The sequence below is a fragment of the Artemia sp. Qi Xiang Cuo genome, chromosome 17 (assembly GCF_049724085.1).
Source record: "Artemia sp. Qi Xiang Cuo chromosome 17, ASM4972408v1, whole genome shotgun sequence".
NCBI lineage: Eukaryota > Metazoa > Arthropoda > Branchiopoda > Anostraca > Artemiidae > Artemia > Artemia sp. Qi Xiang Cuo.
The window spans coordinates 55,071,983-55,144,071 of record NC_142810.1 but is presented as its reverse complement, the minus strand read 5'-3'; the positions used below and the strand labels follow the sequence as shown (position 1 = coordinate 55,144,071).

The 72,089-nt window shown below is 35.4% G+C and overlaps 1 protein-coding gene across 2 annotated transcripts; it reads left to right on the top strand.

Annotated features, from left to right (window-relative positions):
- The first annotated feature begins 28,622 nt into the window (after positions 1 to 28,622).
- Positions 28,623 to 52,509, top strand: LOC148942371 (uncharacterized). 2 transcript variants are annotated; one of them, XM_089103073.1, is made up of 4 exons: positions 28,623 to 28,667; positions 37,505 to 37,686; positions 45,966 to 46,130; positions 51,261 to 52,509. In XM_089103073.1, the coding sequence occupies exons 2-4, from the start codon at positions 37,614 to 37,616 to the stop codon at positions 52,457 to 52,459; spliced, it is 1,437 nt and encodes a 478-aa protein (XP_088959199.1). In that variant the 5' UTR covers positions 28,623 to 28,667; positions 37,505 to 37,613; the 3' UTR covers positions 52,460 to 52,509. The 2 variants fall into 2 exon arrangements, with proteins under 2 accessions (XP_088959199.1, XP_088959200.1); XM_089103074.1 differs by lacking the exon at positions 28,623 to 28,667 and adding an exon at positions 28,702 to 28,803.
- Positions 52,510 to 72,089: the final 19,580 nt, after the last annotated feature.

The window sequence follows — 72,089 nt, the reverse complement described above, 5'->3', positions numbered from 1 at the left end:
CTAAGGGAAAGATGGGTAATGAGCTTGATTGGAGGGAAGGTTTAAGGTTTGATAATGATAGTGAGGAGAAGTTGAAAAAGGTACTAGTTGAAGATAGAGGGCTGGATTCATTTATTCAGAAGAGTGAGGATATGGCAAGGGAAGGGGAGATAGCAGGTTCTGTTGATTTTTTGTCGGGGGTTTTGTATAAGATTGGAACTAAGGTGGCATGTAGGAGAAAAAATGGTAGAAGTACTGGTTTGATGAGTTTTTTTGATAAGGATTGTGAGGAAAAGAAGAAGGTTAGTAGCTTTTAGATTGCTTAAGGCTAGTAGTACAGTTGATCTGGAAAATAATTTGCAGGTTTTTAGGGACAAGCGAAGGGGATATAAAAGGCTACTTAAGTTGAAGAAGAGACGTTCTGAAGAGGAAGAGAGCCAAAACATACGGGAGAAATTTAGCGTGAATGATACAACGGAGTTCTGGAAGTTAATTAGGAAATCAACAGAAAATAGAAAGTTGACTGATTCAGTCCCTCACGCCGATACCTGGCCAGAATACTTAGAACAAAAATATAAAGAGATATACACCGAAGAGGACGAAGAGAGAGCTGATGAGGAGATGAATAGTTTAGAAGAAACAGCCGATTTTGAGTTGGATTCAGAGGATGCTAAACTACTGGAACCGGTTGGACAGAAGGAAATATGGCACGCCTTGAAAAGCATGAGAGGGAATTGAGCTCCGGGCATCGACGGAGTACCAACTAAGCTGCTGAAATGGTCAAGAGCGTGGATACTGCCAGCGCTTGCATTGATATTCTTGGCAATTCTAAGTACACCTCTATGGCCACAAAATTGGCAGATATCGATTATGATCCCATTATTTAAGAAAGGAGAAAGAAACTTACACAAGAACTATAGGGGGATAAGTTTAGGAAGTTCTATCAGTAACCTATTTTGTAGAGTCCTTTCTAATAGGATGGATAAATGGTTGCATTATAAAGGTATATTAATTGAATGTCAGGCAGGGTTTAGGGAAAATTATAGTACAATTGATCAAATATTTTGTGTACAGGTTTTAACTAGTAAATATACGAGGCATAGGAAAAATAGGCTATATACGGCGTTTTTGGACACTAGGGGAGCATTTGACGAAGTTTCAAGGAGTTTGTTAAAAGCGGTGTTGGTGAAATTAGGATTGCCAATTAGGTTAGTAGAAGTTATAATGAAAATGTATGAGATGGTTAAAGTAGTAGTGAAGGTAGGTATTTCTTATTCTAGGCCAGTTTTAAGCAATGTAGGCCTTAAACTGGGATGCACTCTATCACCGCGTTTATTTTCTCTTTTTATTAATGATATTGAGGTGTATTTTAGAAATAGAAATGTCCCTATGTTAAAATTAATGTCGCTGGAGCTCGTTTATTTATTATTTGCAGATGTCATAGTATTGTTTCCAAAATCGTCTCCTGATTTGCAAAAGATGTTAAAGATTTTGGATAGTTATCTGGGGAGTAAAAAATTAGTTTTAAATATGGATAAATCAGGTATATTAGTTTTTGGAAATGATGAAAGGGAAAAGAATAAGTTTTATTTTAAAGGGAATGAGATGAATGAAGTTAAGGATTATATTTATTTGGGATGTAAGTTCACAAGTTCAAGGAAATGGAGTGATCAGGTGCAAATAGCGAGTTGGAAGGGTCAGAAGACTTCATGGGCATTATTGAAGAGCCCCCTTAGGGATCTAGGACCGGCAGATATTAAGCTACAGAAGAGAATTTTTGAGACGAAGGTAGGCCCAGTATTCAGTTACGGTGGGGAAGTTTGGGGGTTTGAAAAAGGGGAAAAAATAGAGAGAATTTATTTAGAACATTTCAGGAAACTTTTAGGGATAAGCGGGAAATTTAATAATCTGGTGTTAAAGGGTGATCTAGGATTGTTTTCATTGAGGTTAAATAGATTGGTTAGAATGATAGGATACTGGGAAAAGGTGATTGGTTTACAGAATAATAGGTTAGTAAATGCAGCTTATCTGGAGGTGTTGCAGGATAGAAGGAAATGTTCATGGGCTTCCCAGGTGAAATCAATCTTAAATAGTTCTGGGTTATCAGGTGTTTGGAATGAAGGGAAGGGGATAGGGCTGGAAGTAGGAAATGTAGCAAAACTAGTAAAGGGAGTGCTTGAAAATCAGGAGATTCAGAAATGGCAGTGTGAGGTCGCAGCCTCAGTGTCCCTCGGCGTTTACCGGCAATGGAAGGAGGTCTGGAGATATTAAAGCGGGTTTAAATAGTAAAAAAATTAAGTGGTATATATCAGGGAGGGGTAATTTCCTGGCACTTGGAGAAAGGAGGACATATTTAGGGAGGATAAGGGTAATGGACGGTCCTTACTCATACCCTATGTGCGGAGAAAATGGCGAGGATCTGCTTCACTTCATGGCCCTTTGTCCCAAATTACAGGATCTAAGGAAAGATTTATTTTTTGTTAATGTGGGGACAAGTGAGTGGTTGGTTTCAGTAATGGGATCAAAAAATTATGGGACAATAAGAATGATAGCAAAGTATATAAAATTGGGTATGTCACATAGAGATAGATTTTTGTAAAAAGGGGTGGGGTGAGTCTGGAAAGTATTGTTGTATGTGTGTAAGTTGTTTTCTTGTTTGTTATTTTTGTAGTCATGTTTTTGTTTTTGTTTTTGTAGTCATGGCCCTTGATTGATGTAACATACATCTATCTATTTATGTTAGTTTAATTATATCGTGTGCTTTATTATGTTTTCGTAATGTTTTGTAATTTTTCGTTGTTATTGTTATGTAGGCTACCATACTTTGCTATGAGTGTTATAATCATGTTATTATTTTGTGTGATTTTCCTTTTTTGCCATGGCCCAAAGTGGCTTTTATTGCAATAAATATCTATCTATCTATCTATCTATCTATTGAATCTTAGCAAGATTTTGCATCAACGAATTAATTGCACTACAATTTGGTGGTGAAAGTAACCAAGTCAGCCTTTGCAACTCATTCATGCCCCTTCCCTTGTATGACCACCGTCAGTTTTCAACAAGTGCATCAGCGGCTCAATGACCAAATCTGACGACAAATCCGCCCAAAATTTTTCGGATCTGCGGATAACATATCTTCAGTTCTGAAAATTGTCAAACAAGTCGGAATTGGTAGTTTCGATCTATCAATAAAAATATAATTTTTATATTTATCACGACGATTATAGACATAATTTTTAGTTTTACGCTAAAACAAAAGTGATTTTCACAATCACCATGATCTAGTACCCAATTCTAGAAGTCAATTTTGTTGCTTTACGCCTTTATATGGAAAAACGACTGGGTGATAGTTTTCATTCTACATTTTAAAACCGGTGTCTTTCAGATTAAGCGTGGTTTAACACTAATGGAATATTCAAATGAAAGTTTTAATTTTATCGTTCAAATAAAGGAATCACCGTGGTCTAGTACCCTATTCTAGACATCAATTTTGTTGTTGTACGCGATTATACGTAAAAACGAATTCATCTCCTCAAAATCAACCTCAACCTCAAAAAACTTAATTTTTAGTTTTACGTTCATATAAAGGTGATTTTCATAATCACCGTGATCTAATATCCTATTCTGGACATAAATTTTGTTGTAGTACGCCTTTATATGGAAGCACGAATCTCAGATTCTTAAAATCAACCTCAACCACAAAAAAAACTAAGTTTTAATTTTACGTTCAAATAAAGGTGAATTTCATAATCACCGTGACCAATTACACTATTTTAGACATCAATTGTTTTGTTGTACGCCTTTAAATGAAACACGAAATTCATCCCCTCAAAATCAACCTAAAAAAAACATATTTGTCAAACAGATAGATGAACCAACTTTGTATATTTAAAATCAGCACATTTTTTTAAGTCGGGTAGCCAAAGAATCTTTTCTCTTGCAATTTGTTCCCGGTTAGGTCCTTTTTTCACACTTCCTTGACTATTTTGGGTGTTCTGTTATTTTAAGGCGTTCACCTAAAAGCTGTTCAAAGTGTTCATCTTTAAGCTGTAGCTTGAAGCAACCGTAAGCTTTGGTAATATATTTTTGTGTTTGTCAAACCATCAACGGGAAATTTACTTACCTCAGTAGACACAGCGAATATTCTTGCTGGGGTCCGGCTTATTCTCCACAAAAAATTGTCCCCCATATTTAACAGCCAGAGGGAAATTAAGGCGAAAAAAAACAAGAAAAATTTACAATTTCACATGAGATATTATGAAGCAGTGGAATATATATATATATATATATATATATATATATATATATATATATATATATATATATATATATATATATATATATATATATATATATATATATATATATATATATATATATATATATATATATATATATATATATATATATATATATATATATATATATATATATATATATATATTGACTTGACTTGCTTTATTTACTACTAATTACAAAATAAATTATATACAAGCAACCGCCCGGGGAAGGCTCAAAGAGCCTGATGAAAGACGGCTGCAATCCTCTAATTCTCAACCTTTTACAAATTTGATTTAAAAAAAAAAAAAAAAAAAAAAAAAAAAAAAAAAAAAAGATGACCTGAACACTCTCTCTCAATTAACCATTAATACCTAAATCTATGATGAAAAGAAAAAAAAACTAAGACATTAATAATAATAATGACAATAATAATAAATTACCTCCCCTCTCCCAATAAATATTTTTTTATTTTTACGTTAAACGACCCAATGTGTTCAGCTTCCCGAACGCCAACTGAGATATCATTCCAAATAGCCGGAGCCAAACACCGAATTTCGAAACCTGCACGTGTGGTGTCTCGATACTCAACCATAAAATTTTCCGTCTCTCTAGTCGCATACCTGTGGAGTGAACTATTTACGCGAAAAAAATTTGTAAAAACTGGAGGACATACATCATTCCAACATCTATAGGCAAAAATAGCAGCTTGGTAATCGCGAGTCTGACCAATATTAAGCACTCTTAATTTTTTAAAACATGACGCAGTATCATTCACATTTTCTATATAATTCCCAAGAAGACGTAGGCCTACTGTTTTATTTTGTAAAATCTGCACTCTTTTGAAATTTGCATAAAAATTGCTAGACCAAATGACCAAACCATAAGAAATATAAGGCGCAACAATACTATGATACAATAATAAAAGAACCGATAATGGTAAAAAATGCTTCAAATGACGCAAAATTCCTAGACCTCTAGCAACTTTAGCTGCCACAAGATCACTATGGTGCTTCCAAGACAAATTACAATCTAGCTGGAAGCCCAAATAACGCACCTCGTGCACCTGTGACAAAGGCTTACCATTAAAAAATATCTCTCCATCAACACTCGGAGGCTTACCAACTCTCCTAAAAATCATAAAATTAGTTTTTTAACATTCACTGACAAAAAGCTCAAACTTGTAAATGCATAAAATGACTTTAAAACCCTATTTACTTTCAATAATAGATCATCAATTATTCAATTAGACATAGTCAAAGTAGTATCATCCACGAAAGTCGTGATAAAACACTCCGGTAAGTAAAAACGCATTAAAACATACACAAGGTACAGAAGTGGTCCCAAGACAGATCCCTGAGGATGACCACACTTCACTTGATAGGGAGAAGAAAATGAATCATTTAAAACAACTTGAATAGATCTTCCACTTAAAAAACTATCAAACCATTTCAGATAATTACCACAAACTCTAAGGGACTGTAGACGTTTGAGTAAAATTTTCAAATCCACTGTATCAAACGCCTTTCTAAAATCAATAAAAACAGTCAGAGGGTTTTCACCACGTTCAAAGCATCTATTTACAATATCACAGAGAGAATGCACGGTGTGTGACGTCGAGTGACCTTTCCTAAAGCCGAACTGAGTTTCACTTAACATCCCTGTTTTCTTAAGGTAATCATATAGCCTTTTATGCACAATTTTTTCAAATATTTTTAAAAACAGGGGAAGGATTGATATAGGTCTATAATTTTCGATGTCTAGTTTAGACCCACCTTTATGGAGAGGTATGACTTTTGCCCCTTTAAGCGCATCGGGGAATACCCCAGTTTCCAAGGAAAGATTGATTATGTGGGCGAGACATGGTATTAAATAACACATCACTGATTTAAAAGCCTTCAAATTAATTTCATCTGTCCCTGCTGAATTAGATTTGATTGTTTTCACAACCTTCAGAATTTCATCTCCAGTACACGGTTGAAGTTCAATTTCATTTCCAATTCCTCTTTCATCCAAAAATTCGTCCTCCAAGGAATCATTATTAAAATTCACTAACCCTTCCGCCAGCACATTTTGACCAATACTTGAAAAGAACTCAGCAAATTTATTAGTAATAATCGTTTCATCACTCACTGCTTCTCCTTGAATCAGCAGCGAATTGGGTGGAGCTTCTTTCCTCTTTCCCAATAGGTCATTTATAACCTTTCAAGTTCCTCTCGCATTATCCTTATTTAAACTCAGTTGGTTAGCAAAATATTCTTTTTTAAATTTCCTTCTCATTGAGTTCACTTTATTGCGTATTATTTTAAACTCTTCCTATTTCTTGACACACTTACTATTTGAATAATCTGCATACACTTGATTTCTTAAATCTGACGCTTCAAGAATTTCTGTAGTTATCCAAGGCTTCCTGGGTTGATCCTTATGCGGTTTCACAAATTTAACTGGGCAAGTCTTGTCATAAATTGGCTGCATGATCCCCATCATGCAATCAAATGCCCCAGAAGCGTCATCTTTTATATCCAAAATCTCGCTAAGATCAGTGCTGCTTAACTCATAACCAAACCTCTGTAAGTTCTCCTTTTTTAACGATCGAGTCTTCACTTTTTTTCTTTCATTTCTTTTTATGCAGACACAAAGTACCGTTCCGAGAACTGGAAAATGGTCCGAACAAGGGTGCAGAACCACATCAGCATAACTACGGTCCAGATACTTAGAACCAACAAAAATAGTGTCAATGAGAGCAGCTGAATGACTCGTAACCTGTTTTGGAATATTAGCTAGGGGAAAAAGATCATTAGCAACCATCAAATTAAAAAAATCAAGATTCACTCCATTCAGCGATAGCAGATCAAAGTTAAAATCACCCATACAAATAAAATCTAAGCCTCTCCGAGACACCGTACGCGTAAGTTGATCAAATCCACGCTTAAAATCTTCCCAGCTTGTGCTCGGTGGCTTATACACAATACTAATCAAACATTTACTACTACCCAAATTTAAATCTATGCTAAAACTTTCAAACTTACCCTCTATCCAAACATCAATATCATTTCTTACTTGGTATGTCAATGACTTTGAAATCAAACACGCAATTCCCCCTCTGTGAAGTGACGTCCAGTTTTTAGCCTCCAAATTATAATCTGGAAAAGAATACAGCGAGAAAGAGTGTTCCTGACTAAAAAACTTTCTGATATACCAATAAAACTAATTTTTCCTTGAGAATTAGAAAGAAATTGCAACACATCCTCGAAACCAGTAGTGAGGTGCCAATTCCAGGCGCATAAACGCAATAAATCGGCTTCCCCGGGGTCTAGCTTTGATCTTTGGACATAAGTACTACTTTTTAACGGTTGAAATATAACTTGGTTCATACACGGTTCTGCATCTCTTGCTATTGGTGCCGATAAAACCTCTTCTAGACGAAAAGATCGGCTCATTAAATCATCAAGTGAAGAACCAACGAAAGTAAATAAATAAGCATATAACATATCTCTCTAAATGAAAAAAAAGAAGTAAGAAATAAAAAATAGGAGACCAAGACATTTTTTTTTTGCAAATAATAATAGAAAGACTAAAATCAAAAACGAAACAAAACGGATCCCTCAAAAGAAAAGGAAAAGCAAGAATAAAATAAACCGGAGACCAAAACAGTTTATGCGAATAATAATAAGAATGGAATCGCGAAAAATAAAGAGAAAGAAAAAAGGCAACAAAGCTGTACAGAGAAGAAAAAACGACAAAACAACACAAATACGAATTCAAACGCATTCAGCAAGGGATCTTATTTTCCGGGCAGACGGTTCACCAGGTAGCTCCACTAGTATGTTACCCCGGTTGGTCCATACATTTTTAACACCAAAGCGATCCCTTGCGGCATTCAGCAGGTCGCGACGTCGCTTTGTAAGGGATTCCGACACAAAGATTCCAGACCCAGCTAGTTTAGACTTCTGTAAGAACACTTTTCGAGCAACTTCTTTACTAACAAATCGTACTAAAACTGGGGCAACATTGTCACTGGTGGTATGAGGCCCATTCATTTAAAACCGGAAAACACTTGATAATTCACCAGAAGATATACCAGTAACACCCATCCGTGTCAAAAGGACACTGAGTAGAGTCGTTTTAAGGTCAACTCCTGGCTTTTGCTTCAGACCGTTGAAAACAAGACTGTCCAACATATTTTCTTGATCAATATCGTCTAGCTTGACTTCGATTTTTTTCAATTCGATCCTCCAGATTACGGGTTTGCATTCTATACATTTTCAACTCACGCTCGATACGGTCTAATATGGGGTTGAACTCAAGTGACATAGATTTATATAACTCGCTAATTATAGTCTCAGCTGTATCTTTAAGACCAGATTTCGCATCCGAGCCACACTTGGCAGAAACCTGACGAGTTATCTCTGTAACTATAGATTCCCTTGTTTTCTCTAGCTCCTGTTCTGTAGCGGAAATTCGTGCAAATAAAGCAGAATGTGAACCAGGCAGCGCGGCAGCTTGATCCGGTACTTTTAGTGCCGCAAACGCTTTTGAAATAGACCAGTAAATGTCGGGAAAACACTCAAGTTCCTCAAAAGCGTGTTTCACATTCTTTGCAGTTTTAGTAGAAGCCTCTTGAATATTATCCTTGTACGAGACAAGATTATTCTCAGAAACAATTTGCTCGTTATAATCCCCGTAACAAAAGATCAAATAGTTAGTTCGCTTTCCATCATTTTTCGTAATCTTCAGAATTCGTACAGGCCACAATGGATAGCCTGCAAATTTCACCAGTGCAAGATCGAATTGCTTGAAAGACGTCATGATTAGTGTGAGAAGGAAAAACCAAAATTAAAAATGAAAAACCAAAATAAGACTGTGGTAATTATCGAGGCATTAGTCTGGTCTCTGTAGGTAGCAAATTGCTTAGTAATATGATACTTTTTAGACTGAGAGATGCCGTAGACAAAGTTTTAAGAGAAGAGCAGTGCGGTTTTAGAAAAGGTAGAGGATGTTTCGACCAAATTTTCACTCTTAGGTTAATAATTGAGAAGTGCCTAAGTTTTCAAACACCTTTGGTCCTCAGTTCTATAGATTATGAGCAAGCGTTCGATTCTGTTGATAGAGGAGCTTTAGTAAAGGTTTTATCTTTGTATGGTATGCCAGACAAATACATTAAAATGATTAGTGTTATAAATGGAAATAACACTGAGACGGTTAAGGTATGAAATGAAGTTAGCAGCTGGTTTTGTGTTAATTCAAGGGTTAAGAAGAATTGTGTTCATCCCCAATTATATGGATTATTTTGACGGACTTTGTTTTAAGCAGCACAGGAAAGGTAATGGGGGACCACGGAATCAAATGGGGAGGAAAAAGTCTCCTGGACTTGGATTATGCTGATGATTTAAGCATCCTAGATGAAAGTGTGAGCAAAATGAATGAAGTTTTAGAGGTTTTGCGAGTTCAGGGTGCTAGTATTGGTTTGAAAATTAATGTTAGGAAGACCAAGTCACTAAGGCTAGGAATAAGTGAAGATGAAAAGGTGACGTTGGGTAATGAAAAGATTGATCAGGTGGGCAGTTTCACTTACCTTGGTAGTAAAGATTAGTAAAGATGGTGGGAGCAGTGAAGATGTTAAAAATAGAATAGCCAAGGCTCAGGGTGTTTTTTCACAGTTAAAAAAAGTCTGGAAGAATAGGAAGATAAGTCTGCAAACCAAGATTAGAATCTTAGAAGCTACATTGATGACAGTGGTCAAATATGGCTCTGAAGCGAGGACGCTCCGAAAAGTGGATTCAGATTTGCTAGATGTTTCCAGAGAAATTGCTTAAGGATTGTTCTGGGTACCCGGCTGACTGACCGTATTTCAAACAATAGGCTATACGAAAAATGTGGTTCAATACCGCTTTCTAGGTCTATAATGAAAGAAAGGCTGAGGTGGTTAGGGCATGTTGTTCGGATGAAGGATGACAGTCTGGGTTGGGAGGACGTCATAAAGAAAGATTTAAAGGAAATGGGAACTTCGTGGGTGGGTGTAAAAAGGGAGGCTTTGAATAGATTGGGGTGGAGGAGGAGCGTGCGTAGCTGTGTTGGCCTCAGGCGGCTTGGTGCTACGATGAGTTGTTAGTAGTAGTAGTAGTAGTTTAGTCATGTATATCAATCAATGAAAAATATTGTGAAACAAACCCGGATTCAAAATCAGTTTAATGATATAGAAATTTTCTAAAATTCTTCGCATACCACAGGATAACTTTTATGACTGTCAGTGTAAATAAAGTACGTTGAGAAGTTTAAAGGTCACTTTACCAGTGTAAAGTTACCCTTCCTCAAAATTCTTAGTATCCCTCCTACCAGCTACCTAAAAACTGCGTCTTCATTACTGGTATTGCCCCTGAAAAGACTGAATCGTGTTCTAATCAAAAACGTTTTGTCGAGGAATTTATAACACCTGAACTTGTGCATAAAATTTCTTAAATGAAATCTGGTCTAAAGGCTTACATTAAAACGGACTCTGTCGCTCAAGTCCTAAGTGATTCGCTATCAAAGATATCGGATATTAATTTGAAATACCTGAAAGAAAAGTCTTTGGGTGTTGCAAGGTTTCTCCCACCAGGTACTACCACAGAATAGATTGTTGCAAGTAACCAGCAGATCGCAGAGGCAAAAAGGATTGGAACATCAAAGACAGTCCAGCTTGCTTTTGTTAATGCACCGTCACATGACTGGGCTATCTGACAAGGTATTTTCGTCGAATGTTCTCACCTAAAAGTGACTGGATTCATGGAAATGCCCGAAAGGTGTTTTAGATGTAAATCATTCGATTATCTTGCTCGAGACTGCGTTAATCAACCCTGCTATCAATGTGGTTGTGCTGGGCCCTATGATTTGATTAGAGATATGCCGTGCCAATCAATCAACGTTAAGTCTGCTCTCCAACCCAAGCAGAAGGAACGACTGAAAAAGAAGCTATGAACAGAGCCTTCCAGTATCGTAAATAAATATGCTAAAGGTGTTCTTCTGAAATGTCTACGAACACAATATTGGGAAAATTGCTTACCTGAATGCACTCTGCTCCAAGTATAGCGTAATATGTGTTCAAGAGCACTTACTTACCAAGGACAGTTTTACTATTTTCGAGACTTTCCCTCTTAAATCTGTTTTCATCTATGAAGCCAAGCGACAATATTCACGCGGCAAACCACGCGGCAGACCTATGGGCAGCACCACAGTTATAGTGAACGACCAAATCCATCTGTAAACTGCATGATTCGTGCGACTGCTTTACTTCTCTGAAATCTATTGGAACCACTAGTTTCTTTCCTCCTTAACTTGTACCTTCCAACTAGATGAAAAAACGTTCGTTCTGAAAAATGCTATGCAGAAGTATTGAGTCACCAGAGCAGACTCCTTTGTCATATTGGTAACCGGAGACTTATAATCTCTGGAGACTTCCAGTGGGACCCCTCGAAAACGGTAAAATAAAAGACATTCTTATTGTATCTCTACCTGACGGAATGTCCGTGTGTGACCAAGATCAATATTTCACATACATACATAACAATAGTTCTACAAGTAACAGAGATCGTGTGGTAACTAACTTCCCTCTTGTGGACAATGTCAGTGTTGATTCTGACCATACTTAAAGTAACCACCTGGGCTTACCCCTAAGTGTCCTATTTCAAACATTTATTAGCATTCCATGTAAAAAGCACTTTACAAAAGTGGAATGAAATAAAGTAGATACGGTGCTACCCTAGCAAATAAGCGATACAAACCTTAGCAAAATCAAGGTACCCTATCAGCTACTACCCCATGGTGCTAAACACTCAGTAGACCTAAATATTTAAGGTGAAGAAATCTATCATGCCCTAAAAACTGCCGAAAATCTGTCGTCCCCACTCACAAGGTTAGTCCGCGTTCTAAAAACTAGGATGAGATATGTGTCCTTCGATTAAACTAGCAAAGAAACGTGTTAAACTGTGGTATAGCATTTGAAAGGAATCTGATAATCCTAGATCCAGAATCATCTTCGGGTTGTTTCGGAGTACCAAGATAAGATATCGGAGCAAAAAATCCAAAAGTAACGTGGAAATTCTTTAAGAGATCCCAGATCAGTGCTAAAACGTGTTCCTCTGGTATGCCGAATGAGGAGTTTGGTAAAACACTACTCCACAGTATTTTGTCTGAAAGATCCTAGTTTAGAGAACAATTGTGATAAATGTTCGAAAGAGAAATTAGAAACCCTGTTAAAAGTGAGAAATATCTGGGTGGTATCTAAATTGGATGTAATCAACTTAGTACACAAGCTAAAAAGCCGTAAGGTGCCAGGTTCTTATAGAATTTGTCCAGATAACCTAAGTCACGGTACGGACCTCTTTTTCAAACACATTTCCCTTCTTTTCCAGATGTGTTTCGATTGTATTTTCGTACCCAGATCATCAGAAAGTGGAACACCGGCAGTTTGGATTCCTCAGAAAGGATGTTTGGATATCACGGCAGCATTTGACTCAGTTTTGCAGTCACAAGTTTTCTTGAATTTACTTGAACGTGGAGCTAGTGAGCATGAGGTTGCACTTCAGCATTCTGAAAGTTTGGCTCTTCTGACATCAGCTTAACAACTTAATTAAGCTCGTACGAGGTCTCCAACAATGATCTGTTTTAAGCCCTATCCTTTTTAACACCCTTACTTCTGGGATAACAAAAAATAAAATGGAAGGATTTAGTGTTGGTCTTTGTGACCTTAGTCTTCTTTCGTATTCAGATTATTTGTTGACGCTAAGCTAAGATCTAATCTCTTTACAAGAGAATTTTGACATATTTATAATTGAATATGAAAGTATTAGTTTACAAGTCAAACGAGTATTTGGAATTTAGTGCCACAGCGAATAAAGAAACAAACAATGAAAATATTTATGTGACGGTTGGATGAGCAAAAATCTCACAGAGAAAGTCTATGATATATTTAGGAATAACGTACGGTTCAGATATCAGGAGTTCTCGTTTACTGGTAATAGAGAAAGTTACCAAGAGCACTCGATCAAGTTACAACAGGCCTGTTTCCCTCAAGTTTAGCCTGAACCGAAAAATCTTTGCAAAGCTTTACGCAGCATTGGTTCTTCCTCACCTCTTCTGTTTGCCACATCTATGGGACTGGTTCACCCAAACTGATAGACATAAACTAAAACCCCTATGATTTCTAAAAGCCAGAATATAATTTGTGCTTTACTGAAATAAAATTCAGACGAATTTCCTGAAAAAATGTGCATTGTCAGTTTAATATACATATGCTGATATTTATTCCTTAAAATTTTAATTAATTTTTTATTTCTTAAAGTTACAAAAGTGATAACATTTAAAAGAATTTTTTCAGTAAAGCACAAATTATATTCTGGCTTTTAGAAATCATGTCTGAAGTGTCTGTCTTTGTTGGTTTGTATGTCAAAAGTGCCTGTCTTTCTCTGTTTGTGTGTCTGAAGGGTTTGTCTTTGTTGGTTTGTATGCCTGAAGTGTCTTTCTTTGCTGGTTTGTATGTCTAAAGTGCCTGTCTTTCTCTGTTTGTATGTCTGAAGTGTTTGTCTTTGTTGGTTTGTATTTCTGAAGTGTCTGTCTTTCTCTTTTTATATGTCTAAAGTGATTGTCTTTCTCTGTTTGTATGTCTGAACTGTTTGTCTTTGTTGGTTTGTATGTCTGAAGTGTCTGTCTTTCTCTGTTTGTATGTCTGAAGTGTTTGTCTTTGTTGGTTTGTATGTCTGAAGTGTTTGTAATTTTTGGTTTTCATGTCTAAAGTCCCTCTCTTTCTATGTTCGTATGTCTGAAGTGTTTGTCTTTGTTGGTTTGTATGTCTGATGTGTCAGTCCTTTTTTTTTTATATGTCTAAAGTGTTTGTCTTTCTCTGTTTGTATATCTGAAGTGTTTGTCTTTGTTGGTTTGTATGTGGGAAGTGTCTGTCCTTTTCTGTTTATATGTCTAAAGTGTTTGTCTTTCTCTGTTTGTATGTCTGAAGTGTTTGTCTTTATTGGTCTGTATATCTGAAGTGTGTGTCTTTGTTGGTTTGTTTGTCTAAAGTGCCTGTTTTTCTATGTTTGTATGTCTGAAGTGTTTGTCTTTGTTGGTTTGTATGTTCGAAGTGTCTTTCTTTGTTGGTTTGTATGACTAAAGTGCTTGTCTTTCTCTGTTTCTATGTCTAATTTGTTGGTCTTTGTTAGTTTGTATGTATAAAGTGCCAGTCATTCTGTGTTTGTATGTCTAAAGTGCCTGTCTTTCTCTGTTTGTATGTCTGAAGTGTTTGTCTATATTGGTTTGTATGTCTGAAGTGTCTGTCTTTGTTGGTTTGTATGTATAAAGTGCCTGTCTTTCTCTGTTTTTACGTCTAAAGTGTTGGTCTTTGTTGGTTTCTATGTCTAAATTGCCTGTCTTTCTCTGTTTGTATGTCTGAAGTGTTGGTCCTTGTTAGTTTGTATGTCTGAAGAGTCAGTCTTTCTCTGTTTATATGTCTAAAGTGTCTGTCTTTCTCTGTTTGTATGTCTGAAGTGTTTGTCTTTGTTGGTCTGTATGCCTGAAGTGTTTGTCTTTGTTTGTTGGTATTTCTAAAGTGACTGTCTTTCTCTGTGTGTATGTCTGAATTGCTTGTCTTTGTTGTTTTTATGTCCTAGGTGTCTTTCTTTGTTTTTTTGTTTGTATAATGTGTTTTTCTTTCTATGTTTGCATTTCTTATTTGTCTGCGTTTTTTTGTTTGTATGTCTGAAGTGTTTGTCTTTCTCTTTTTGTATGTCTAAAGTGTCTGTCTTTCTCTGTTTGTATGTCTGAACTGTTTGTCTTTGTTGGTTTGTATGTCTGAAGTGTCTGTCTTTCTCTGTTTGTATGTCAAAAGTGTTTGTCTTTGTTGGTTTGTATATCTGAAGTGTCTGTTTTTTTCGGTTTTCGTGTCTAAAGTGACTGCTTGTATCTATGTTTATGACGGAAGTGTGTGTTTTTGCTGCCTAGTATTTCTGAAGTACCTTTACTGATTGGTTTGCTTGTTTGCTGGGATTGTCTTTCTCTATTTGTATGACTGAAGTGCTTGTCTTTTTTGGTTCGTCTGTTCAAGGTGCCTGTCTTTGTTTGTTGGTATGTCTTAAGTGTGTGTATTTGTTGTTTGTGTGTCTGAAGTGTTTGTCTTTGTTGGTTTATATGTCTATAGTGTCTGTCTTTGTTGGTTTGTATGTCTAAAGTGCCTGTCTTTGCTGGTTTTTATGTCTGAAGTGTCTGTCTTTGTTGGTTTGTATTTTTAAAGCGCCTGTCTCTCTCTGTTTGTATGTCTGAAGTGTTTGTCTTTGTTGGTTTGTATGTCTGTAGTGTTTGTCTTTGTTGGTTTGTATGTCTAAAGTGCTTGTCTTTGTACGTTGGTGTAACTGATATGTCCGTCTCTGCTGTTTTTTATATTTAAAGTGCATTTTTTTGTCTTTTTGTAGGTAAAAATTGTTTTCATTTTTTTGTTTGTTTGTGCTAGGTGTATGTGTTTTTATGTTTGTATGTATAAATTTCCTCTCTTGTTATGTTTTTATGTCTGTAGTGTTTGTCTTTGTTGGTTTGTAAGTGTGAAGTGTCTGTCTTTTTTTGTTTGTATGTCTAAAGTGTCTGTCTTTCTCTGTTTGTATGTCTGAAGTGTTTGTCTTTGTTGGTTTGTAAGTTTAAAGTGACTGTCTTTCTCTGTTTGTATGTCTGAAGTGCTGTCTTTTTTGGCTTGTATGTCTAAAGTGTCTGTCATTGTTGGTTTGTATGTCTGAAGTGTTTGTCTTGGTTGTTTTGTATGTCTGAAGTGTCTGTCTTTGTTGGTTTTAAATTTTAAAGCGACTTTCTTTGTTTTTTTTTGTTTATGAAGTGTCTGTCTTTATTGGTTTGTATTTCTAAAGTGTCTGTTTTTTGTGAAGTGTAAATCTGATTTGCTTATATTTCTATGTTTGTGTGTCTGATGTATCTTTCTATGCTTTTTTGTAGCCTATATTTAAAGTGCCTGTTTTTCTCTTTTTGTATGTATCAATTGTTTTTAGTATTTGGTTTTTATTGACGAGGTGTCTGTCTGTGTTGGTTTTTAATTCTAAATGGTCTTTCTTTCTATTTTTGTATGTCTGTAGTGTTTGCGTTTGTTGGTTTGTAAGTGTGAAGTGTCTGCCTTTTTTTGTTTGTATTTCTAAAGTGCCTGTCATTCTCTGTTTGTATGTCTGAAGTGTTTGTCTTTGTTGGTTTGTATGTCTAAAGTGCCTGTCTTTCTCTGTTTGTATGTCTGAAGTGCTGTCTTTGTTGGTTTGTATGTCTGAAGTGTTTGTCTTTTTTGGTTTGTATTCCTAAAGTGCCTGTCTTTCTCTGTTTGTATGTGGGTGAAAAGGATGAGTACTTCAAGTTGTAAAATTGGTCTAGGAGGGACATTACGTAAAGAACCTGTTCTGAAAAGATATAATAAACCCTTTTGGAAAGTATTGCTTGGTGCTGGGGTGTTCAAAAAGCTGTAAAGTAAAGTTGTGGGTGAAAAGGATGAGTACTTCAAGTTGTAAAATTGGTTTAGGAGGGACATTACGTTAAGAACTTGTTCTGAAAAATATATAAAAGCCTTTGAAAAGTATTGCTTGGTGTTGGGGTGTTCAAAAAGCCATAAAGTAGAGTTGTGTGTGAAAAGGGTGAGTACTTCAACTTGTAAAATGGGTTTAAGAGGGACATTAAGAAAAGAACTTGTTCTGAAAAAAATATAAAAAAGTCTTGAAAAGTATTGCTGGGTGTTGGGGAATGCAAAAAGCCGTAAGGTAAAGTTTTGGGTGAAAAAGGATGAGTACTTCAACTTGTAAAATAGGTTTAGGAGGGATATTAAGAATGGACCTTGTTCTGAAATAATATAATAAAGCCGTTTGAAAAGTATTGCTTGGTGGGGTGTTCAAAAAGCAATAATGTATAGTTCCCGACGAAGAATATTTCTGCTATAATAATAATAATTTATTTTTGACCCACTAACAATTATAAAAAAGTGGAGTAACAAAAGAAAAGAAAAGGTAAAGACATACAAAACACATGCAAAACAATATCAATATAAAGAACTACAAATGCAAGTCAGAACACTCGCACAAAAGGATGAAAAGAACCCAACCGCTTGCAAGCCTCATCTTTTAAATTGGAGTACAACTTATCATATAACATCAATATATTAGTTGCATTAAACATTCGAATAATCTTACGGTTTCTATACCAACGAGGCACATATAAAAGATATTTACAATAACAGAAATACAAATCTCTAATATCCTGCATATCACAAGTATTAAAAAATGGGCACAAACCTGATGGATAGAAAAAGAATGGAATAGTCGCAATATGTAGAAAAGAGTTTAGCCAATGCCTTACGAGAATGTCGGCCGCGATTTGAGACAATTTTAGCATAACCTGCTTTAAGCTTATTCTTAATATCTGCAGGTGCACTAGCACGGATAGCTGAAACAGAAGAGCAGATACTAATCCCAAGCCAACGCAACGCAGGAGCCAGCTTAACTGAAAAAGAACTACAACTGCAATCACTACTTGGGTTCTTAGCATTGAAAACTAAATATTGACATTTTTCAGCATTAAGGACGAGGCCAATTTTTTCCAAAAGCTTAGAAACAAACTGGGTAAACTTAGCTAGGGTGAATTTGAAACGGCTAATTAGTAATAAATCATCTGCATAAGCAATATAAGACAAATTAGTTAGACCCGTAAAACACGACAGAAAAATACGAGAAAGCACAGGGTATAAACAAGCATTAAAAAGGTAAGGTGACATAACCCTGCATAAGTCCAGACCGAATAGGAATATTACCAAAAAAGATCTCTCCTGACCGAAGTCGAACATATGAATTTGCATACCATAAACGAAGGACACATATAACAGATGAATTTGATCCAAGCGGGTAAGAGAATACCATAGTTGGCTGTGAAAAACCGAGTCAAAAGCTTTTGACATATCTAACGCAAATAAGTGAACTTCAGATCCATCTTTTTGTGCTTGAATTAAAAAAGAAGTAAGAATACGATGCGCAAGTTTGCATCCTATATTTGGTTTAAACCCAAATTGATTGGACACATAATCAACTTTCGGAAGAATTTCAGGAAGTAGGATATATTCAAAAACTTTGCTCAGCGAACATGCTACCGTAATAGATCTATATGGTGCGCAATTAGTCGGATCTTTCCCTCGTTTAAGAATAGAAGTGACACTCCCGCACAAAAAAGAATCAGGCATCAAAGACGTACATAGACAAATTTGAAATAATAACCGCAAATGATAAATCAATCTTTCGAATCAATATGAAGGTTAAAAACACTAATACCATCAATATCACATGATTTAGATTTTAAATTCTTAACACAACGAATCACACGGTCAGCAGAAACGGGAGGCACATGGCCTTGGTAAATTTTCGCAGGTAATGCATAAGAACAGAGGCTAACAAACTGAGAGTGAACCGCATAATTCATAATATTAAAAATCTTATTATAATGATTAATCCAAGAGGCATTAGGGATCCGATCGGTATTAGGAGGTGAATCAAATTTCGCAACATTAATCACTTGTTTCCACTGACTAGAGGTCTTCGGAAATTCCACACCATTGTACCTTACTTTACGAAGATAACGTTTAAACTCCAACTTCGTTTTCTATTTAATGTCAAAAAGGTGACTCCTTAATGAGCAGCCGCACGCTACCCAAATTCTAAGCCACAATTTTTTACGATTTTTCAAAATTTTTAAATCAGGGTCAGATTTCCTTATTGAGCCTCTAGTCTTAAGCTTAAAACGACAAAGCGGGACAGTCACTTCTTCAGATTTTTTCAGGCAGGAAACAATCTGGCTGTAATATATAGAGCCTTTCAATCTAGTAGAATATACTGTCCTTGCACTATACTGGTATGTACCTTGCCGGACATTAGTGTTGGGGAAACGGTAACTATTTTGTCTGTTGGGCAAGGGCTTGGCATATAAAAGAGTTGGTAGGGGTTGCGGTGTAATCCTCTATAATTTCCCGACCCATTAGCATTTATGTTTGTTCTCCCGAAGAAACGGTTGTCATAATATGGTGCTGTTGGTGGGCCGTAATTGTTTCGAGATATGACATGAACGGATACACTTAATAGCATCTTATTATTGTTGAATTGTTTCCATAATTTTTTTGGTTTAGTAGGCTGAAAGCGTACAGTTCTTTGCCTAACAGGTTCTAGTGATCTACTTTTATTTGGTACTGGTGAATTATTTCTTGAAAAGAAAGCAGGGGAAACTTCACGTGACGGTTTGTGGTTGATTCGCCTACGCTATGAATTGCTGATTTTTTATGTTGTAAGACTATTGCATCAATTTCTACCGCTCTTTCCATTTCTTGTATGGCTTGGTCTAGCGTTTCAATATTTTTAGCTATTAATAAGCGATACAGTTTAAGGGTAATCCCTTGCTTGAAGGCATGTAGAAAATTTTCTCACATAATTCCCCGGACCCTTTTCCGAATTTTGCTTCAATTAAACCCTCACATTGTGTAGATGTTCTCTCACAGTCTGTGTTTGGTCGAAGCATACTGTACCGTATTTTAATTTGTTTGTTGAACTTGTTTCGATAAATCTGTCTCGGAACGCTGTTAGTAATTTGTCTACTGAATTCATTGGGAGATTGTTATCTTCCCCTATAGTATTCTCGATTTGCTTTAAGAAGGTTAGGGCTTGCCCTCTTTTTCTTAGGAGTAGCATGCTTACCAGTGGTTTTATCTCTGTTTTAGTTATCTCTAAAAAATGGGCCAATTGGATTTTGAATTCGTCTATGTCTGATAATCCGTTATATTTAGGAAGATATTTGGCTATTTTGACATTTTTAGCGATTAATTTTTGCGCTATTAATAGATCGCTTAGTTTTTCTGACATATTCTCAGTTTTTTAAATAGTTGATCTGTTGTGTAACTTTATAAAATTACAAGAATAATCAGTTGACGCTTTTTACTTAGCTTACTAAGGGGGGAAACTACTATTTATCTCCTATGTGAGATATTCTATGAGGGTGTCCCTATTATTAGCTTAATGTTACTAGGCTTAGAAATCTGACACTTTTTTTTATAAGTTCTTATCCCCAATAGACTGTAATAATTTTTTTGTAGTATAATTAGTTCTCGTGCTTACCTCCGAGTTTACAGTCGCCGCACAATTTCTACAGGGGGAAATTTTAATGGGGAGAATTAATTATGAAGGCCAATTTTAATGGGGGAAAGTTTATTGTCATTTGTCACGGGGGAAAACTGACTGACTCTTGATCTTACTATTGAAGAACTCCTAATAGAGAAGCGTAGCCATAATATCTAGAGTCAACTCCTTACCAACTTTCTATAAAGTCTCATGAAGATCAGATTCCTTAGGGAACGATTTCTGGAGGCAGAGAACTAGTTAATAACTACAAACCGAGATACTGACATACATAGAAAAAACGCAATTAAGAAAGTAATAGGTTTATTGTCACTTAAATTGATATAGACAGCAGCGTACAAACGTAATACAAGAATGATACAAAACTTCAAATCTCTTCTGAAATGCTCTGACCGAGAAATAATGCCTGAATATATCAAAAACATATTTTCACTAAGATTTATCACTGATTTAGCTTCTGAGCAATAAAAACTAATTCACTATTGGGCCAACTCATTTTCGGGCACTCTTCATACCCTTATTATGCTTTAAAATATTCTTATTATGTTGCACAACAATCGAATAGTTTTATGACATTCCTAAAGAACTCAATACATTGTATCAAACAATGTCTTGAAATTTGTCAAGAATTTTTGCAAATGTTCACATCCCTCTGATTTCCGATATCAAAGGAATGCACATCTTTTGTATTGCAAAATCAAATGGTACTTTTCGCTCTTTTAAATGCGTCTAACTCATTTGGGAATATTCGGATTTCTTCTGTTTACCAGAACAAAGGAAATTGTGGCTTTTGTATAAGGCAAAGTAATACATCTGTTCTCGCTTGAAATTCATCAAGCTGGTGTACGAAATATTAACAGCTCTTTTATTTAGTATTTTCCAGGAATTTCTAATGAGAATAAATTGCAGATTTTCTCTCCTCGAAAGAGATTAGACAGAAATTTTGAAATGGGGTTTAAACGATATAATATTTTGTGAAATATTCTTGTCAGAAGTGAAGGGGAGTTTAACTTATCTTTAAAATATTCTTGGAAGGAAATCAGTTTCTTGTATTTATAGAGAAGGAAAATTTAAGTTATTTTGTTTTCTACTCACCGTACAAAAATATCTTTCATTTCAAGCCAGAGACTGAGAACAGAAAATTTCGAACAGAAGAGCGTATGTTATCAGTCGAAAAATGATTTATTGACTCATTTTTTGGAATCTGGTGCCGAAATCTGTTGATGAAGACTGAATCCTACAAATTTTGAGTTCTGGTATTCTTAAAGACAAAATTCAAACAATTTGCAGCAGTACTTGTGTATTATATTCTAAACACAAAAAGAGTCAAATTTGATTAATGTTAATGAAATAAAATAAAATAGAATATAATAGTTTAGAAACATATTTGGGCTGTATATTAGCACATTAGAGGGGAGGGAGTAGTTAAAACATATAATATATTAAATACGTAACCTAACCTAGGTACCTTTCCCCTCCCCTAAACCCCCAAAAAAAACAATTTAAATATTGTAAACGCAATAAGAAATTACGCTTTGCGTTCCATTTAACCTTTGCAAGTAGACCCTGGCGCCGCGCCGGCGGATCAACCGAACGCCGCCAAAGAGAGGCCCGGTCGAACGCCGCCGAAGTTTCGTAACGCCACCGGTGCGCCGCAGGTGCGCCGTTGCCGACAGAGGTGGCGGCGTTTGGCTGACTTTAAATTAGTTTTGCGGTAATTCTTTATTGCGTCAACCGCAAAGTCGGAGCTTTTCCTTCTCGTGTGGTTCAGTACTATGATTTTCCTGATCAGGAATCAAGCAGGGCTTGCACTATCCCCGAATTTTCGGATATATCCCTGAAAATCTATGCGTCACCCCGAAAAAAAATTTGGTTCCCCAAATCCCCGAAAATCACGCTCTCACGGTGCCACCCCTAGCGATTTATCAACAGTGACTTTCCCTGCAAAATATTACTTTGCATACCAAAACTCTTTACTCCTTTTTTGTTTATTGATTTTTGTCTCTTTTCTTACTTGGCATGAAAACCAGACAAATTCTTTATATAGTTGCAAATATTGCATTAAAATCAGTTCTTCAAATGTTAACAAAAAACAATATCGTCTTTATAATATGGGTTTAAATAATTTTGAATGTAGTTTCCCAATCGCTATTTCTTACATCGTTCGTAGTGAAGAATTTATTTTCAAGTTGAATAGAATTAAAGAACAAATTCATTACTATACAGCTTCAGCCTTCAGTTGGATTTTGAAATTGACAGCCGACAGATTGTTTCTACAGCTGAATTGTAAGTTTGCAGATTTTTTTTCTGTTTTTAAATAAGATTTTCTTAATGTTTAATACTCAATTGTTGAACGCCTGATAGAAAATACAATCTTCTTTCCGAAGCTTTTTTACACAACATTCATTCATAAGTACCAGGCAGAATCACACTAAAACGAATTGGTGTGACGAAAGCGATATCGACATCCCCACCTAACGTTGCGCTCGAGTGACAATGGCGCTCTTGGTCCAGTGCCCAATTTACATTAAAAGGCCTGGTCATAATAAAAGCTTTCAATTTGGGAGGTTCGAGGAGGAGTCTTTGACAGTCTTATGACCTGAAGGTACTAGATGTTGCAAAGTTCTTACGCATCTACAGTGGTTTAAACAACTCGATCACCCCACAAATGATTACCAAAAATACAAATTTAACAAATGCAACATTAGGAATATTATAACACTTTTTTCAAAACTTTGAAGAAAAGCAAAAAAGGCTAAATACTCCTAACTACGCTTGAAAGCTATTTTAAAAAGAAACTCTTTGGGGATTTCCATGGAAATGACCATAGCAGAAGCTTTGAACCTGGGTGGGGATCAAAAAGGAGTCTTTGAGTACTTTGACCACAGGTGACTTATTGTTGTGACTTTCTTACATTTGGTAGTTTTTGTGAGCATTTGGAAATCAAAGCTTAAACTCAATAGCTGATACTATGTGTCCTAACATGTTGCTTGGATTAAAAGTGACGAACTAGGATGAAAATCTTAACATTTTCCTAGAGCAACTTCAGTCTGCATATTATATCATTTAATTACATTTAGAACGGATGAGCTTTTCATTTTTTACCAGAAAATAGCTGGCACTTAATTTTTCTTCATACCGAATAAACAATTAAGTGTTTTTGTTTCATTGTAATTGAAGTGTTCTCATGTGAAGTGTTCATCATGTATTTTTCAGGTTGATAAATTTACTCCTTTTAGATGCAGTTTATAATTTGACTGATATTAGGTGTTTATAAATGAATAATTTGGAATGAATCCCCAAAAGAAAAAAAACGAATAATATCCAAAAGAGCAGCCAAAAGTAATAAAAAAGCAGCAGTTCAGCCTTAGCCTACATGACATATATTCTATAAAGAAGCCAAAAAAAAACTTTAAAATGCATTTTTTTTTAAATTGTTATTAAAAACCATTTTTTAATACAAGAAGTCTTTTTAAGAATCCAAAAGAGCAAAAAAAAAAACAATCAATATCAAATTAGCCCATTTAAACTGTTTTTAAGGTGACAAAACAGATAAAGGCAAAGGGCATTATGAAAAAACTAAGCTTCCAAGTTCAAAGTTATATTAAAAGTTTTTACCCAGATAACTGACGAATTTTGTGATACGGTATTTGAAGTTTTGTATGTAGTAATGCTCGATGAAAAAAACTACTAATTTTGATAATTATTTATGCTAAGAACACATAGCTAATAGATACTTCAACTACTCGTATTATGCAAGGGTTCTGAAACGCCACAGCCATTTCGTTTCTATCACATTTCTACTTCTCTTGATGTATAACGAAGAAAAGCAGTTTCCACCCAGCGACTTGAATAAGGCTCGAATCTCTTGTAAATTTAAGCTCTGATTTGAGAAAGACTGATGAAAACATGAATGTTTGCGGTCAACATTGATCGTGCCGGCGGCGCGCCACCGACATCTTACCGGCGGCCCGCTGCCAACATCTTACCGGCAGCCCGCCGCCTTACCGGCGGCGCGGCGTGGCGTGCTGTTTTTGGCCCCGCCACCACCGGTCTTCCCTCATTGGTGCGGCACTGGGGTCTATTTGCAAGTACCCGTTTGACTGATATCCTATAGTATTTCCTTTTACAGTCTATAGCGTTGTCTAGGATATAATGCATAAGTACCTTTGCGCCTATCTGGTAACGTTGACTATGAATTTTGCTTTTGTTTTGTTGTTTTTGCACTGATCCCTGCAAGATATAACTTCCCCTGAATTTCTAGCTCCACCCGAAAACATATAGCGAAAATGCGCCAACGGCGCATTTTCACTTTCCTTGGTGTGCTATCTACAGTCAGAGACTTGGCATCACTGATGGTTCGTTTACACATTGCGGAAATCCATGCGGAAATCCGTCCGTTTCTGTTCGAACTTTGGCTAAAATAACGCTGCGTTTTAAGGCAAAGATTTCAAATTATTGCAACAGCATGACCTATGTTCTTGAGCAATAGAGAGCCAAATGACACCGTTTTTCTTAGTTTTTTTTATAGCCTGGGTGTGCAGGGTCATACAAGCTGGGGTAGCCTTGAACCAAAGTTTTAAGGTCGTGTAGTTTTTGAAAATCCATGCTCATGGTTTTATTTATTTAAAAACCTTGCCAAGATTCAGTCCTGATTTGACCAAAACGTTGCGGAAAGCTAGAGATTTTTTCTAGCACGAAAACGGACGAAATTTTCGCACGGATTGCTAAATCCTTATGAATTTCCGCAATGTGTAAACGAACCATGATTTGAGTTGCCTAATAAACAGGGTTGCCAACTTGACATATTTTATGTCCAATGGACATATTCCTGTGTGCCGGGACACAATGACATAATAGGGCAAAAAAGGGACATATTTTAGAGACTTGGGACATAAAAGGGACATATTTTGCAAATTTATGACATAAAATAGAATATTTCCCCGCTGGATATATGTTTTAAAAAAAAATGTAATTTTTCACGAAATCAGTAATAAAACTATACTTGGCAAGCACTAAATTTACTTAACTACCTATTTTCTACTAATTTTTACAAACGTGTTTTTTTTACAAACGTTATTATTTTTCGGAGTTGCTAGTTCTATCCCGCAAACAATTATCTGCAAATACTCTTGAAGTTCTTTACAAGTTTGTATTCTTTGGCAAGCAGGCACCTTTTTTGTTAACAATGGCTTCCGACTTCCAGTAGTCAGGCAAAACATTTATTTATCCAGTATTATTAACTGAAAATGAAAAGTTAGCAAAAGAAAAAATTAGATTCTTGATGATCTGGAGTCAATTTTGATATCAATAGATATAAAAGATTAGCTTATTGGGCTGATTCCAAATATATAGTATTTTTTAAGTTTTGTGTTACCCATTATTGGGCCTGACATAAATTTGCCAAATTTTGAAAAAAGATGAAAAACACCCCATAAAAGTCAAATATTTTTAATGAAAATCACGCCATCAGATTCAGCTCATCAGAGAATCCCACTGTAGAGGTTCCAAGCTGATATCTATAAAAATGAAATTTTATAGTGTATGCCAGAAGAAGCATCACGGATTCATGTTTATTTGTTTTTATTGCTTTTTTCAGGGGTGATCATATCGAGCGAGTAGCACTAGAATTTCGCAAGAGGACTCGTTCAAACGAAAATTAAAAGGTCTATTGTCGTTTTTAAATGACCAAAAAATTGGAGGACAACTAGCCCCCGTCCCACGCCCTTTTTTCCTGAAAGTTGTCTGATCAAAATTTTGAGATATCATATCAATAGATATGTCTGGAGATGACATGACCTCTCAAAACCACCAGAGGAAGGGCCGCAGGTTATAAAATTTGCTTATTGCTTACATATAGTATGTGTTATAGGGAAGTATACCGATATTTTCAAAGGGAGGAAGGAGATCTTCTGGGGATGGATATTGTACGGGGAGAATTTCTCATTGGGATGGAAGTTTCTGGGGGTGAACTTTTCAGGGGAAATTTTATATGGGGAGAATTTACCAGAATTTCTATACAGAATGTGTGTTATTTGTCTTTTTTCTCGTTGTTGATCCCATTGTACATGTCGAGACACTTTATGGGAAATCTCAAGGGGAAGTTTTCAGCGGAGTCTGAATTCTTTTGGGATCTTTTTTTTTTATATAATTTTTATTTATGATCTTTTTTTAGGGGGGGGGGGGTTTTCCATGACAGAATTTTCCAGGAGAGAATGATCGCCAGAAGGAATTCTCCATGGAAAATTTCTGGGGAATAAAATTTCCAGGTGGGGTTTTTTTTCCAAACATGGATATTCCTTAATGATCTTAAACAGGATCAGAAACTAAATGAATGCAAGTCTTTCTTCAAATGAAAGTATGGTAAGGAGTATTTTTCAGGCAGAATCGTAAGCAAAAAATTTCTGGGTAGGATTCGCAGCAGGGATGGAATTGTCCGGAGGTAATTTCGCAGCGGAAGAATAGTATATAGGTGGAATTTTATATGGGGGAATTTTTCCACGGAGGGGGTGGATTTCTTAAGATGATATGAAAAACGATCATAAATAAATACAAAAACTTGTTTTTTCTACTGAAAGTAAGGAGTGACATTAGAACTTAAAACGTAGAGAAATTATTCTGTATACGACAGGGCCTACTTCCTCCTCAATACCCCCCTCTCTACGCTAATATTGGACCTTTAGTCGATTTTTTTAAGAACGATTCTTGAAACATAAGGACCGTGTAATTGAATCAAACCTTAGTTTAAAAGTTCTTGAAAACATTTTAGCGTGAAGAGACGGGTATCGAGGAAAATCCAGCTACCCTAATATATGGAATAATTTTCGATTGTCTTAATTTTCAATGTTGCTTCTGACTTCAAGTAGTTAAAACTTGTTTTTTTATTTAATGAATGAAAAAGCCATAAGGTTAAACTTTATTTCTTATTTCTGAACATGGCATATCGTGCATAATGGGTTTTCGTTGGAACTCTGGAAGTCACTGAAAGGGAAACTGAAAGTTCTAATAATAGTCCCAAGTGATTGGAAGGCTAAAAGCTCCCTCCCCCCAAAGCCTTTCATTACCCCAAACACGTCCAGTCAAAATTTTGATACTGCCATTATGTTCAGCATATATTAAAAGTTCAAGTAATTATATTTTAGTGGATGAAAAAAAAGCCTTTAGGGCAAGGGTTACGAGTTATACTAGTTCCCCATTATTAACATATAAGATTTCTTTGGAAGGGTTGGTTTTACAAACTTTGGAGGGGACTCACTGTATTGAAAATCAGAAGTTCCAGTGCTAGTTTTAAGAGTCAGAAGTGGTCAGAGGCAAACCCGCCCCCCCACCTCCACCTACGTCTTTTTTTTCTCTAGATGCATCCAGCAGAAATTTGAGATAGTAACTTTGTTAAAAAAAATGGTAAAAAAAATTATTACAATGCCCTCAGCGTTTACGCAACCCCTAAGAGCCCTGGGACAAGGGTTGTAAGTTATGTCCCAAAGGCATATAAGGTTTTACGGAATGGGTAGTCGTATAAACTTCAGATGGGGCTCACTCATTTGATTGAAGTTCAGTGCCCTTTATAAGAGTCAAAAGTTATTTAAGGGCAACCCCTCCCCCCTGCACTCATCAGTTCCGAAAACCAGCATCCAATCAGAATTTGTTGACATGTTTTTTGTTCAGCATTGTTCAAAGGTCCAGTAATTATGCCTTTGGGGATGTCACCCCCCTGATTGAAAGGCAACCCAGCTTACCTAGTGCTCCGCAACGTCGCTTGACTCCTGGATTTTACCTTATGACATGCGCAAGAAATACTCTGATTTGCAAAAGGCTACCAAAAGAAGTCAAAATGCTGACCCTCAAGCCGGCCATACCTGTCAAGTGGAGCTCTCGTAGGAAAATGAGCCTTAAGCTCCCACAATTAGTTTTTTGCTGTTTACATGATTTTATGACTTTTGTGTTTTCACACTAGTTCATTTTGTATGGATATACTAAATGAATCTTTATCGTTTTCATTATATTCGTTGGTAACTGACCACTTTGAAGGAGGTTCACAAGTCGTAAAAAAACTAGTTTCTGATATTTCAAGATGGACTTATTATAGACATATTATAGACAAAATATGGACATAATTTGTCTGAAAAGGACACATTTTTGGATGCTAATGGAAAATATTCATCGTCGGCAACCCTGCTAATTAATGAGGTTTGATTGAATAAAATTAAAGATAGAAGTTAAAAGAGTGTTGTTTACCTTTAATTTTTGGTAAATTTTTATCGGGTCATATAATTTAGCTAGGATGAAAGTGGAAACATCATTTGTTGCTTCTTTTATAGTCTTTTGTAATTCAATAATTGCTTCTGGGGCTAATTGCATCTTGAGCCCTCAAAGGGGCCAAAAGGTATTTTATGTTTGTAGCCAACCTAAGAAGCTATCAGCACTAGTTAAGGTATTAAAATGTGTTTAAAAACATTATTATTAATATTATTAATACCAAAATACGGTAAGCTTTAACAAGCTTGTCACACTAAACAATTATAAAAAAGTCTATAGCCTAACAATGTCAATGACATAACAAAAACATACAGTAACTGAAAACATTGAAAATATAATAACTGAAACATACAGTAGCATACCAAACTAACTGAAACACATCTGTTAATAATTGAAACATACCAAAAAGTAAGCCTACAAAATAACTGATTCACTACTTTAAGAAGAAGTTGTTCTGAGTTTGAATTGTCATGGAGTTTACTTCTTAATCTCTATTTATAAACAAAGCTCTGTTTTTGTTGATAAAAATGCTTTTACTTTTAACCTACTGCTAGATTATCTGGATGTTCCTAATAATTTGTATTTGCTGAAATACCCAAAAACTGATCTTGACTTTGAACTGACAACCCAAAAATCTTGGTCATCCCTGTTGGAATTTCAGTAGGTTTCCCCAGTAGGCACAGCTCATATAATGAAAAGAATTATAGTTGGCCAATTGGCTTTAAAGTCCTGTGAACTTGGTTAGTAATAAATCTTTTAAAACCTTATATTTGGGAAATCTTATTACCTTAATTACCTTAAATCACAGCTTGGAGTGAAATAAGGACTTTCGATCCTGTTGAATCACTCCTTATGATGACTGTTGTTGTTGGTTAAGTTCTGGTGGAAGATTCTGGTGCTTCCCAGTCAAACTTCCACGGTGTATCTTTCCACTCAGCATCCAGATGGCGTTTGAAAGCATCTGTTGATTCAGCAGCCACAGTGTCCTCCTTGAGGTTATTCCAGAGGTTCTCAATCCGATTCGAGAAGAAATTGCATCTTGCTCCAGTTGTAGCGTGATATTTGCGGATTCGTCTAAGGTGTCCTCGTGTTTTGTGGGAGGTGTTGATCTCCAGGATCTCATTTTCTCAATTGGTTGAGAGGAGTTTGTGCGCCTGGATCATGTCTCCCCGTTTCCGTCTGTATACTAAGGAGGGGAGGTTGAGTTCCTTCAGCCGTTTACTGTATGTCTTGTTTTCCATGCCGACAATCATCTTAGTGGCCCTTTGTTGGATTTGCTCAAGAACTGCCTTGTCCTTTTTGAATCAAGGGGTGGCCAGTATCGTCCCCACCTCCAGTCTAGGTCTTACTAATCCTTTGTAGAGTTTGGTGATTACGTGTTTACTCCTACTGGTGATGCTGTGTTTGATGATGCCTAGGGCTCTACTAGCATTGGCTGAGATTTTCTGTGAGTGGGAGCTGAATTTCAACTGGGACTCAACGATGATGCCAAGGTCACTCTCCTCCTGGACAGGCTTAATTGTGTGGTGACTTCCAGAATTTTGGGTCATGAGGTACTGATGTTTGGGGTTTTTGTGTCCGAAGTGTATGACCTTGCATTTTTCTGCGTTGAATTCCAGTATCCATCTTTTGACCCAGGAGCACATGTGGTTGAGATCAGTTTGGAGGGATTGGATGGAAGAAGAGGTGTTGGCCGGACCTATGAGTTTCAAATCATCCGCATGTAGGGTGGTTTTGTTGCTGGTGATGAGGGGTAGCTCATTTATGTAGATGTTAAACAGGGTGGGGCCCAGGACGCTGCCCTGGGGAACCCCACTAGTGACTTTGATTTCGTCAGAAAGGACATGGCTGTTTGGTCCAGTTATCACTTTCACTTGCTGTGTTCTGTCCCTCAGAAAGTCCTTTGTCCAACTGACCACTTGTGGACTAACAGATAGAGTAAGTAGCCTGTGAATGAGGTATCGGTGACAAACCTTGTCAAATGCTTTGGCTAAGTCTAACAATATTATATCCACAGGTAATCCTCTCTCTAGTAGGTCAGTTACAAGACTATATGACTCAAGAAGATTTGTGTCCACCGATCTCTTTGAGCGAAAACCATGCTGACTGCTGCTGATAAGTGAGTTGGCCTTAAGATGGTTAATGATACGCTTGTTTATGATTCTCTCCATGACCTTGCATGCCACACATGTAAGGCTGATAGGTCTGAAGTTTGCTGCAGAAGTTTTGCTACCCTTCTTGTGAATTGGGATGACTAGTCCCTTCTTCCAGTCCCCTGGACGCTTTCCTTTTGCCAGCAACAGATTGAATAGTTTTACCAGTGGGGCTGATATTGCAGGGCTTAATTCCTTAGTCAGTTGTGGGCTGAGACCATCAGGTCCCGTTGATTTGTTGGGATCGATGTCCTTAAGCTGTTTGGTTACTTCTTCATTTGTGACTGGTGAGTGTACCATCGGGAAGGGAGTGTGAGCCTGTTCTGTTGGTGGGGGGGTTGATTGGGGGTCATCCATGGAGAACACTGAGGCAAACTGCTGATTAAGCAGGTTTGCTTTTTCAGAGGAGCAAGAGGAGATAGAGGTGTTGTGTACCAGGTCTGGTACGGTGTGTCTGCCTGGCTTCTTATGGGAGATGTATTTCCAGAATAATTTTGGGTATTCCTTGACGTTTTTGGCCAGTCGTTCTTCGTAGTTTGAGGTCAGTTTTCTGGGTTATTTTCTGAGGAGGTTCCTTGCAGTTTTTTACTGCTTGTACAAAGCTGTAGTTTTCTGTTTCGTGTACGTCTTCCAAAGTTTTCTATTCCTGGTGTATAGTTTCTTGATTTTTGGGGTGATGACAGGTAGAGTTTTGGGGTTCTTATTCCGTGTTACGCTGGTGTGTTTGGCTTGGCTCTCTAGTAAGGTCTTTTTTAGAGTTAGCGATGAGGGTTCGACATCTTCTGATATAAGTGTTTCCAGGTTAGCATCTAACAGCTCCTCCACCATCATCTTGTAATTTGTAAAGGATTGCTTGGTTTGCCTTCAAATGGCTCATAGAAATTAAGTGCTAGATCAACAAACTATGGTTTAAAACCCAGTAAAAACCTACAAAGATGCTGTAAACTGTGCAAGTGTTAATTAAAAGTTATTGGGACCCTTCAACATTGTATGTTTTCATTGTGGAGTCCTCCAGTTTTCTGTAGGAAAAAATAGCCAATAATGGCAATTTAATCAAAGGTTCTTCCCTACTTGGTCAAATTGCATTGCTACCTTTACAATTTCCAATTAAATTGGTTTGACCTATTTTGAGACAGCACTTGCTCTTTAAAGAATTCCACAAACAAATTCAAAACTTGAACTTATGTTTTTCTTTAGCTTCATTCAACATAAGTGATGATCAAGTAATCAAAAGTTACAATATTTTCAGCTTCAAAATAGCTAGAAAAATTCATCACAAAATCAATTTAGTGACACATCCATCATTGACACATATAGGTGATATTTGAACCACATTCATTTGGCCAAATGTACTCTAGACCTGATGAAGCTGCTAAAGTTTACCTTACATGTACTTTAAATTATGGGATCTCTTGTAACCCAATGGATCTCATGGAAGAAATATTGCAAGACACAAACAACTGTGCTAAATGTTATATAAAAATGCAAGAAGTAGGGGATGATTTAAGAAAACCTGTTGCTTTGCCAGGGCAACAGCCTCAGATAGAGGACAAGTGATGATAAGATTCAAGATATAAAAGCCTGTGGCATAACCATTGGTCTCCCCATACTATATACATATATATATATATATATATATATATATATATATATATATATATATATATATATATATATATATATATATATATATTTGTTTGAATACTGAATTTTAATTTTACTTAAAAATTTATTATATAGAGAGGGCCTCACAAAAATAATTCCAATGGAGCCCTGTCCTTAGTTGATACAGGCCTGAGAACTAATAATGCTATTATTTATGAGGTAAAGTTGTAGGATACTAGTGGGTAAGTTTTTTGGTATTTCAGCAAAAACAAAAAAAAGATAATAACTAGGTAATCCAGCACTTGATTTTTATTAGCCATTTGAAGGCAATTAGAGATCTCAAATAAAAGGTTTTTGAAAATTTATGACTGACCATGTCCAGAAGACTTTGAATACAATTGGCCAATTATGATTCTTCTCATTATAGAATAGATAGATCATGTATTTCAAAAGCCCAAGAGCCATATACACACAAAAATTATGAAAAATAGAAAAATTACAACAGAGCAAATTATGAAACACACATTAACATGATACATAGCAAAAAACACCTTCTGCTAAATTACCAAAACAATAACTTTAATTCCATATAATTAATAATAATTAATTATAAAAACTTTTCCTTCTTTCAAATCCCTTCTCTATGTACGCACCAATACGAAATATTGTGGTTGGATTACTACTTTGTAAAATTTTTGGAAGCAGCAAAACAATCCCATGTAAGTAATTTTCCCTTAAATCAGAGAGCACCAGGCACTTTTGGAGAAAATGGTCCAAATCTTCGTCCTCATCCCTACAAAGAGGACACACATACCGACCATCAGGATGTACTATCCCCCTGTCGAACACCATTTGCCTGCTCTGGATTGGAAGGCTATTCGCCCTAAGCTGAATCCATCAACATAAAATCATAGCTGGTAAATTGAATTTAAAATAAATTTCCTCTCCAAAACTAGGTTTAACCTGATTATAATGATTCAATGTAGCAGAATTTAAAACCAGCCCTTGCCAATACTGAATTTCTTGACCCTCTAAGATTGAACCTGGCTTACTAAATTTGTTGGTAGATCAGGGGAACCAAGACCATCATTCCATAAGTAAGCCATTCCCACTCTTTCTAGTAATGACCTAATTTGGGATGGTCACAATGTTTTTGAACCATAGCTCAACATCTGATAATAAGCAGCACTTACTAGTCTATCTTCATTACACCTAATGATCTTCAATCAAAATCATTATATGAGCATTGCCTACAGGAGAAGCATGCTGAAGTTCTAATGGGAATGATCAAGATTTTTGGGTTGTCTGTTCAAAGTCAAGATCGGTTTTTGGGTATTTCAGCAAATAAAAATAAATATTAGAGATATCCAGCTAACCTGGCAGTAGGTTTAAAGTAAAAACAAGCTTTTTTTCAATAAAAATTTTTTTTGTCTATTGCTAGAGATTAAAAAGCAAACTCCCAAGACAGCTCAAAGTTTTAATCTTTTAATTGGTTGATAAATTTAGCTGTGTATAAAAATGCCTGTACATTTGCAAGAAAAGAGGAAAGGGATATTTGCAGAAAAGGCAAAAAAAAACTTTGCAAAATGCATCAGAAATTTTTTGCATGCATTTATGTTACTTTGGACAAGTTCTACAAAACTTTCAAGGGGAGGGGTCAAAGATGGTAGCTCCCACCTCCCTCATGAACATGGCCCTGATTGGTGCAATCAACATTTTATGTCAAGTAGTTTGATTTACCATAATTGATTATGTTATTTAGCACATCTGCTTTTTACTTCTCTTGTGATTATTCAGCACACTCAACATAGAAAATGCTATAATTAAACCCACTGTGTAATATTTACACAGCATGAAAAATTATAATGAAAAAGGGTTGCTGCTATTTTTACTAGTATTTTTAACTTAAATTCCATTTCTTTTTCTGTGTTTGAACATCCTGTAGATCTCACACAGTTTAAACAACTTGGCAAAACCAGTTATACCTAATAACAGGATATTCTGAGCAATTTTTATCTATATTTATTTTTTTTTTTGTGTAAAGGTAAGAAATGATCAAATAAGTAGGAGGTTGAAAACTTACCTCCAAATAATTGCATGGGTCAAGAGTTGGTAATTTTTTTTTGCAAGAATCATTATAAAAATCTTATATGCAACTCAATAGACATTATTCATTTGATCACCAACTTCATTTTGATTACAGTAAAGTGATGGTGGTATACACAGAATGTAACTACTAAGATTTTAGGAGGTGTCTAGTCCCAATAAAACATTTGTATTTTTTTTATAACTTTTCTTATTGTATTCCTTTGAGTGAATAACATTTTAGTAATAATTTTCTAGTTGACATTTAATGTAAGTCTTCACACCAAAAAATCTGATTTTTTTTTATTTTAGAAAAAAAGTTCTATGAAATTTAGTTTTTTTCATTATCCCAGTCTACTAGTTAGCACATTATGTGAATTTAAATAATCTAATAAAAGATATTGGTGTATATGACAGTTTATGAAATAAGAAAAATTCAGTGATTTAATGGTACTTCCTTGTTAGCTATTACACGCTGAAGAATTGAAGTTAGGTTAGTCATAATGAAATATACCAAAATATGATGAAAATATAATAGTTTCATGACAGAACTATGGAGACTGCAACAAAGAGTTATGGAGGAGGGCTGCCCATTCTGCATTATATTAAATACATAACCTAGACTTACCTAACCAAAATACCAACTAAATGTTTAATTAAAATGTAGCTACAATGTATTATCCCACCAAGCTGAAGCTAATTGATATAAAAAACATGAAAATTGGTTGTTGTCTCATGTTTGCAATACAAATTCTCGAATTTGTATTGCAAACAAGGAAGTACCAATTTAATTTGTAACTGATTTTTTGAAGGATTGAAATTTTTCTTCAATGAGAACAGCTTTTTTTGTGAAAGTTTAACTTGTTATTTAAATCCTAATTTAACGCACATTTTAAATCACTCATTAAAGGGTTCAGGGCTAGGCCTCCAAATTACCCCATGTTGAGTAAATTTCTTTAATTTTTTGAACCCATCTCATCAGTGTATAATAATTAGCTTACGTCTTCTACCTAATCCATTTTCATTTTGAGGAAAAATGCAAAAATATTGGTATAATAATACAAAAAAACTACAAAGCTCTCCAAATAGGCATAATAATATGGTTGTGTGTTATGCCAATGAAGTTGTAAATTGTAGTTTCAACTAAACCTATATTAAAACTGTTATGGTGAAAGTTTGGAATGGCAGCCCTTCAAAAGGAGACATGCTGGAACAAAAAAAGAGTGAATTATGTGTATATGACAGTTTATGAAATAAGAAAAATTCAGTGATTTATTGGCACTTCCTTGTTAGCTAGTACACACTCGAGAATTGAAGTTAGGTTAATCATAATGAAATATACCAAAATATGATGTAAATATAATAGTTTCGTAACAGAACTATGGAAACTACTACAAAGAATTATGGAAGGGCTGCTGCCCATTCTGCATTATATTAAATGTGTAACCTAAACTAACCTAACCAAAATACCAACTAAATGTTTAATTAAAATGTTTATTACAATGTATTATCCCACCAAGCTGAAGCTAATTGATATAGAAAACATGAAAATAGGTTGTTGTCTCATGTTTGCAATACAAATTCTCAAATTTGTACTAGCTAACAAGGAAGTATCAATTTAATTTCTAACTGAGTTTTTGAAGGATTGCAATTTTTCTTCAATGAGAATGGCTTTTTTATGAAAGTTTAACTTGTTATTTAAATCCTAATTTAACGCACATTTTAAATCACTCATTAAAGGGTTCAGGGCTAGGCCTCCAAATTACCCCATATTGAGTAAATTTCTTTATTTTTTAAATTAAATTTCTTTAAATTTTGGAACCAATCTGATCAGTGAATAATAATTAGCCTACGTCTTCTACCTAATCCATTTTCATATTGAGGAAAAATGCAAAAATATTGGTATAATAATACAAAAAAAAAACTACTAAGCTCTCCAAATAGGCATAATAATATGGTTGTGTGTTATGCCAATGAAGTTGTAAATTGTAGTTTCAACTAAACCTATATTAAAACTGTTATGGTGAAGGTCTAGAATGGCAGCTCTTCAAAAGCAGACATGCTGGAACAAAAAATGAGTGAATTTTCAAAATTATTATCTAATGAGAAGGCTAAAAAAAATTTACATACCTTTAGAATCAGAATTTTCATCCTGAATACAAATATAATATATATTTCATTGGAAATGAACTTCACTACCCCCACCCCCCTAATGTGTGAAATTGCAACCACTTGGATAATGACTGAAGCTAGTTCTTTGCTGGTAGTAGTATATAATGTGACTAAATATTTGATATGAGTATAAATATATTTTTTCATATTGAGTAACTATCATGTACACAAATTTGTAAATAATCTACATAAGGGTCTTTTTGATTAGTCTCTAGTTATTTTGCAAGTGTTTCAAGTTAGAATTGAGCTGCAGCAAAACCATGGAACATGTTCCTGGGTCCTAGTTTAGATTTTTAACTGGATTGGGAAAGTGTCACTTTGCCAAGATAATAAAAGCTGATAATCTGCAATTTTATTGTGGAACTGTTCTCAAATTAAAATAAAATTATAATTTTTATGAGCTCTCATTGCCTCTTCCCCTAAAAAAGAACAAGGATAAGAAACATAAAATGGATAAGTATCATGATTGATAAAGCAGTTCACCAGCTACAAAATAAGTTACTGGGCTCTAGTTTAGAGTATCACATTTTCAGTGCCCTAAATTTTTCAAGTTTAAAAAGCTAATCTGCAGATTTACTGTGATTTTTTATTGTATTTAAATTCCAAACCTCTATTTTAAATGCAGTTAGATAAAAATCCAGCTTTTTATTTTTAGCATCTGTTATGTTGAAAAAAATTGACAAAAAAATTAAACTAAATATATTTCAAATGTTTTCAACTACTGAAGAAGTTGAACCTATTCTTTCAACTGCTTCAAGACATATTTGGCTTTGTTTTGCCATGAAGGAGTCATTTTGACTTCTGTATTTTTAGGGACTATGTACTTCTACTCTCCTGAATGAAAATGGATTATTTTATCCAAGTATTATTCCTGGTATTTCACACTTCATAAGTGGTATTTACTGTATTCAAAGTTTGTGTTATGGACTTACCTCCTCAAATTCCAAACAGGGCTGAACATCTCACTCCTTCGGAAGTTTCTGGTATTAAGAAAGGTAAGTTACTGAATTAACTTTCCAGTAAAGGAATAAAATTAAATATCCTTTGCTTTAGTAAATAATTTTCTCTTTTTGTTTCTCTTGCTTATAAAGTAATTCTTGGGAAAAAGTTATAAAAAAGAAGTTGCAATGCTCTTGGATCAAACCCTTCATTGTTGAAATGGATTAATGAGATTTTGTTGAATAAAACACATAAAAGCTTAATTTATTAAAATTGTTTATTTTTATTCACAGATTCATAATTTTGCCTCGTTGCAGAGACAACCAAATCTTAGGCAGAAGAATTTTCCCTTCCTTTTGTGTAGGCATGATAAAAAAGAAACAAAAAACATTACAACCAATGTGAAAGTTGATTGCAGCAGACATAATATTTATCTGAGATCTGCTTCTTTTTCTTATCATAATTGTATTATGGCTCTGTTTCAAAATTGTCTGTTTAGACATTTGTAACTGGCTTAGCCATACATGAAAACCAAAAGAAAAAGATTATATAGTAGCTACATATAAAAGATGTGAAAGGTAAATCTGATAATGACTGTGACATGTTTAAGAAACAAAGAAACATAATAAGGAATTTAACTTGGGAGGCCTTTTTAACTGGCAAGACTAAGAGATTGATGGTGTAAAATTACAATGGCAATGCTGTCTTCCCTGAATTGCAACCAGTCAGGAGTTGAGTACCTCAGGGAACCTTCCTGGGTTGTACATCATTCAGCTTGCACATCAACAACTTTGCAACCTACTTGAAAAATTATTTGATGCTATATGTGGATGATTGCAAGCTCATTTAACAGGTCAAAGACAATATAAAACAGTCAAAAGTGCAGAACGATTTGAACCAGCTATCCAAATGGTCATTGGATTAGTGTGTAGAGATCAATGCCTAAAAATGCAAAGTCCTATATCTTGGATGTAGCATTCCTAAACATCCATATTGTTTGGTGACACCCAGCATGAGGAGGGTGAGGAGAGGGACTTTGGGTTATTATTGACTATGATTTGAAGCTTTTTTGTCATATATAAGCTCCAGTTGCCAAACCCTTTGCCCCATGAATCATCACGTTCATCACCAGGAAGTCATTTGTCATGATGAAGCTTTATGAAGCTTCATCATGAGGTTTGCCCTCACATGGTTGGTTTAGAAGTAATCAACAACTATTTAGTTTGAAAAACAAATAACATGTTCAGCCCTTTTTAGGAAAATTAAAACATTTTTAGCCCACAATTTAGCCCAAAATAAGCTCAACCACCCTCTAAAATAAATTCCCACTTTGCAAATAAATTCCTAAGATTTTCTGAAGTACTTTTTCCAGTAAGGTTCTGGGAAATCTACCAAATCAAAGTGTATTTTACCTGCAGTATGTTTACTTCACTTTGTATTGTTATGAGAAATTAAAAAATTGTTATGAAAAGTTTGTGAATTTAATTGATAAGATTATTAAATTATTGATATTTATAAACACTATTGCTACAGATATTTCATTGCAGTACCAAGCCACCTGAGGACAACAGCTGTACCAACCTTAATCTGTTCCGAGTTCCTCTTAATTTTAACATAACTAATCATTATTAAAAAACCTACCTGCACAAACCTGTAGCACTTTGGGCATGCATAATACCTTTGCCCCTGTGCAGAGGTATTGCCCTGCTACTTAGAACAAGCTTTGGCATGGAGTTTATAATTTATGCTCCACTAGCAGCGATAGAAAAAAAGAAGATGAATACTCATGCAAAAAAGCGATCTTGTTAGAGATTGTAATTCTCCTATTTTTTTTTTTTTTTTTGTTGGCTATGGATAATCTAATGGCGTAGTTGTAATTTTCTTTTCAATCTGACGCTAATTTTGATACTATTTTTGACTCTGGGTGGACAAGTAAATAATAAAGAAATAAATAAAACAATAAATTTAATAAAAACGTTATTGATTTAAAAATTCAAATTATTAAAAGCCATGAAGTTTGTCTGTACAAAACAAGTCTTCAAAAATAGAAAAAGGAAAACATGCTAATGAATGAATAGCTTAAATAACAAAGCTAAACTGAATATTCAAGGTCTTATGAGAATCCAAGCCCGTAAGAAACAGTCATGGTACATTCATTATGAGTCAAAGAAAATGCGTTTTCTAACCAGAATTATAAAAAAAAACATTTAAACGTTTTATCTTTCATAATTTTATAACTCCAAAGCTCTTCAGACTTCAGGAATAAATATCAGAATATTTTAAATTGTCAAACGAAACTCAGAGAAAAGAGAAAGTAACAAAATGAAAAATAAAATCAAAAAGGGTGAAAAAACAAGGATTTTGTCAGCCAGCGAACCATGAAGAAGACAAAATATAAGCAAATATTTCGACAAGGACCTCCGCCAAGTCGTCCTCAGTGCTAAACAAAAACAAAAAAGAGAAGACAAAAAAAACGAGAATCTAACCTTTCGAAGTTTCCTGTACAAAGACAGAATAGACACCCATTCTTAGACCACACTGGCTATACATGACAAACGAAACTCAGAGAAGAGAGAAAGTAACAAAATGAAAAATAAAATCAAAAAGGGTGAAAAAACGAGGATTTTGTCAGCCAGCGAACCATGAAGAAGACAAAATATAAGCAAATATTTCGACAAGGACCTCCGCCAAGTCGTCCTCAGTGCTAAACAAAAACAAAAAAGAGAAGAAAAAAAACGAGAATCTAACCTTTCGAAGTTTCCTGTACAAAAGACAGAATAGACTATTGAGAATGAGTGTCTATTCTGTCTTTGTACAGGAAACTTCGAAAGGTTAGATTCTCGTTTTTTTTGTTCTGTTTTTTGTTTTTGTTTAGCACTGAGGACGACTTGGCGGAGGTCCTTGTCGAAATATTTGCTTATATTTTGTCTTCTTCATGGTTCGCTGGCTGACAAAATCCTCGTTTTTTCACCCTTTTTGATTTTATTTTTCATTTTGTTACTTTCTCTCTTCTCTGAGTTTCGTTTGTCATGTATAGCCAGTGTGGTCTAAGAATGGGTGTCTATTCTGTCTTTGGACAGTAAACTTCTAAAGGTTAGATTCTGGTTTTTTTTTTCTTCTCTTTTTTGTTTTTGTTTAGAACTGAGGACGACTTGGCGGAGGTACTTGTCGAAATATTTGCTTATATTTTGTATTATTAATTGTTAGCTGGCTGACAAAATACTCGTTTTTTCAACCTTTTTGATTTTATTTTTCATTTTGTTACTTTCTCTCTTCTCTGAGTTTCGTTTGTCATGTATAGCCAGTGTGGTCTAAGAATGTATTTAAATTGTCAACTTGAATAAACAAAACGTAGTTTCACACCTAACAACAAAAGCACGAAGAACAATAGGGAAATCTTTTTGCAAGTCAGTGGAAATAATTTGAATGGATATTTCGGCCCTATGTCCAAGGGCCGTCCTCAGCAAGACAAAAATATATAAAAGAAAAAAGACTCACAACGACATGCGACCAATAAAACCAATTTTTTTTTCAAAGCAGTCCTAGCATCCTTACTTCAGCGAAGTTCAACCAGGACCTATAACAAGTAAGGTAGAACAAGGTGATTCAATGAGATGAAAGAAAAATAATTTAAAAATACGTTCTTATTGCTAATCCAGTCTTTCTGGCAGCTAACCTCAAAGGTCTTTTTGTGAAGATTATTTTTAATTAAATTTGTGTTTAGAGCATTTAGTGTATATTCCCCCAAGCCCCTATTTAAGGAAATATTATTATTAATCTTAAGTCTGATTTCAATTGCTTCTCAGACTACCTGTTTTATGCCTAGGTCATTGCTAATAATGGCCGATTCATCAAAAAGTATATTGTGTCTAGGATTTTCAAAAATATGGCTGCCTAATGCAGAATCAAATAAAACAGTAGGAATATTAGAATTTAGAGCTTTGACTATATCATATTTATGCTTTTGTATGCATTTTTCTAAATTCTGGATTTCCCTATTGTTCTTCGTGCTTTTGGTGCTTGTTATGGAAAAGCAGTGTGGTCTTCGTCGCGTAGTTTCACATAAAAAAAAATGTCAGTTAAGTGCAAATTCTGATCTGGTCTTTAGAAGACACAGAGGTAGATAGCCTTACTCCTCTTTGATGTAGTTTCTGCTTGCTCTGCTTGGCTATCTATTATAATTTCAGCTTTTTAGTTTTCATTCATATGTTGATACAGATCTATGGTAGTTGTATGCTTTAAAAGTCTTTTAACTTTATTTTTGTTGTTATTTCATATTTTCTTTGCTGTAATCTGTGTTATGATTGTAATTGCTTTGTATTTTTCCTTGTTTGTTGGACTAAGTTTTTTATTGTAACTTCTGTTAGTTTAAGAAAATGTTCTTGAAATTCATTATAAAATGTATAACAGTTGGATTTACTTTGTAAGCTCTGCTGGTGCAAAGTCTTGTAAACAGTAAAATTGAGCATTTTACCGTAATTTACTGACCCCTATAAAATTGGTATTTTACCGGTATTTTACCAATATTTTACCTTTTACTGACATATTTTACGGTGCCTTGTAGTTATCATCGCGCAAAACTACCTAAAAACTTGGAGGAGCGGGTTCAAATATGATATTCTTATCTTGATTTCTACTGGATACACACAACAGGGCGAAAAATTGATACAGGCCTAATTTATAATTGCAATCATTAATTTTGTTGTGAAGTGTTTATGATTGAGTGATAGATTGGTATTCGATTAGCCCTTCTCTTACAGGATATCATCTTATCTACATTTGCTTATAATTTTTTAATGAACAGTTTATCTAATCTTTCCACTAAAAAAATTCAGAAAGCAATATCATTTGGCCTGTTGGTCTATAGCAAAAGTTAGCCATTCTAAAGCCTAGAACACACGTAGCTTTTTCAGCGCCGATTGGCAAAGAAAACGGCACCGATTTGAGCTTGAATTTTTTTTTGTTTTCGGTGCCGATTCGCGAAAAGGGTGCCAAATTTGATCGTGATCGTAAAATAAGAAATCATAATTGTCTCCTTTTTTCAGCATGATTATCAAAAGATCTTAATAACAATAATAGTTAGATATATAATAATGAAAGCATTCAAAGTTTAATTAATTTTTTTAATGAAATAAATATTTTATAAAATTTTAAATCTTTATAATAAAAGAATTCAGTAATAGTAACAAAAGAACTAGATAATAAGTTGAGATCAATCATGAACTTATTGATAAGCTGCAGTTGACGAATGGTGTTCATGATATTTAGTTGTGAAAGTCTCGCACAAAAGGCATGTATTTTGTACTGCTGTCGTTTGCCCACTGAGCTGCTGAAAGCAGTGCCCGAAAATTTATGTGTGTTCTAGGCTTAAAACCCAGGGCAAAATTGATGCTTTTTACTGAGTTTTTTTTGCCATTGCTACTTTAGAGCGGATACACTAGGCAGCAAACATTCTACCATCGCAAGGTCATTCGATTATAATAGATCATAAATAGATGATAAACCTTTTTGTATTTTCACTGAAAACAATTTTTTTAAAAGGCAATCTGCCCCTCCCTCCCATGCACATCGGAAAATACATTGTATTTTCCTCCTCTATATTCATAAGAATTAACTACAGATACAGTCATTAAGAGGGGGCTTTATATCAGTTTTTACTGATATATAGTTTTTATCAGTTAAAATCAAAACTATTCTGAAAACCAATAGGTAGACATTTTCTTAACGTAAATGAATATAATTTTTGTTAAAATACTAATTAGTTTGGGACACATAAATTGGTAAATACTAGTAATAACTGGTAATATGTTTGGGGCTACATAAGAAAATTTCTGCCTGTTAGTTTTCAAAATAGAGGAGGGGCAATTTATTTAGTTTGGGACACATAAATTGGTAAATACTGGTAGTAACTGGTAACAGGTTTGGGGCTACATAAGAAAATTTCTGCCTGTTAGTTTTTAAATTTAGGAGGGGCAATTTATTTAGTTTGGGGTACGTAAATTGGTAAATACTCGTAATAACTTGTAATAAGTTTGGGACTACACAAGAAAATTTCTGCCTGTTAGTTTTCAAAATAGAGGAGGGGCAATTTAATTAGTTTGGGGCTACATAAGAAAATTTCTACCTATTGGTTTTCAAAATAGAGGAGGGATATTACCTTTTTAAGCCTAGGGAAATTAAAATCTTAAATGTTTTTATTAAAAGCTAAAAAAAAATGATAGAAAAGCAAATTGTTCAACTGGTCTTCTAACTATAGGGCAACTCTAAAACAACAATTTTACCCTATATTTCCTAGGGAGTACCTCATTTTACCAATTTTACTAACTGGGTCTTTACTTTACAGTAATTTTACAACAGTAGTGCTGGTCAGGGGGTTTGACCCTGCCTCCCCCGAAATCTTTGTCCAACTCGTAAAAACGTAACAAAAATGAATGTAAATAGATTTTTAATGTGTGTTTTTAAGTTTTTATTTACCCCCGTCCCGAAAAAATATGATTTTGTAACACCCCCCCCCCCCTCCCGAAAAAACAAATGGATATGGCTCTGATGTTGAGCAGCATTTTGTTGATAAAGCTAGGACATGTGGACTAAATAGTAGGATTTTAGATATGCAACTATCTGTCTTGTCTTATTCCAGTGTGCAGATTTCTGGTTTTACAGTCTAACAGTCTTTACAGTCTAACAGTCTTTACAGTCTTTACAGTCTTTTACAGTCTTTACAGTCTAACTGGTTTTACAGTCTAACAGCGACCTTTTCAAAGCGTCCATTGAAAGGGATTTGACAAATTCTGTATATCTAAAAGCCAGAAAATAAAGCTTAAAATTGTAGTGTTTACGTTTCTTTCTGAACTAAGATATGAATTCGTTTATTATTGTCCTGATTTTAAGATCATATATTAAGATTTTGAAACAAGAAGAAAATGGGCTGATATTGATTTTTTTTTTTTATCTATTTTTTATTTTTGTTTTGTTTTGTTTATAATAAGGGTGTTTTCATGTATTATTTTTGAAGTGTAATGTGTATTAATCATGGCCCAGTAGGGCTTTTAGTGTTAACTAATTAAAAAACCTTTCCACAAAATAAGTTTTTCAAAGAAAAGTAAAGAACTTCATTAAGCAGAAAATTAGCAAAATAAATAAAATCAAATAATCTACGAAGCGTGAAACTACAACAAATCAGCATCGATTAATAAATGAAACACAAAACAAACACAAATTACAATATATAACCGAGTCGAAAGTCAAAACGAGCAGAAATTAATATAATTTGGGCTCAAAACCCCTATGCCTTCCCAAGGCCAAAACAAAATTTGCACTTTACTGAAAAAAATATAAATGTTTTTACTTTTATAACTTTAATAAATCAAATAACATTAACATTTTGATTACGAAATATCAGTATATGTATATTAAACTGACACTGCACATTCACTTGTTGACAATGCACATTTCATTTGTTGGATGAATGATGGGAATGGGTGGGGGGGGGGCTAGTTGCCCTCCAATCACTTTCGACTATTAGAAAGGGCACTAGCCACTCCAATTTCCAATCGATCGAGCCCTTTTCAAAGTTTCTACGACAACTCCTTCGATACGAAGTGCCCTGGTATGAAAAAAAAAAAATTATGCATTGTGCCACCATCGTTCTTTACTTAGGCAGCGTGATTGCGCTGCCTATGATGAATCATATCACATCATAGTGTTATAATTGTTTGAACTGCCTATCAGAAAATTTTATTATAGTGTGGTAATTTGATAAAAAAAAAAAAATGCTAGACTCTGACAAAACACAGAATTATAGGCATTGGGCAAAAATCATGAAGAGGAAAATGAGCGTTTGAGTTGAATTCCATGGAGATCCAAGGGGCGTGAAACCTGCTAGATTCATAAAAATGTCCATTTTGGTGTAGTTTCATTAAAAAGTGGTTTTTTTCTGGTATTTTTATTGACAAAAATTGAAAGAATGACAATTTTCCCCCTCCTTATTATTTGTAAACATACCCCTCCCCCCTCCTATTTCCGTAAACTGATACATTTGACTCAAAGTTTAATTAATTGCAAATTCAAGCTTTCCTCATTTCTTTTTCTTAATAGAGGAAGGCTTTCCGAATCATTTGAATGTCCAAATTCGTAAAAAGGAGGTAGTTAACGAAACTTTTTGACGTAATGTTTAGATTATCACACTTGAATTTATTCGAGCCTCTCGTTTCACTGCTTTTTTTGTTGCTTATTTGGGCTTTGGAGCTTCAATGTCTCTGGGTAATTTATTGAGGATATTTTTTACAGCATTTTAGATGTGTTTTTTTTCTTTTATCATTTTTGTTTGTTATTGTAGGTGTTGAAGATCCTTCACCAAGCGATTCTGAAACACTAAGAGAAACTTCAAATTCTTCTCTTTCGCTAAAATATCAAAGTCTACCTGAGCATATTTCACCCAGGATTTCTACTTCACCTCATGACTCTAGAAGTGGATACTCTCCGGAAGTTAGCAGTGACGAAGGTATAATTAATCTAAGTGTTTTCAAAGTAATTTTAATAAAAAAAACTTTGTTCATAGCAATTTTTCTTTTGTAAAGATAAAGCACTATACATCAGATGAAACTTAAAATAGTGTTACTGAAAGTTTTACTTGCGTTAAAAGTGTTACTAGCGTTAAATACAACACAGTTGTGTGATTTAAAGTTGTACAGCCTGTTTTTGATAGACCTGTTTCTGTTCTGTTTGTTTGTTTTTTTTCCAAAAACAGAAACAGTGACCTATTTGATATCAAGTGGAAATAAAAAGTATATTTAAAAATTGCCATCGTTCAGAACCATAAACTGGATGTTCACATCCTCTTCCTCTTCTTCAAGAAAAGAAAATTACTTTTCTGCATTGGTGGCGTAGATCGTAGCTCTTTGAGAGGTTGACTATACGATGTTGAAAATACGTTCAAAACATACAAGATTAGAATTTTTTTTTAATTTTGAAGGAAGCTTAAATAATTCTCTAAGGGAAAATTTAATGCCCGAGCCAAATAAAAGTCACATCTTTCGATAAAAATAAAGATTTTCGTTGATGGCGTGGCATTTGTCTTGATTTTAGCGTCACACTTGTATTTAAAAGGCGGAAAATTAAAATTGCAAGAAATTAGTGTAAAGAGTTTGCACCAATACTAATTTGTATCCTAGTATTCTCTACTAATACTACATCTTCTTAAGTTTTGTCAGTTTCCTCTCACAGATAGAAGAACCGCTTTTATAAGTTTCCATCTTTTCTATTTTAAAAAGTATGCCTTATACCATGACTCTGATTATTCAGCCAATCAGAACAATGTTCTTTGATCAGCCAATCAGAACAGTGTTCTTTGATCAGCCAATTAGAACAATGCTTGAAAGTTGTACAATGTTCAACTGGAGAAATTACGAACGGCGAACATAATTGCCGCTTTACTCGTGCGTAATTTTGATTTTATTGACAGATGTGATGATGATATATATATGTATGTGATGTGTGTGGCTCAGACATGAGTCACAGAACGCTTAAAAGTTAAATCTTAGTTTTAAGATCTTATAGCGTTCTTTTGCTAACCTCTTTCATCAGTCTTCTCTTATCAGCGGTCTAAGAACAATGATGATTATATCATCAAAATTCTCTCATCCTTGTTCTATATGGCAGAAAAATGGCGTCCTTTACACTTTTTCCTAACATCAGTGAGCTACAAGATCTTAGAACAAAGATGAGTTGAAAGAACGGAAATCTTTGTAGAAAGATGTAAGATCTTAGTGCAAAAGAACGGCCTCATATTTGTAACTCTAAGAATGGATAGATGGCACTAAAAGTTTTGACTTTTGGTGCGATTACAGAATAGAGCGGATAAAACTTACATCACTGAACCATCGTTAAAAATTTGGAACTGGAGGTTAAAATGAGCAGCATTAGCAGCAACCTAGTGAAGAGAAGCCCTTGACTCTTAATGAATGAAAATTTGAAAAAAAAAAAAACTAAAAGAACTGCCTTGCGCTAAAAAGAACATTTAATGTACACCAAGTAAGAAATAGTAACTAGTAAACTAGTATACTAGTCACGTTGTCTAGTAATAGTAATACTAGTAACCAAGTAAGATATAATTATTCTGCAGCAAAGTAGTTTGACTATTGGTTTACTGCCCTTCCTTGATAAAAAAAAATATAATCTTTTCTTAAAGCGATAGCAGTCATTTGTCCTTTTATTTTTCTAGCGCTATCAAGATACATAAAAATCAGAGCCAGGCAAGGCCGTACCAAGAGGGAGGGGGGGGTTAGGGGGCCTGACCCCCCCCCCCCGAAATGTATGTCTGACTCGTAAAAACGTAACAAAAATGGATACAAACAAATTTTCTATACCTTTTTTGAACTTTTTCTTTGTAACCACCCCCCCCCCCCCAGAATTTTTTTTTTTTAGTAAAACCCCCTCTGAAAAAAAATCCGGGTACGGCCTTGGAGACAGGTGGTTTAGGACCTTAATCTTTGTTTTGTGTCATGGAATCATATTCAGAGACAAGCTAGACTAGCAGGGAATGTTGAATAAGATTTAGGGGTGTTTAAAGTTGACTTTCATAATAAGTGGTTTTAGAATTTTTACTAAGTTCTCTGAGCTATGTTGTCTATTAGGAATAGTGATATTCAGGATTATTACTCTAGTTGAGAGGTCGTAAACTTGTTGGTAATTTGTCTTTTTGTTTTATTTATTAATTCGTTCTATTTATTTAACATCTATCATTAACATGATTAGATGGAATAGAGGAAAAAGAAAAGATGGAAAAGAGTAAACAAATGAAAAACAAAGGAATAAGAAACCAATTACTATGCTAACTCTTGTCATAGCAGCGAGATTTAACTATAAGAATAAAATACGAATTAGAAACACATTAAACATGACCTGATTGGCTGCTTGGCTGACCAATCAGAGTCAGGGTTTAAGGCATACTTTTTTAAACTAGAAGAGATGGGAACACTACACTAAGCATGGTCATGACACAGACATGCAAAAATACTAAACACTATTGAATTAGAGTATGAAACCAATCATTCTGTGAAGAAGTGAGTTTTGGTTATGCTTGGCAATTAATTTAGAAATTGCAAGCTAAGGTTCAACGAGTTTGAGTTTTCTTATCAATTGAAAACACAGATGCCAAGGTGGTATTTCTTACCACCTTTTTAGTGAGAGATCCCACCAGCTGGTTTTATGGATGGATGTTAGGGGGGGGGGGTTTCATTTTGGGTTTTCGTTTTGGGTTTCATTTATTTATCGATGCTGATTTGTGGTAGTTTCACGCTTGGTAGATTATTTGATTTTATGTTTACTCATTTTTTGTTGAATGGAGTTCTTTACCTCTCTTTGACAAGCTTGTTTTTTAGAAAAAGTTTTGTTAATTTACTTTCAGTTCGTTTTATATTGACATAGGCTTTTCAGGGAAATATAAAATAATTCTTTAAATTTTTTCTTTTCTTAAGAATTTATAGTTTGGCCTGCTATTTCTAAGCTGAAAAATTTTCAGCAATTTTTGACAATATGCACCCTTTTCAAAATCTGGACACAAATAGCACTGTTTAATTAAGTTTCATATCTCCTCTAGTTGACCTGAAATGGAAAACTTGATACCATTCGCAAAAAAATCTGTTTACTTTCTTTGATAGCTTGGATACACTTTTTATTTTGATTTGGTTAAATTTTAAGAGCAGAAATGGGAAGGTTGGCGTGGGAGGGTGGTAGTGGAAGGGGGATTAGTTGCCCTCAAATCACTTTCGACTATTAAAAAGGGCACTAGGCCTTTCGATTTCCAATCGAATGAGCCCTTGTGGAAACGACAACGGTTTCTATAAACACCTTATATGCCCCCAGGGCATAAATTACAACCCTTACCCCAAGGTCTGTTATGGTGGTTGTCATCCTCTAAGACCGAATTTCCAGAACTTTCAACTATGTTAAACAACATGACTAAATCAAAATTTAGATTGGATGTGTTTGGGGAAATGGTGGGCGTGAGAGGGGTGTTAGTCGCCTTCCAATCACTTTTGACTATTAAAAAGGGCACAAGCCAGTTCTATTTCCAATTGAATGAGCGCTTTTTGAAGTTTCTACGACAAATTCTTCTATACGAAGTGCCCTGCTCTAAAGGAAATAATTAGTAAATAATAATTTATGCCAACATCGTTCTTATATGCCCCCAGGGCATAACTTAAAACCCTTGCCCTGAGGGTTGTGGGGGAGTGTCCTCCTCTTTACTTAGTCCCCGTTTCTTGTCTCGTTCTCAAATGTCCCCGATCTTTACTTAGGCTGCGCGATCGTGCTGCCTATTATTTATACAACAACTTTCTATGTAAACCTTATGTGCCCCCAGGACATAAATATCTATTTGCAAATAGATATTTATATAGAAATAGATATTACAAATAGATAGATATAGCAGGATGAAATATCTATTTGCAAATAGATTAGCGATAATAATAGCCCGTTTTAGAAAATTTTGTAAGTAAACACTATGATAATATTAATTCTTCTATTTTGTATAATATTTGTTTCGATTTTTTCGGAATATGAATACTTATTTGATTCATTTAATGCGCTTAGTAGACTCAAAGAAAAATGCAAAACTCTGCAAAATGCAAATGCAAAACTCTGCAAATGCAAAAAATGCAAAAATGCAAAATTTGAAACTTTTGGCACTTAATAGTTATCAAATTAAAAAAAAACAAGTTTTTAACTGAAAGTAAGGAGCGACATTAAAACTTAAAACGAAGAGAAATTATTCCGTATATGAAAGGGTCTGTCCCCTCCTCAACGCCTCGCTCTCTACGGTAAAGTTTTACTCTGTCTCACAACTTTTTTTTAACAATAAAAAACTTTAGCGTGAAGAGTGAGGCGTTGAGGCAAAATATATAAAATATATTTTGTCTTTCTTCTGACAAAAAATATAAAATTCCACATTTTTGCAGATAGGATCTTGAAACCTATTTAATTGAGTTCTCTGGTACGTTAAATCTGATGGTGTGATTTTCATTAAGGTTCCTTGAGTTTTGGAAGTCGTTTCCCCTTTTTTCAAAAATCAGGCAAATTTTCTCAGGCACATAACTTTTAATGGGTAAGACTAAACTTGATGTTTAAAATCAGCATAAAATCTGATTTTTTGGTATATCTATTGGCATCAAAAATCCGTTTTTTAGAGTTTCGGTTACTGGTGAGCTGGGTCGCTCCTTACTTACAGTTCGTTACCACGAATTGTTTGATCATCGCGCAAAACTACCCAAAGTCTGTGAGGAAGAGGTTTGGATATGATATTATTATCGTTATTTCTACTGGACACACCACAGGGTAAAAATATGTAATGTAACTGTTAATTTCACTAATTAATTTCTCACTAATGATGACATGATGACGTGATTTTATTTTTAACACAAATTCATGTTTCTCTGACAACTAATAAGTTAAGGAAAGCCTTAACTAATAAGTTAAGGAAAGCCTTAACTAATAAGTTAAGGAAAGCTAGACAATGTAGATCCCAATTTGGTACCATTTATCAAATGCTTGTCTTTCGTTTATAATTGTTATAACACCAATTTGTTAGTTCATTTTATTTTCCTAATTTAAATAAAACAATTCTTTACTATAGGGATGATGCATTCTACTCTGTGCAGTTCTGATGGTCCAAGTCAACCAATGCTCTTAGGCCCAGAACCTATTGTTATGGTGAAGAAGCTGACAGAGAATGTTATTGAAGAATTAACAGCTGGCATCTGGCGTTGCGGCACCTGTGGAAAGGTAGAAAAATCGTTTTTGATACTAGATCTTCACATTGACACTGGCTGTGAAGAACTTTCCCCAATAGAGTGTGACGTCTGTCCTGCAGTATTTCGGGCTTATAGGGATTTTGTTGCTCATTTCTTGGAACATCAGATGGGAGGGACAAGGAGATGTCCCATTTGTTTACGAGAATGTATTGATGATGTGAGACAACATCTAATTCTAGAAGGTCACTTCTTACCAAACATGTATGAAATAGACCTGCAGGAGAATGAACCACTATTTGAATCACAAATCACCATTCACAAATCACCACAAATCAAAAATCAAAAATCACCGTCAACAAGTAGCTACTCTAAGTCAATTCAGTTGGAATCCGAAGAAAATGGTTTTGACAATCGTAAAATATGTTCTGATAATCGCTTAGATAGTAAAAAGCGCAAAAAATTAGATAAACATAAAAAAATACATAAAGGAATAAAATCATATAAGTGTGATTTGTGTAAGAAATATTTTTCTCGATCAAGCAGTTTGTATAGGCATCAAAGATGGCATACTGGTGAGAAACCATTTAAGTGTGATGTATGTGGGAAATTCTTTTTTCAATCAACGGATTTGAATGACCATCAAACTGTGCATACAGGCGAAAAACAATTTAAATGTGATGTATGTAAAAAATGTTTTTCTTCGTCAAAGAAATTGAATTTACATCAAAAAGTGCATGCAGACAAGAATCCTTTTGAATGTGATTTCTGTAAGAAATGCTTTTCCTGTTTTACCCATTTGAATCAGCACCGAAGACTACATACTGGTGAAAAACCTTTTCAGTGTGGTATATGTCAGAAAAGCTTTACTCGATTGTGGTCTTTGAACACACATCAAAGAGTACATACTGGTGAGAAGCCATTTAAATGCAATGTATGCAGGAAGTGCTTTTCTCAATCAAGCGATTTGAATAGACATCAAAGATTGCATACAGGCGAAAAACCGTTTAAATGCGATGTTTGTAAGAAATGCTTCTCTCAATTAATCCATTTACAGAGGCATCAAAGATTGCATACTCGCTAGAAACTTTTTAAATGTAGTTTATGCAAGAGAGCATTTTCATTGAAACTACTCATTTTGTAAAAAGCCTACAACTAGACTTTATATTTTATTTTATTTTACAATAAAAACTTATATAAAACTTATTTAATAAAATACGTTAATAAAATTTAATAAATTATTTATTGATATTTATTTTGATAAATAATAAAAACTTATTATTAATTATTTAATAAAATTTAAACAAATTATTGATTAAAATTTATTTTAATAAATAATAAAAATTTATTATTAAATATTGAATAAAATTTATTATTTAATAAAACTTTAATATTAAACATTTAATAAAATTTAATAATACTTATTTAATAAAGTGAACTTATTTAAATACAATAAAACTTATATTTTACCATAAAAACTACAACAAAACATGCATAAACAGAAGAAGACGTTGAGTCAGTGAGGATTATAGTGAGAATCATCAGAATAGTGATTGTGACCGTCGATGAACTGACGGGTAGCGATTGTGACTGTCGATGTTCTGACGGATTTTTTGTCGATTTTATGACGGGTTTTGTCGATGTCCTGACGGTAGTGGTCCTGACGTATCGATGTCCTGGCGCCTTCCCAACGCATGATTATCTGGATTTTGAAGTATCCAACTATTTACCCTAAAAAACGAGGTTTGTTGTCTTTTATAATGGTGCCAAGATCATTAATTTTGCAAATAAAGATGAAAAGAAGAATATGACTAAAGAAAGAGATAAATAATTGATAGAAACAAGCATGTGTTTTTGTATTTTTTTTATGTTTTATTTCCTCACTTATAATTCATCCTACCGAATCACTACTCTTGTAACAAAAAGGAAAAGAAGAGAAATGGTGGGCTTATGTTGTATGTAATGTGTTCTCGCAAGCCCTCTGCATTACTTTGCCGACGATACCACGACACCCTCAGCCGTCCCATAACACGAAAACCCAACACAGGCCTCTTTTTCCCTACAGATGAATCTTTTTAAATTGAAAAGGGGTCTGATACATGGATGATTAAATTCAGTGCATTGATAACAAAGGAGCTTTTTATTAACCGGCTAACGGTATCACGTGATCCCAGTCTTAGATCACGTGATCTAACGGTATCCCAGTTTTATTTTCAAAATGAAACTATAAAAACAGTCGACGAGCATCGTCTACTGGGGATTCATTTCTCCACCGATCTCTCCTGCACAAGAAAAATGGAAGTTACTCTTCGCTGCGAAAACCTTCTTTCATCTAGCTCGATTATCCCACTCTAAAAGTCCTGCATCAGACCCACAGCTGAATATGGATGCCGCCATATACTGTTTAGCCGAAACCGTTGTTGGTACCAATCAATATTGATCCAGAATAGGCCAAATAGGGCGGGCTGTGCCTCAAAACATGACTCGCTCCAGACTCTAAATGAAAGGTTTGATATAGTGTTGATGGCTGTTTTCTACAAGTACATCAATTTACCTCCCTCGGACGCAATCTCTCGCTTTGTGTTCCCCTTTGTCCAGCCATCAAGGCAGGTACGAAGGGGACACAGCTTGGTCAAATTATTTAAGGGGGGACACGCCAAGAACTGGTTACTTGAGAAACAGCTTCATCCAGCATTGCACTTCTATCCAAGAGGCAAAAAATAGCAGCGGCGGCGTGCCGCCGGCGTAATCAATGTTGATTGCAAACATTAATGTTTTCATCAGTCTTTCTCAAATCCCAGCTTGAATTTACAAAAGATTCGGGCCTATTCATGAGTTAAAAATTTCGCAAGTTACTGGCTGGACGCTGATCTTCTTCGTTATTCCTCAAGAGAAGTAGAAATCTGGTAGAGGCGAAATGGCTGTGGTGTTTCAGAACCCTTGTATAATAAATGAAATAATAGATAATAGATTCGTCGTGGCATTCAATAAGATCCAAGGAATCTAATTAAAAGGGAGCAAACACTAAAGCCAAATTAGGCCAGTAGCCTCTAAGAAATCCAAAAATACACAAGACAATGAAAAAGTCCCAGTGGGGGGCCCTGGGTCTATAAAAGTATTTGTATGGTTTTCCAGGGATTTTGATATCATTTTCTTCCGTCTCCGCTTTAAATGAAAAGAATAATTAGGTTTTTGGCATCTCTGCTTTCAATTAAAAAATGAGGTATTATCATTTAAAAATGATAGCCCCATACCCCCCCCCCCCATATAGGCAATAACATGCAAATTTATCATATTGTTGGGGTCACATCCGTTTCAATCTTCAATTCTCCAACCTTGTACATAGTCTATGGCTAAATTTTGTCTCAATAGAAGGTTTTTTGTGAGGGGGGGGGGGTGTAAAAGATTGTATTTTGTTTAATCTATCAGGCGTTTAATAGTTGTGTATTAAACACTAAGAAAATGTATCTAAAAATAGCAGAAGAAAAAAAATTCTACAAACTTACGATTTAGCTGTCCCAATAATCTATTGGCTATCAATTTCAAAATCCAACTGAACTTGTATAGTGTTCTGTTCAACTTAAAAATAAAATTCTTGACTATGAATGATGTAAGAATCTTATAGTAATTGAGAAAATACATTCAAAATAGTTTAATCTCATCAAACAGTTCGTGGTAATGAACTGTAAGTAAGGAGCGATCCGGCTCAGTAGTAACCAAAACTCTAAAAAACAGATACCAATTTTGAAACCAATAGATATACCAAAAGAATTGGATTTTTATGCCGATTTCAAATACGTAAATTTCATCAAGTTTAGTGTTGCCTATCGAAAGTTATGACCCTGAGAACATTTGCCTTATTTTCGAAAAAGGGGGAAAACACACTCTAAAGTCATAGAATCTTAATGAAAACCATACGATCAGATTCAGCATACCAGATAACCCTTTTGTAGCGATTTAAAGCTCCTATATGCAAAAATGTGGATTTTTTTTCTTCTGCCAAACGAAAGATCACGGATGTGGGCTTTTTTTTTTTTTTTTTTTCAGGGTTGATCGTATCTACCCAGTGGTCCCAAAAGATCACGAGAGGGCTTATTTAAACGGAAATCAACAGTTCTAGTGTCCCTTTTAAGTGACCAAAAAATTAGAGGGCAGCTAGGCCCCTTCCCACGCTCATGCTTTCCCACAAAGTCATGTTGTTCAGCATAGTCGAAAAATCTAATAACTATGTCTTTAGGTGTGAAATGACCCACCACAGTCCCCGGGGGAAGGGCTGCAAGTTGTGAACTTTGCCTATTGTTTACTTATAACATTTGTTATTGGGAAGTATACAGCCATTTTTTTTGGGGGGGGGGTATGCTTGGGGTGGATTTCCAAGGGGAGAATCGTCCTCTGGGAGGGAATTTCTGATGAGTGAATATTCTAGGGCAAATTTCACCCTGGGGGGGTTTGATAGAATTACTATGCGAAATTCTTTTTAATAGTCTCGCATTCTCTCTGCCCAATTTTTTATATGGAGATTTTCTGGCGAGTTTATGTAGGGTTTTTTTTCCGCGTGCTTTGTATTCTGGGAAATAATTTCCACGGGAAAGGGGGCATTTATGGAGTGATCGAGAAACCGATTATAGATAATAGTCTTAATCCAATGAAAAAATGCCAGTTTATAGAGAGGGGGGATTCTCAGCGAGGAAGGAACTGTGAGGAGGGAATTTGACGGGGGGTGCACTTTACGTTGGGAGATATTTCCATGAAGGAGTTTTCCGTGAGAGGGAGGGGTATATTTCATAGACGGTGAGCCAGTTTTATCGGCATTATTTGAAAAACGAACAGAAATTATGCCACATATGAAGGGTTGCTCCCTCCTCAATACCTTATTCTTTACGCTAAAGTATGACTATTTACTAAAATTGAAACACAGGGGCTGTTTAATTAGAATAGGAAGCTTTTTTAAAACTCTTAACAGTTTTAGCGTAAAAAGTAAAGTATCGAAGAGAGGGCGAGCCCTCATGTACGGGATAAGCCTGCCATGATTAGCAGGCAAACTGTTGTTTAATTTGTCATGCACGGTGAGCCGAAATCGAACCTGCATTAATTGAAAAACGTCCAGAAATTAAATAAAAACCACACGAGAAAAGAAAAGCTCTGACTCTGCGGTTGACGTAATAGAGAATTGCCGCAAAATTAATTCAAAGCCAGCCGAACGCCGTGCAGCGCGTCTTTACAGGCGGCATTGGGACACTTCGGCGGCGGACAACCGGGCCTCTCGTTGGCGGCATTCGGTTGATGCGCCGGGGTCTACTTCTATCTGGAACAATCTTACTGGGGATAGTATTTCATCAAATCCCTCTCTTGACTCCTTCAAAAGAAGGATCAACGGACGTTTAAACCTCGAGCTTTTGGTACAGGGTAAATAAATAGCAGCATATCAGGTACCTTTATATACCTGGTATCGTGAATATAGGAATAAAAAAATAAAAATATTGAAGAGGTAGCGTACCCCCCCCCCCCTCACGCCTCTTTTCCCAAATGCATCGGATCAAAATTCTGATATAGCTATTTCATTCAAAATAGTCCAAAGGTCAAATAACTATGCCTCCAAAGTTGAGAACTCCTTTCCAGTCCTGGTGCAAGGCCTGTAAGTTATGCAAGCTGCTATTTGTTAACATATAAGGTTTTTATTAAGAAGAGGGTATATTTTTGTCCTGGATTTCCCCAACAGCTTAGAGTATTAAGGTGAGACTTTAAAGAAATGTTGAGAGGGATACCAAACGGCAGCCGGCGTTTTTTCCTTCCAGAAAATGCCCCCGCCCCCTGCGGATAATTCTCTGTCGGAAAATCTCACCTTCTCCCTGTGTGGTAACCCCCCCCCCCTTGCGGAATATTACCCCACACGGAATATTTTGCAACTGCAGAGAAAGTACCAAATTGGTAGGTCAGATGTCGATGTCGATATCTGACCTTAAAATGTCGATCAGATGTCTTTAGGGGGTAATAAAAGGACCAGATATAGAAAAACTGTTTAAGGGCAGAGGCTGGTTGGTCTCCAATCACTTTCGACTTATAAAAAAGGACTAGAACTCTCATTTTCTGACCGAATAAGCATCCTCTAAAGGTTCCATGACCCCAAGGGGGATGGCTATGCCCCTGCAAAGACGAGGAAGAATTATGTCTCAGAGAAAACTGTAAAGCTAATCGAAGCTAGGCGGCAGGCATCAAACGCATCAATCACAGTAAAAAAGTTGCTACGTAAATAGGTTAAAGCAAGCTTAGGTCAAGACCGCCAACAATTTTGTGATGAGGTTGCTTTAGAGATCGAAAAAGCAGCCAGAAATAATGACACGAGTAGGCTGTATAGAACCCTCAAAGAAATAAGTGGAATAAAGTCACCCATCGCTGGCCCCTTAAAAGACGCTGAAGGAAGTGTGATCCCTGACGTGCAAGGTAAACTTGATCAAACAGTTCGTGGTAACGAACTGTGAGTAAGGAGCGACCCGGCTCAATAGTAACCGAAACTCTAAAAAACGGAATTTTGATACCAATAGATACATCAAAAGAATCGGATCTTTTTTCTAATTTCAGATATATAAGTTTCATCAAATTTAACCTAACCCATCAAAAGTTACGCACCTGAGAAAATTCGCCTGATTTTCGAAAAAAGGGGGAAAGACCCTTTAAAAGCCATAGCACCTTAATGAAATTCACACCATCATATTCAGCGTATCAGAGAACCCTACTGTAGAGGTTTCAAGCTCCTATCTACAAAAATGTGGAATTTTGCATTTTTTGCCAGATTACCCAGGGGTAATCGTAATGACCCAGTGGTCCTAGAATATCGTAAGAGGGCTCATTGGAACGGAAATTTAAAGTTATAGTGCGCTTTTTAAGTAACCAAAAAAAATGGAGGACAACTAGGCCCCCTCCCACGCTCATATTTTTCTCAAAATCACCCAATTAAAATTTTGAGATAGCCATTTCGTTCAGCATAGTCGAAAATCTAATAAATATGTCTTTTACGATGACTTAATCCCCCACAGTTCCCAGGGGAAGGGCTGCAAGTTATGAACTTTGCCCATTGCTTGCATATTGTATTGGTTATTGGGAAGTATACATACATTTTCAGGAAGAATTTTTTTTTGGGGGGGGGGGGAGTTGGGCTGGAGGAGGGGGTTACTAAGGAGAATCTTTCCGTGGAGGATGTTTCTTTGGGGTAAGGGACATTTCTATGAAGGGGGCCCGGATTTCCAAGCATTATTTAAAAAACGATCTGAAATTAAATTTAAAAAAAACAAGTTTTTTCAACTGAAAATAAGAAGCAACATTAGAACTTAAAACGAACAGAAATTATAACGTATATGAGGGGGTTCACCCCCAAGTCAATACCTCGCTCTTTACGCGACAGTTTTTTTTTAGTGCTTTCAAAAGAGCTATTTATTCTAATTAAACGGCCTTTGTTATTCAGGGGTGTGTGAATTAAATTTTTTTTTAACTTTTAACGTAAAGAGCGTGGTATTGACTAAGGGGAGAACCCCATCATATACGTAATAACATATACGTAATAAAAAAAAAACAATAAAAAAAAACAAGCGATACGGCTCAATATTACTATTAAAAACGGAAACTTTTAAAAACGGAACTTTGATGTCAATAAATGTTTCAAAAGAATGGGCTTATAATGCTGATTCTAAATATATAAATTTTGTTAAGTTTAGTATTACTCAACAAAGGCTATGAGCCTGAGAAAATTTACCCGATTTTTTAAAGAGGGTGGAAACATCCCCTGCAAGTGAAAGAATTTTAATAACACACCGTCAGATTCAATATATAAGACAACCCTAAAAAATATATTTCAAACTCATATCTACAAAAATCTGCAATTTTGCATTTTTTGCCAGAAGAAAAATATACGAATATAGAAGTTCGTTACGTAAGTTAATTTGTAGATTACGTCAGAACAAAATTTAGAGACAGCCATTTAGCAGAAGAAAAGTAAAATTTGTGTGCAAATTTTGTTTACTTATTCAATGACGGCGAGCCAAAATAAAAGCTGCCTTAACTAAAAAACGATCAGAAATTAAATAAAAAAACTAGTTTTTTTAACTGAAAGTATGGAGTGACATTAAAACTTAAAACGAACACAAATTATTCCGTATATGAAAGGAGCTGTCCCCTCCTCAACGCCTCGCTCTTTACGGTAAAGTTTGACTCTGTCTTACAACTTAATTTTTTTAAGCAATAAAAAACTTTAGCGTAAAGAGTGAGGCGTTGAGGAGGGGACAGCTCCTTTCATATACGGAATAATTTCTGTTCGTTTGAAGTTTTAATGTCGCTCCTTACTTTCAGTTTAAAAAACTTGTTTTTTTATTTAATCACTGGAAGAATCACTTTAAAGACCTGCTTAATTCAAATACAGATGGGCAAGATGCAACGCCGATGCTACCACCAACAGCTGAAAGACCACAACATGAAATCGACACAGCACCACCTTCAGCTTCAGAGATGCTAAACGCGATCAAATGGCTAAAAAACAATAAGTCTCCTGGAGAAGATGGTCTCCCTCCCGAGGTCTACAAGGCGTCACCACACGTTGTAACAGAACAACTAAAAACACTCTTCAGTCTGATGTGGGAGAAGAAGACCTTCCCGTCTGATTGGAAGATGTCAGTAATAACCCCAGTATTTAAAAAGGGGGATAAATGCGACAGCCGCAACTACCGAGGGATATCACTTATGGATACGGCTACCAAAGTATTTGCGATGGTTTTGCTTAAAAGTTTCGAAGTAGCAAGGGATGAGCGGACACGTGAAAATCAATGCGGATTTCGAAGAGGGAGATGGTGCACAGACCAGGTCTTCACTCTTCGCCTTATTTTCCAACAGTGCGAACGCTACTATCTCCCTATAATTAACATGTTCCTTGATTTTGTGGCTGCTTTCGACTCTGTAACTCGCAAAAACCTTTTGCGAATCATGTTGGAAGATGGTATGCCAGTAGAATTCATAGAGCTGTTGAAGGCCTACTACGAGCATTGCAAATCGACAGTAAGAGTGCTGGGTGAAGAAACTGAGCCCTTCAATGTCAAAAGTGGTGTAAAACAGGGGTGCATATTGTCCCCTGTTTTGTTTAAATACTGTATAGACTGGATTCTAGAGAGTGCACTCTCGAGTTTTGATGGTGTTCTTATGGGATTGGGCATTAACGTGTCTGACCTGAACAACGCGCACGATATCGACACTCTTGCTGATGATTCAGCAACTGCCTAAGCAATGTTAAATGAAATAGCACATTTCTCTCAGCTACTGAGTATGAAAGTCAACACGGCCAAAACTAAAGTCATGGACCTAAACATGCACTCGGATTATCAGCTTGTGCTTTACGGACAAGAATTGGAAAAAGTTGACAACTTCACCAATCTTGGCTCAATAATACACTCTCATGGAGGCTGTGACCTTGACTTACAAAACAGAATTAACAAAGCCCAAGCCATCTTCTCACAAAACTGCCACCATCTTTGCATCTAGCGGGAGATCAGTATAAAGTCAAAACTGTCTGTCTGTAAAGTAGCTGTTAGTTCTGTTCTCTTCTATGCAGTCGAAACTTGGACACTGAAGGCGCTTCATCTCCATAGTTTGGAAGTCTTTGACCACCGCTGTCTACGAAACATCGTGAGGATTCGACACTCCGATAGAATCTCAAATGTTGATGTGCGCCACCGCTGCTGTGATATCGAACCCGCCGCCATGATTGTCAAACAGAAAAGACTGCGTTGGCTTGGTCATGTCCTTAGAAGACCCAATGAACGCATCATAAAACAAGTGCTTCTAGCTGTCCCATTGCCAGATTGGCACTGGCGACCTGGCGGTCAATTTAAGAATTGGTGGACAACTACCAAAAACGGCCTCGACCCCATTGGCGGATTTTGAAAGTTTGGCGAGAAAGTGGGAGCACTGCTGCCTCCGGTTTGCTGAATAGCTGTCACATGGTCGTGACAAATGGGAGCCGATCATGCGTAGTCATCTAGACGCCAGACGGCGCGTCCACGTTAGATCCTACAACAAGTACAAGTAAGTAAGGGGGATGTTAGGGATGACGATGGGGGAGCCCTCCTCCGCCCTATGGAATATGTTTTGCTGATTCTGAGGTTTAATGCTACTCTACTTTCATAATAACAGTGGAGACCAGCAATCAAGAGGGATTAAATATCAATTTATACCCCCGCTCCTACCTTATAACTATTTCTATATTTACCTGAAGGGTGAATGAGGAGTTTGGATATTTAGGCATTAAAATGTACTTTTTGAGACAACAACCCTCCCTAACAACAGAACGGGTTGGTTGCATCCCGATCACTTTTGAATCCTTTAAAAGGGCCTTGGAACTTTCGATTTCCATTTGAATGAGCCTCTTTCAAAGTTCTTATTACAACCCTTCCAATAAAAACCTTCTATCTTAACAATAGGCAACTTCCATAACTTGCAACCCTTACCACCGGGGCTGAAAGGTGAGTCTTCAAACTCAGAGGCATGGTTATTTGACCTTTGGACTATTTTGAACAAACTGGCTATCTCAAAATTTTGATCAGATGTGTCTAGTGGAAAAACGGACAGTGGTGTGACTTGTTTCCTTGTAATGACATTTTACTCTTAAAAAGGAATTGGAAATTTTAATTTACAATTGAAAAATCCCCCTCCAAAGTTTTTATGACCAGCCCTTCCATATCAAGTATCTGCGGGAAAGAATAAATGATGCTTAGAACCATTATGGCTCTTTACTATGGGCAACGCTATAGCACTGCCTCTGACTTAAACAGGTGAGCAACTTTCATTTTCCCTTCTAGTGAACATCTGAAATTTTAAAGGTAAATTATCCGGGAGGAAAACGCCTATACCCATGCCAAACACAATCAAAACACACTTTTTCGTTGGTGGTTTTGAAAAGGGAATATCAGCAATACCTAAAGAATGGCTGATGGTACTAAGTGGAAACTTTCCTTAATTTTGTTCGAATGAACCTTCTTCCGGTCTTCTAGGAACCTTGGTGTGGTACAATCTTCCCTAAGTAAAATTAATTTGTCTATTTTATTTTGAAATATTCTATTTTTAGTTTTATTTCATTTAAGCACGTAGTTTGTTGAGTACAGCTCTTGAATATAACGCCGAAATATCCTTAAAGTTTAAAAGATTTCACCCACTTGATTCTCTGTTGTTTTACTTGTTGTTTGTTATCCATAATCATTCTTTTGGAAAAAAAATACACAATGCCAAATATGTTTAGATAAGATCTTGAAACCTCTAAAGTAGGGTTCTCAGATTGTTTTGCAGTTAGGGAGGGGGCAAAATGCCTCAAAGTGCGCATTTCTATGCCAAAACATTCAAACTCTCATTGAGCTGTCAGATAAATATAAATTAGTTCTAAGGAATGAGGGTGGAGTTCTAAAGAAGGAATGAGATAAATCCGGCCTAAGTAAAGAACGATGTGGGCATAGTGTATTTTTTTTCTCCATACCCGGGCACTTCGTATCGAAGGAGTTGTCGTAGAAACTTCGAAAAGGGCTCATTCGATTGGAAATTGGAGTGGCTAGTGCCCTTTTTAATAGTCGAAAGTGATTGGAGGGCAACTAGCCCCCCATGTCCATTATTCCACCAAACACCTCCAATCAAAATTTTAAGATAGCCATTTTGTTCAGCGTAGTTGATTTCCAGATAGAAAATATATTTTTGTGGAGGATACTCCACCACAGCCCTCAGGGCAAGGGTTTTAAGTTATGCCCTGGGGGTATATAAGGTTTTTATAGAAGGCGTTGTCGTAGAAACTTCAAAAAAGGTTCATTTGATTGGAAATTCAAAGGGCAAGTGCCCTTTTTAATAGTCGAAAGTGATTGGAGGACAACTAGCCCTCCCCCTCCCCACGCCCATCATTCCCCCAAACACATCCAATCAAAATTTTGAGAAAGCCATTTTGTTCAGCATAGTTGATTTCCGGATAGAAAATATGTTTTTGAGGAGGATACTCCCCCACATCCCTCAGGGCAAAGGTTTTAAGTTCTGCCCTGGGGGCATATGAGGTTTTTATAGAAGGTGTTGTCTTAGAAACTTCAAAATAAACTCATCCGATTGGAAATTCAAAGAGCTAGTGCCCTTTTTAATAGTCGAAAGTGATTGGAGGGCCACAAGCCCCCCCCCCAAGCCCCGCCTTCCCCCAAACACATCCAATCAAAATTTTGAGATAGTCAATTTGTTGAGCGTAGTTGATTTCCAGATAGAAAATATGTTTTGAGGAGGAAACTCCCCACAACCATCAGGGCAAGGGTTTTGAGTTATGCCCTGGGGGCACATAAGGTTTTTATAGAAGGCGTTGTCGTAGAAACTTCAAAAAAAGCTTATTCGATTCGAAATTCAAAGGGCTAGTGCCCTTTTTAATAGTCGAAAGTGATTGGAGGGCAACTAGCCCCCCTCCCACGCAAATCATTCCCCCAAACACATCCAATCAAAATTTTGAGATAGCCATTTTGTTCAGCGTAATTGATTTCCAGATAGAAAATATGTTTTGAGGAGGACACTCACCTGCAACCTTCAGGGCAAGAGTTTTAAGTTATGCCCTGGGGGCACATAAGGTTTTTATAGAAGGTGTTGTCGTAGAAACTTCAAAAAAAGCTCATTTGATTGGAAATTCAAGGGCTAGTGCCATTTTTAATAGTTGAAATTGTTTGGAGGGCAACTAGCCCCCCACGCCCATCATTCCCCCAAACACATTCAATGAAAATTTTGAGATAGGGATTTTGTTCAGTATAGTTGATTTCCAGATAGAAAATATGTTTTTGAGGAGGACATTCCCCCACAACCCTCAGGGCAAGGGTTATAAGTTATGCCCTGGGGGCATATAAGGTTTTTATTGATCTCTTTGTCGTAGAAACTTGAAAAAGGGCTCGTTCGATTAGAAATTCAAAGGGCTAGTACCCTTTTTAATAGTCGAAAGTGATTGGTAATATTTTTGTTGTTGTTTAGACCAGGGCACTTCGTATCGAAAGAGTTGTCGTGTGAACTTCGAAAGGGGCTCATTTGATTGAAAATAGAAAGGGCTGATGTCCTTTTTAACAGTCGAAAGTGACTGGAGGGCAACTAATCCCCCTTCCACTCCCACCCTTACACGCCCACCCTCCCGTTTGCCCAATGTGTTTAAAAACTAATTGTTGCCTTAAGATAAAATCAAAATGCCCTGTGTCAATACCAATTCCTAATGACGCATTCCAGAAATATCTCGAATATAACTGAGGGTATTATGTTCGCATTTTTAAGGCTGCTTCTGCTTTTAAGATTTAACATAAGACCGGTGCATTTGTATCGAAGCAGACAGGTAAATCTAACAGATTTTTTTGGGAGAGGTTGTAGTTTTTTCATTTCAGGTCAATTAGAGAGGAGTTATGAAACTAAATTAAATAGTACTATTTGTGTCCAGATTTTTGAAAGGGCGTATGTAGTTCAAAATTTCTGAAAATTTTTCTCCAGCATACAAATAGCAGGCCAAATTATAAAGTCTTAAAAAACGAAAAGATTTAAAGTCTTATTTTCTTTTTCCCTGAAAAGACTATGTCAATATAAAATGAACGAAAATTAATTAAAAAAAACTCTTCACGAAATAAGTTTTTCAAAGAAAAATAAAGAACTCCATTGAACAATAAATGAGCAAAAATAAAATAAATAAAACCCAAAACGAATAATAAAATAAAACCCAAAACGAATAGAAATTAACATAAGTTGGGCGCAAAACCCCTATGCCTTCCCAAGGCCAGAACAAAATTTGCACTTTACTGAAAAAATACAAATGAATTTGCATTGTCAGTTTAGTATACATATACTGGTATTTAGTAATCAAAATGTTAATATTATTTGATTTATTAAAGTTATAAAAGTAAAAACGTTTATATTTTTTTCAGTAATGTGCAAATTTCGTTCTGGCCTTGGGAAGGCATAGGGGTTTTGCGCCCAACTTATGTTAATTTCTGCTCGTTTTGAGTTTGACTCGGTTATTTGTTGTAATTTCTGTTTGTTTGGGTTTCATTTATTTATCAATGCTGATTTGTGGTAGTTTCACACTTGGTAGATTATTTGATTTTATTTTTGCTCATTTTTTGTTTAATGGAGTTCTTTACTTTTCTTTGAAAAACTTATTTTGTGGAAATTTTTTTTTTTAATTAAGACACAAAAGTGGCAGGATCGATGTCGTCGCCCAAACATCACACTCCACTGTTGAGTGTGATGCCCAAACATCACAAACAACTCCACTGTTGAGTAAGTTTAACCTCGCAGCAAATAGTTTTTGCATTAACCTCGCAGCAAATAGTTTATATAAATTTAACCTCGCAGCAAATAGTCTCTTTAATGAAAGTAAATAGCAACATTAAACCCCAAAATTAGCAGAATTTATTCTGTATTGGAGGGGGGGATGCCCCTTTCTCATCCCCAACCTCCCCGTCGTGGTAGTAGAAACTTTGGAGGATGTTCATTTGATCGGAAATTGAGAGTTCTAGTTCTTCTTTTTTTTTGTCGAAAGTGATTTGAGACCAATCGGCCTTGGTCCTAGAACTGTTTTTGATATCTTGTCCTTTTGCTGCCCCTTAGGACATCTGATTGACATTTTTTACTTTGTCGGCGGCTGTTCAGTTTTTGCGTATGGTTGAGTCTCCCATGGAGGGGGAGGGCGGCTCCTGTTAGAATCGAGATCAGTTTGCTCAAAATGAAATAGAAAAACGTTATTGAATCAGATTTTGCTTTGAAATGATTTTTTTATATGTTTCGCTTCTTTAACAAACTTGCCACCATCATTTGATAAGTAGTAATCAAAATTTACTGATGAAAAATTGAAAGAAAAGTATCATGATATATAGGAATTTTTTTCCCAATAAAAGAAATAGCGGTAGGCTAATGAATTTAAAAGTGAGTGTTTTCTGAATTTTTTCCATATTGCATGTTTTATTTTATATAGTAATGATTAGCCTATGTCAGTTGTTTCTTTTCTTTTTACACCAAATCTTTTGGAGAAACTGATAATAGATTAACATAAAAAATAAAATAAATGACAGAAATCTAGCCACAATGGGACATAGGATTCCCGCTATGGCAACGGTATTTTTTGGCCATTGTATTTCCTTGGACCAAGGGAACCCAAGTCCAAAAAAGGACTGAAAAATAGTAGTTTATAAAATACTAAGGTTCAAAAAGGCCCAAAAACTTTATTTTCGAATGGCTTAATAACTACGTTCGTAAGCACTTGGAAAAAAATTGTTTTTGTTTCTCGACAACAAAATAATTTTGAACAGATTAAAAACTTTATTTTTTGGATTAGCTTGAAGCTTTCAGTATTGTTTAGCAGTCCAAGTGGGTACCGAATTTTATTTGAGAGTGGAGTTAAAAGACCCGAATATTGGCCAATATTTTTTTTTTTTTTTTGATTGTGTTGAAACACACACCAAGGGGGAACAAAAAGTCAATACTTGTTTATATGGCAAAAACAAGTGCGCGCGCAGCCCCAAACTAAGGTTAGAAATATGACTAAAAACTTATTTTGATTGTCTTTGCTTAAAGAACAGCAACCATCTTTTATTTGTACACTCCAAACTTACATCCACAAGTTCTTCGTGCAAGGGAATTATTGTCCAGACTGCGTTTGACAGAAAATGGGACAGAAAATGTCCCATTTTCGCAATAAAAAAAGGGGGCTTTTCACTTCCAATTTTTTTAAGGTTGCATTGATGCCTAATAACATTTTTCCTCTTCAATGGCCTGCTAAAATCTTCCAAAAGCTTGAGACGTATCTTAAAATTTTTACACTATTCTTTAAAATGTAGGTTACGTTGTGCCACGTATTGGAACTAGTTTTAGGCCTACTATTGGCAAGTTTGTTTAAAAACTGTAATGGCATTGCTGAATAGACCACAAGTAACGAATAAACAAGAATAGCTTGCTCAAGTGGCCTGGATTCACTTTTCAAAATCTAGCTTTTTTTTTATATATATATACCTAAATTCACGAGACTAAGTATATTTAAGTATCTAATTTGCCGCTAGTGTTTTACTTCGCTACATTACGAGGTTTTTTATTACTATTGAACTGTATTTGAAGAATTCGACAGAGAGACTCTTAGGGTTAACGCCCCCAGGAAGATCGTTCCAAATCGAAGTGCAAGGTCGAATGAAGCTGTTCTTCACATACTCTGTTCTCGACATGTCAGCCTGCGTGCCTTCATGTCTGTCTTGTCAGTAGGACAATTGGGGCAGAATAAGATAAAGCTCTGGAGAAGGAGGTGAATTTATGTACTTGTAGGAAGCAGCCTGAAGATGGGAGAATCATGAGGAACGATTGAACCTAACTTTTCTTGATTAAACCCATACATTGGTTATTCTACCCAAACTTCAGATATCGGTGAATTTTTTTTGTTGATCTTGAATAGGAATGTAATGAAACTTCCTTTGCTAACTAGCACTAAAAAAACATTGTTTGTTCAGTCTAAATAAAAATTCCTTTTTCTTATAATGCGCAGCACTCTGAAGACAAAAATATTACATAATTATTTGTCTAGTGTCATGTTTTATCTTGTACCAGGAAAAATAGATTACAGAGGTTTTATTATAAGTTGTCTACAAGAAGTCACGTAGAATTATTATACTAAATTCTAATACTAAATATTATACTAAATTCTAGTTCAAGTCGAGTTTTCTTTTCCGGGCATGGCCCGGATTAGCAAAAATGTATGGAGGGGGAGGGGTTGAGGATACAAAAATCAGAAACGACATTGAGCAAACATAGTTAAAATAGAGTGTAGTGACGATTCCGCTGTTTGGAGAAATTGTCAACTAACCTATCCAAATCAAGTCTTTTAACCTCCTCTATGTCGATGATCGTGAGATCACTGCGTCCATCATTTTCTATTATCAATCGTTGATAATTCTTCACACGCCCTAATGCTGAGAAGAATCTTTCATTGCTGGTAGTGGTTACAGGCAAAGTAGCTGCGCCAGTTTTAGCACTGCAGAGTTGGTTATTCTGATAGCTTAGAGAAGATCCAGTTTAAAGTACCAAATTTTGAAAGAAAAACAACACGAAGGTGACAACCGGCCAGTCAGCCAATCTCGCCAATATAACATAATATAGCACATATAGCACGTTCAGCACGTTCAGTGCTAAAATACAAAGTAGTTTCTAAATAGAAGTAGCAAGGTCTTTTTCCAAGTCTGGGGGTATGTAAGACGCCACGGGGCTAGTACTCCTTTCAATCTCAAATTGGGGCAGCATCTTGTTAATTTCGGAAACTTTAGAGAGAAAGTCAGGATACCAAATTCTTGTACCCTAGGAAATCAGAAAATAAAATAGATAACATGGTAATGCATCTCTTTGTACCTGGAGCAGGTCAAGTCCGCTCCAGGTTGTCATTCTATTTATGGTATTAATTGAAAAAACTTTTTCCACAAAATAAGTTCTTAGAAGAAAAGTAAAGAACTCCATTAAACAAAAAAAGATAAAAATAAAATCAAATAATCTACCAAGCGTGAAACTACCACAAATCAACATCGATAAATAAATGAAACCCAAAACGAACAGAAATTACAATAAATAACCGAGTCAAACTCAAATAGAGCAGAAATTAACATAAGTAGGGCTCAAAACCCCTATGCCTTCCCAAGGCCAGAACATAATTTGCACTTTACTGAAAACAATAAAAATGAATGTGCATTGTCAGTTTAATATACATATACTGATATTTAGTAAACAAAATGTTAATATTATTTGATTTGTTAAAGTTATAAAAGTAAAAACATTTATATTTTTTCAGTAAAGTGCAAATTATGTTCTGGCCTTTACTGTTTTATGTTCAGGCATAGGGGTTTTGAGCCCAACTTATGTTAATAAGTTGGCATGGCTTGGAAAAAGAAAAAAAAACAATAAAATAATAATACATTGTGCCAACATCATTCTTTACTTAGGCAGCGCTATTGCACTGCCTATGATTTCCCCGACTTTCTTTGCTGTTTTTTTTTTCTATCTTCTTCTTGTCTTTTTCTCTTTCTCTTTTTTCTTTATTCCTTCATCCGTTGAGTTTCTTGTATGTTGAGTAGATCGGTATGAATATGGTTTTAATTAGCTGAGAGTGATAACCTGGCTTGTCATTCTAAGCTTATTGCCTTTCTTGGCAGGCGAAAGGCGAATAGTAATAGTTTTCTTTTTTAATAAATGTATATCTCATATCTCAATTAGTTTTTAGTTTTGGTGAGCTGTTAAGTTCTGTTTCTACTTTTTCTCGTTTAGATCCACCATGGATGTTTTATGTTTGATTCATGTTACATTACAGTTTTGACTATTGTTATATTGTTACATTACAGTTTTTACATTATTGTTACATTGTTACATTACATTGTTACATTACAGTTTTGGCTATTGGGGGAAGGGGGAGTTACTGCATAACAGAAATTTGTTCCTTGTTAGGTGCTATTTATTTTATTGACGTACTTTCAGAGCGTAATTGTTTTAGCAAGTAATGATCCACCCAGTGGGCTACCCTGTACATTTATGGAAATATTACCATGTCGTAAACATTGTTTTGTTTTCTATTTTCTCGAGGCTCTAAATTAGCAATGATCAGTCCTAATTTTAGATACCTTTAAATTTCATGTGTACCGAAATTTACAAGTTGCAGCAGAGGTATAATTTTATATGGGCAGGGGGGGGGGAATGCCCCTCCCAGACCTATTTTTCCCCCCAGTTAGCCCCCCCCCCTACCCAGCTGAAATTTAGTATCTTTCAAAATCTTGTCAAAACTAAGATAAACCTGCTTAATTCAAGCATCAACAGAAACAGATGAGTGTTTTTAGTACATATTTACCTTCATAGTACTATGAAGGACCTTTATAGTACTAAATAGTACCTTTATTGTACCAAATGGCTTTTTTTTAGTTTTTACTATCATTTTCACTTGATTTGGGAAAATTTGCTCCAAATCCCCCCCCCCCCCCAGAACTTTGACGAAATTACACCACTGAGTTGCAGCCTCGATTATGTATCCAAAAGAACCTGACCCAAATACCCGAAGGGTCGACTTTAGTTTTACAAGACTGTACCACAAACGTAATTTTTGAACGTGTCACAAATAATAAATAAATATAGGCCTTGATCAAGACCAATAGAATGCTGATTCTGATACAAGGGCAGACATGCTGATAGACAGATAGAAGTATCATTTATGGTACAGTGAATGTATTATTTTCTGGATTCAAATATTTCTATATTTAAAATCACGGTCTAAATTTAAAATGAAACAAAGAATAGATTAAAACAGATTCAAATAAAATTTACAATAAATTTAAAATATATTTAAACGTGGATTTAAGCTAGATTTCTAACTCATGAGCGAATCGATTTTAAGTTTACCTCGGCGGTTTTCCCTCGATTTTGCGGCTCGGTATGACGCAAAGGATTAAGTCACTTGGGCACTATATGGGCCTTTACAAAGAAACCAGTCTCAAAAAACCCGTTTTTGACGGGTTAACCGCTATAGAGTAATAAAATGATAGTGTGGTTTTTATTGCGTACACGATATTTAAACTGTTGTTTTTTGGGGTTTAGGGGGGGGGAGGTACCTAGGCTAGGTTATCTGTTCAATATATGCTATGCTTTACCCCCTCCCCCACCCCCAAAAGTGCAAATATATAGCCCAAATTTGTTTATAAACTATTATATATTCATCCTATTTTATTTTATTTCATAGCATTAGCCAAACTTGAATTTTTAGAAAGGCCCATATAATACCAAAGTACCTAGATTAATTTTTAAGATATTAAAGGCCCTTATAGACTTTTGGTGGCCAAGCTTGAAACTGAAAACTGAGTTTGCTTGAGTTCTTAAGAGAATCAGAATTACATGTAAAACTTATGAATTTATGGTAGAAAAATATTGGGAGCGTATGAATTAGTGTTTTATCTTTTGTAGTCTTTATTTTCTGTTATGTTGAGTGGTTTTTTGTTTTCAGTAGAAGTGCTAGTTTTTGACAATTTAACAAATATAAGAAAATTTTTCAATCCATTTTACTTGAAATAGTTTTTTAGGTATTTGTTGCATAAACTGCTAAGCAATAGTTTTTGGTCCTTTTGTAGTATTTATTTTCTGTTGTGCTAAGTGTTTTTTTTGTTTTCAGTAGAAGTGCTAGTTTTTGAAAACTTAACAAATATAAGGAAATTTTTCAATCCATTTTATTTGAAATTGTTTTTCAAGTATTTGTTGCATAAACTGCTAAGCAATAATTTTTGGTCGTTTTAAGTTCAGTCTTTGTTCAAGTTCAACGTGTAAGTTTAACTTCAGTCTTGCTTTCATTAGAAATACTTTGGAATAGAATATATTTCATTCAAAATCTTTTACTACTACTACTAATAACAACTTACCGCAGCACCAAGCCGCCTCAGGCCAACACAGCTACGCACGCTCCATCCCAAGCTATTCAAAGCCTCCCTCTTTACACCCTCCCAGGAAATTCCCATTTCAATTAAATCTTTCTTTATGACATCCTTCGGTACTTTCCCATTATATGGGCATTTGTAAAAAGTCAAGTTTGGTTAATGTTACTGAAATAAAATAAAATAGGATAAATATATAATAGTTTATAAACAAATTTGGGCTATTTATTTGCACATTAGGGGGGTGGGGTTGGGATGTTACGTAAAGCATTGCATATA

Bases quoted from the DNA above. Each gene is read 5' to 3' on its own strand.
- LOC148942371 (XM_089103073.1), top strand. From the start codon at position 37,614: ATGGACTTACCTCCTCAAATTCCAAACAGGGCTGAACATCTCACTCCT. The intron at 37,687-45,965 runs GTAAGTTACTGA...TTGTTATTGTAG, and splicing joins AGTTTCTGGTATTAAGAAAG to GTGTTGAAGATCCTTCACCA. The intron at 46,131-51,260 runs GTATAATTAATC...TCTTTACTATAG, and splicing joins GGAAGTTAGCAGTGACGAAG to GGATGATGCATTCTACTCTG.